This window comes from Enoplosus armatus, chromosome 14, assembly GCF_043641665.1.
Source record: "Enoplosus armatus isolate fEnoArm2 chromosome 14, fEnoArm2.hap1, whole genome shotgun sequence".
NCBI lineage: Eukaryota > Metazoa > Chordata > Actinopteri > Centrarchiformes > Enoplosidae > Enoplosus > Enoplosus armatus.
The window spans coordinates 20,153,643-20,223,725 of record NC_092193.1 but is presented as its reverse complement, the minus strand read 5'-3'; the positions used below and the strand labels follow the sequence as shown (position 1 = coordinate 20,223,725).

Sequence of the window (70,083 nt, the reverse complement as noted above, 5' to 3'; positions counted from 1 at the left end):
GCTTGTAATAATCATTATTAACCTCAGAGCTTGTCTCTCAAATTTAAACATCTATTCCCCCTTTGGTGGAGATTTACTGTCACTAAATGAAGTGGGGACATGTATGAAGGACATTGTGTCATCTGTAGTAGGCTGTTCCTTTTTTTTTTTTTTAGAGAAAACAACTATACACAGGTTTTCCTGACATCCAATTTAGTCAACGATTCCCATCAATGTTCCCCTTTTCGTGTCACCTTAGTTCCCTACATCCCTCTTTGTTATTGCCATTGATTTCTTTCAACACATCCCTGTTGAAGTCGACACTGCCTTTGTCCACTTCCTTCAACTGGACAAAGGCTTTAACAACTGTTACGTTGACGTTGCTTCAAAAAGTATCAGGTGTGCCAGCTATGAGTCTAGCTCATAAGAGTAGCAAATTCAAAATTCTGCATTGCATGAAAACCTTTTTGTTCCACATAATGTGAAACTAAGACATTCTAATCAGAGCCAAACTGACTTCGGGATTGTCAAAATGCGTACAAGACAGTGACCATGTTTACATGCAAACAAGAAACCCGATCACTGGAACAATCTGGGATTTAGTTATTTTGGACACAAGGACAGTGCTTTGACTAACGTTCCTTCCTGTCATCCTGCACTGCTGCCATCCTTCCTTGAATCCTTGAAACAGAGCCTAACAGGTACCACAGGTACACCTTTTGATTCTTTTCCCCCCTCAAATGAACAACTCTAAAATGACGTGAAATTGTTCCATTGACGTAGGACCTTACACAGAATGCACGGACCAGAACAGAAAGAACCTGTGAAACATGTTTGAAGGATATGTAAAAGATAAAAAAAGAAAAGTTGTGCTTATCAGCCAAAATATTTCCACATACCATACATAAAACAAAACGGTGGCTTATTCAAAAGCCCAAATCAAGTTCCCCAAGTTTGTCTGAACTGAAGGGATTCAAAACTGCAAAAGGCTCAAATCGGACAATTTGAGACCTAATGTTTTAACTACTTGAAGTGGCAGTGATCCATAGTGTCTCCTGACTGTTTCAGTTCACTCGCACCGCCTCTCATCGATAGCGTTGTTTTCGGCTGCAAAATGGCAGCTGTTTTGAGTGAAAAATCATTTTTCTCGTTAGTTGGTAGAGACCAAAGCAGAGCTGAGTGAATACTGACCTTGCATTCGCCAGGTGACCAGAAACACAACTCCAAATGAAGGGAAGGGAGGCGCTTCTGGCTTTGGTTGTTTTAAAGGTCTTTCTCTGTGGTTGATTGAGTCAGTGGTGGAGTGTTTGTTTTCCCCCGAATGGGCCGCCGAAGGGTGGGCCGTAATACGGGCTCTATAAATTGTCTTGCAGTTGTAAATGTAGGCATATACATGGGCAAATAACCAGGTCTCTCCAGCAGAATCAACCTATGTTAATGAGGTTTTCCTTAATCCCTTAACCTTGTTAAGAAAACCAGGATTCTAATTTACACATTTCTGAAATTAGGTTACTGCCGAAAGCTGAGAATAATCTGATTTCTTGAGTGCATGTAAACGCAGCGAGTGTGTGACCGACTCAGATCAGAGCACAGAGAACATTTTGTCAGCCTGACACAGAGGTGATGATTAAGGCTGGGGTGTCAACAGGCTGCGGATTGGCCAGACAGTGAGCCTGTGTGTCTGCGTCAAGGGGGAGGGGAAGTGTGCAATCACCTAACCTATGGCAAACCCATGAGTGCGCCGTTTGCGCCTGAAGACACTTCCTCTGCAAATTGCACGCTCACACACACACACACACACACACACACACACACACACACACACACACACACACACACACACACACACACACACACACACACACGCACTCAGCTGATGAGATGTTTTGTGAAGGGCTCCTCCTCAGCAGAGGTGGCACAAGCCTTTTAGCAGCTACTTATGACCCTCCATCCCCTACAATACACACTCACACACACAGGCTCCAGGCAACCGACTCTCTCCCTCCCTCTTTATTCAAAGCTTGATTTCTTTTCATCAAGTCTGTCTCTTCCCCTTCTCTCATCCCCACCTTTCTACTCTGCTGGATACTCTTGTTTGTGTCAAATCCAATCCCTCCTTCCCTCCCGGCCTCTACCTCTCTCTCTGCTCCTCCTCGCATCTTTGTCCCCTTTCCATTATCCCCTCTCCTGCCTCTTTTCTCCTCTTCTTGTTCTATCTCTTTGACCACCACCACTATCTCCCTCTCTCCCCCTTTTATCTGCCTCCTTTTCTCAGTGTCCTCCTTCTTAAGTCTTCCCCTCGCTCTTTCTCTGTCCTCTATTCTCTGCTCTCTTTGCGGCACCCTTCTTACTGCTTGCTCACTTCTCCTTCTCCTTCTTCTCTTTTCCTCTGCGACCTCTCACCCTCTATTTTCCCCTTGCCTTTCTCTTTCCGCAGCCCTTTTCTCCTTCACTCTGGGTGTCGGGGCTTTGTGGAGACTCTCAGCCCCCAGTGGGACATCCAGCGGGAGAAAGAGTTGAAAAACTGCGGGGCAGGGGAGGGGAGGGGAGACGAAGGGAAGGAAGAGGTCTATGTAAAGGAGACAGACCAAATACCCATGTGGACATGCTGGCTGGGAGCAGTAAAGTGGGTCCTGTAGGTATTTGCTGGACCCCTATTTCACCTCCTTTTGAGCAATTGGTGATTTTAATTTGAAGCCTATTTCAGTACCCCCTCCTTGCATTTACCTTGATTATTTGCTCGATGATTAGCCTCATATACTACCTCACTATTTATTCTTAAATGTTTAAGTGCAATAGATATATAGTCATACACTTCAGTGCAACACATACATACATATACATTGTTATTGTATATATTTTTTTTACCTCATTGTTCACTTAAATACTGTAAATGTGTATATTTTGTTTATTTTCTATTTCTTATTTTTATATTTGTAGATACTTTTAGTTCTAAATTATGCTACTTTACTCTTGAATGGGAGCACCGGTACTGTACAATATCCCCCCGGGGATCAATAAAGTATTTCTGATTCTGATTCTGATTCTCATTTATGGACTTGATTAGTTTCCAATAAGCTATCGGTGAGCTCAATTTATTAAAAATGCACCCTTTTGTCTGAATTTTCCTTTGGCCATAAGGGGCCCATATAGTCAGCGCACATCTACATGCCATGTGGGACCCATATTGTTGGTTCCATATGGACACCACACTGTGAATCCAGTTTTAGCCCGTTCCTAGGCCTCATTTACCCATAATAGGGCCCAACATGTAAGCTGGAAATATGCCAAGCGTGGTGCCAAGGTATAAAAACTACCCAAAATAACCCACTATAAAATGTAAATAATCCAATATCAACAGTCTGTCTGAAAATATGATTACACAGCTACACAGCCAATGCCTTAAAATGAGCAGAAATACTACTCTAGCTCTAGTATAACTTGACTCAACTAAACAACTGAACTATAAATCAAGTTGCTTTGAACTTATCACAAGTGACATGGACGTGGCTAATCAGATGGCCAGAGGACCTCGACTGGCTCCTCTCAAACTGGAGGAACAGCAGTTTTACTCCTGACAAACTGCACAGGAAACTCATTGTGTCTGCGTGTAACTGCAATTTCAATTCTTATCAGCAGCGACCAAACGACCGACATCATGGCTAGAAGTGGAAGAGCTAGAAGCCAAAATGAGCGGCTGAGGCGACAGAAAAGGACCTGTTATTACTCCAGTCATGGAAACACTGAAGCAAGTGTCATTGGGAAACAGGAAAAAGTGAAACTGAAGATTAAAGCTGGAACAGAACATACAATAAAACCTGTGTGGGTTTTTTTTTTTTTACCGCTGACTTCAGCCCTCCACTCGGCTCCTTTCACTCCAACAAAATGGACTCCCATCAAATGACAGACAGTTATACTTCAAAGCTACAGAAATCTATCTTTCTTTCTCCCAACTCTCTCTATTCTGCCCATATCTCTCTCTGTATGATTGGAGTGTGTGTGTGTGTGTGTGTGTGTGTGTGTGTGTGTGTGTGTGTGGGTGTGTGTGTGTGTGTTTCTGTGATGTCTCTAATGGTGATAGGGGGTGATTTGAAGTGTGTGTGTTAGGACGTGATTTCACACCCAGCAGCCTTATGGTCTCATCAGCCACCATATCGGCCAAATGGCTTGTGTGAGTTGAAGACATTGTTTGCCTGGTGTGTGTGTGTGTGTGTGTGTGTGTGTGTGTGTGTGTGTGCGTGCATGGGTGTGTGCTACGGTGCTCACATTAGCCGACGTGGTGCTTGCCTGAATGCATCCTTCTGTTTGTGTGTGTGTGTGTGTGTGTTTGTGATTATTTGGATGTGTATGTGCCTGTGTGTGAGTGTGTTGTTCCTTGCTCCCTCATTTGCATGTTCAAACAGGATTAAGTGTATTGAGAGAATCAGCAATAAACAGTTCTTTGACAGGAGACAAATGCGGCAGATTAGCAATGCAGATCAGATAACGTCAAGAAGTGAAGCTAGCTCTCACCCTGTTAACGTCCTTGTTGTGTGTGTGTGTTTGTGTGTGTGTGTGTGCGTGTGCGTGTGTGACCAAAGTAAAGCTGGAGTTGTGCTTCTGTGTCAAGGTGTTGAGGAAACTTGACAGCTGGGAAGGTCACCGGAGGTGACATGAATCTCCTCAAAAATGTAGCTACAGTTTGTGACGAAAGCAGCTACGGAAATACCATGTGGGGACCACTTCAACTGTGATCAGTCAGCTTGAGCTTCCACAGTTTTCTCTTATTTCTGATGATGGTGACCGAAGACAGCACAGAGAAGGTTGAGGAGATGCTTAGCAATCTTCTCCTTTCCAACAGTGCAAGATGGTGATGGTAGAGTCGCGAACGAATTGTTCTTTTTGAACGACTGTTAAAGAGGAATGAGTTCATTCGATTTTAGAATCCAAAATCCTGCTTCTGAAATGGTGCGTGTGCATCGAGTTAACTGGTTCCTGCCTCCAGACACACACAGAACGCACCGAGCAACTGCTTTCACAGGCTGAGCAGCACTCATCCAGACAAGGAAACTGAACCTCATGTCGGTTAAGTGCCCTTTTAATCATTTTTAGCCACAACTATGAAACTGGCAGAAGTTCCAGTGGCATTGTGGCAGGTCAGTCTACAAACCACTCTGCCACAAGATATTGCAGGGTCTCTAAAATGAATACATATAAACAAAGATTAATTGACCAATCAGAGCTGTGAAATTTATTTTCTCTGTTTGGTCATCTGGCAAATTAAATCTGACAAGCAGTGAAATGATGTGTGTGTGTGTGCTTCTGTGTGCACTGTATATACACTGATACATGGGTGGTTGCCTCTGCTTGCATGAGAGGACATCCGCATGCATGTGTATGCATTTGGGAGTTTTCTCAGGTCCACCTGTGGTGGTGTTTCGTCATCATGGAGCCCCGCTGTAATGATCACACTCATGCAGCATTCATTGACAGAACAGGCTCACCAGTTTGTACAGCCCTGCACTAGTGGATTGGGGATTGCTTCCAGCACAGATACAGCACGGCAATGCCAATCAGTTTTGCCTGCTCGGGGTGCCATTACATGTATGTGGTTGCGTTTCAGCAACGCATACCACAGGGTAAAAAGAGACAGCAAACAAAGCAATTCTGTTCTTACAACACAAACTATGCAACAGGAAATGAAGAACTTTCTCGTGTATAGTACGGCGCCTACGTAACGTAAATCCAACATTCATTGGTTCTGTTTTGGTCTCCACCATCTCGTGAGGGAAATATCTGGCTGTTTAGCTGCAAAAAGCTCCGCTGTGTTCACCAGCTAGGCGATAACTGTGCCAGCCAACTGCGTCTGGGAAGGTAGTGCACAGTGGGTTCACCAGAACTGTTTCATTGAAAACAGCTGCCCGCTGCTGCAGCAGGAAACACGGTTAATGAGAGTGGAGTTTGTGACCTGGAAAACCAAAACAATGAGCTGAAAGACATTAAAATAGCGTCCTGTGATAATTCTCTGTTGTTTCATGAATACAAGTGACACCATTCACAGTGCACATAGTCATCTGATCCATTGTTGATATCAAAATATTGATTAGCGCAGCTTTTAATACACCATTGGAAATATCCCCTGGGGTAGGTTGTCCTGTTCTGCTGGATCGCTGTTTGTATCCACAGCTGTCAGTAACAGGATTGTCCTGATTCATTTTTACATTCTCTATTCACATGCAAGGGTCCACAGGCACGATGGCACCCAGATGACAGCAGATTATCATAGGTTTGTTAAAGAACTTGAAGGAAGCACAAAAGCCAAAAAACGCCCATCAAAAATAAAAAGTTTGCATTCGAAAACCACTTCTAGGACTTTTTCAGTGACTAAGTCATCACATGCAGCAGAGAGCATAAAATTATTTTAGCTGGTAGAACGCAGCTCACGTTTCAGAGGTTATCGAGCATATCATAAGGGTGCACGGGAGAAAATCCAGCTTTAAACTATGTATCATCGCCTCACTGCACTCTCTTCTTCACCTCAGCCACCGCTTCCATCTTCATTGCCCTGAGCCACTGCACTCTATCATCTCCACCCATCGTCCTCCCATCCAGCCCCACACTCCCCTCCACCATCCCCTTAATGCAGCTAACCATCGCACGCTCCAAAAGGGATCTCGAGTTGTCGTCCCAGGAGTGCATGTGTGTGCGTGTGTTTATGACTGTGTGTGTCTGGGGGTGGGGGGTTGCTGGTGATCCATAGGTTCCAGACCACTGCACGCAATGAAGGTACCCTGGGTTGGGGCCACATGCTCTATGGCCCCCCCTACTAAGCAAACTCATACACACGCATATGCACGAACACACACTCCATATGAGTCCATGGCGTGGTAAATGTATTACCAGATGGCTAGCACCCGATCTGAGGAGGTATGTCTGTGACCCTAAACAAACCCAAGTGGGAGGCTTTGTGTGTGTGTGTGTGTGTGTGTGTGTGTGTGGACTTACAGCACTGTCACCATACAAAAAATGAGTGGTGTGCAGCAAAGCATAAATTTAGCCAATGGTTCAAATATAATATATTTTTAATTTATACATATAATATATAATTTATTTGTATATCATTTAATATATCTTAAATATGATTGTAAATCACAGTAAATCAGTCTGGTGTGTGTCACTTCACTGTTTTGGCTCGCTCGCCCCTACAGACTGTGGGCACGAGCAACGATGCTGACTGCCGTTCACTTAATGGCCACCGGTGTCATTAAAAATGACTTCCTGAAATCTCCATATAGAACCTTTTAATGGACCTATCTCTGTCCACACTGGTGTTCTGCTACCTGAGCTTCAAAGTATCTGGTTGGTTTTGTTGTGTACAACTTTGGGCTCAAGTCCAATTCAGTGATGGTTGTTTTTAAATGCACTTTATTCAGAAATTGCTCTCTTTCTCGCTTAATGTCAATTAGATGTAGGTTGACTGATGATTTGTTTGATATCTGTCTGTCTTGCCTTGGAGTGTTGCGCAGTATGCCGATGATAGAAAGGTATCCATACCATGTCGTTAAAAATGGTACTATACCCCACTTTATTAGTAATACTTTGCATCCACTCCATGCAGGCATAGTGGGCTTGCCAACCGTTTTCCTCTTTGACAGAACAAGAGTGCTGCAGTTCACTTGTCAACCGTCCACGGCTTGTTGACAAAGCAAATGCACAGGGCGAAATATGACATCGTGCTTACATAGCTGTCAGTAAGGGGAAGCCCACGGACGCCACGTAGCCCGTCTGTAAAAGATGTTCGAAACTCATGCAGACCGAGGGAGCCAACGCGTCCGACTTGGCAAAGCATCTCGCCGACGGCTTTCAGTTTTGAATGTGCTTGTCGCGAGTCTCCATTGAAAATGTAGTCGTAGACAATACTACACTACTAGTATTTCGTTTTTTAATTAATAGAAAACAAGGAATTTCAAGTTCCACGTTCTGTCATCTAATATATTATTCCATTACTTTTTCTGATGTTTCACTTCGTTGCGGTGGTATAATTTCAGTATCGGTGTCGAGATGTTTGGTCAGGTATCGTATCAAAGTCATGATTTTAATTCTGTTACAACACTATTGCCTTGTGGTTAGGCTAGTCTCTTTCCTAGACAGGGTCATAAAGGCTGGAATACCTTTTGTTTAACTTTGGTAATATGTATTTTTATAGTGGACATGTGAAGAAATGTCCACGATAAGAAATGGATCTCTGTTTTGACATCTACAGAAACGATTCTCTGAAGGTTCCCAGGATTTCATTGAACAACCTCTTTCAACCTCCAGTTTATGGTTACTTATTCAGTATTTTCTTAAGGCTGTCATTGAAAGTTTCCCTAAGTTTCTCTAAAACTGCTTATGACATCAGATCTTTCATATTTTTGCTGAGGTTTCAGTCAGAATTCCAACAAGACAAACATTTTCAGCAGATTATCTGCAATGTCATATTTGTCAATGTCACAAACAATTCATTTGTTTCTTCACACAGATATGTGTAATGATATTTGGTCATGATGCAACTTGCTGAACTTGCTTGATAAAAATCCTTTAGCAGCTCCCCCCTTCTTACAGCAGTATATAGCAGTCTGATGACGTATGCAGATATATTTCTCTGACATAGCCTTACCTAAAATTCACACCAGAAGCAGCAAGTCAAAAGAAGATCAGTTTATTTGTGCAGTACAATATCAGACACAGTGGTGACATTTTCAGTCCAACATCAGCAGTGGTTTCCTGACCCAGCCCAAGTTTTTGTTCAGGTTCCTCCCAATGATTTGTGTCCAACTTCCAAGGCACATGTGAGGGGAAGGATCCAGGAGGTCTCACAGCAGGCACAGGTGAAGTGGGCTCCCGTGGATCTCAGCAGGAATAGAAGCAGACTTAATCCAGGGTGAAGGAGGGGCGTCCTTAAGAAAGGATCCATAATAGATGATGTTCCCTCTGTCTTGCACTATAGAGACTATGTGTGATGCTGTCCTAAATGTGAGAATGATGCTGGTGGGAGGAGTTGACTTGAAGGTCCACTTATGAAGTAGAGGGTGGGGTAGGTGGAGGGCTGGGTTGTCTGAGGGCGGGGCTGAGCTGTAGCTCCTCCAGAGTGGCGCGCTCCACATGGTCTCTGGCCAGACACATGTGCAGCAGAGTCTTTACCTCTGAAAAGAAAGCAAGGAAGCAGGGGATCAAAGGGTTAAGTGGACGGTTGCAGTGATCCCATGAAAAACCAGAAATCTGAAGAACAGATTTGCTTTCATCAAAGATGCTTCCAAGCTAACGAGCTTACCAAGTGACATTTAGCAAGCTAGCTAGCTTAGAGAGTGATTTTAACCATGATTGTGACTGACCAGTGCTAGCATGTTCTTGGCTGACTATCGTGTTAGCCGTTAGCCCTCTTGCAACAATAGTTCATCAGCTAGCCCTGCAAATACTTCCTACGTCACCGACCCGTAAGCCGACCCCCCTTCCTGTGTTATAACTCATCCTACTCTTTACTCTGAACCTCAACCCTGAATCCAAAGCCTAAGCCTGAAGGAATGCCTTTATTTGAGCTTAATGACTTATTTATTTGTACTCTATCTGCTTACCTCTGCTTTTGTTTGCTGTGGAGGACATCTGGTAGATTTTCTCCTCTTCGGTTGCAGTGCTGCCAAAGCTCTCGCTGACGTCATTTTCATCAGCTCTCGCACCCTCCTTCACTTTAACACCGGGTTCAGTGGTGTTGGAGTCGCTACACCTTCCCCTTTTCTTGGGTGTCTCGCCATCGTGGTCGGCCTTCCTTTTTCTAGAATTCACCACTGAAACTGCGCTGGGGTCAGTGGTGTTGGTGTTGTCGCCGCTGCACCTGATCTTCTTTTGGGAAGTCCTGGCGTCAACACTGGCCTTTCTCTTGCCCCTCTGGACCCTTCTGTCCTCCACTGACACCTCCTTGTTTTTAGTGGGGTTGGTGAGGTCACTACATCTCATCCTTTTTCTGGGCATCTGCCCATCATCAGCAGCCCTCCTCTTTCTCTCACTGACTTCCTCTTGCATGTTGTCGCAGGGGTCAGCGGAGTGGGTGATGTTGTCTCCACCCTGAGTCTTCTTCATGGGTGACCCTGCAACATCAGTGTCAGAGAACAGCTTTTCTTGACTGCATGAAATCAAGTTGTTTTTCATGTGATCATTGCTTTGTTTGAAAAAGCCAGTAGCTTAACAGATAGATGAAGCAAGCAATCTTACAGACTATATATATATATATGTCTGATGACATATGCAGACATATTTCTCTGACATAGCCTTACCTAAAATTCACACCAGAAGCAGCAAATCAAAAGAAGATCCGTTTGTTTTTGCAGTACAATATCAGACACAGTGGTGACATTTTCAGTCCAACATCAGCAGTGGTTTCCTGACCCAGCCCAAGTTTTTGTTCAGGTTCCTCCCAATGATTAGGGTCCAACTTCCAAGGCATCCAGCAGGTCTCACAGCAGGCACAGGTGAAGTGGGCTCCCGTGGATCTCAGCAGGAATAGAAGCAGACTTAATCCAGGGTGAAGGAGGGGCATCTTTAAGAAAGAGATTCATAATAGATTATGTTAACCCTGTCCTGCACTATAGAGACTATGTGTGGTGCAGTGTTAAATGTGAGAGTGATGCTGGTGGGAGGAGTTGGCTTGAAGGTCCACTTATGAAGTGGAGGGTGGGGTAGGTGGAGGGCTGGGTTGTCTGAGGGCGGGGCTGAGCTGTAGCTCCTCCAGAGTGGCGCGCTCCATAGGGTTTGTGGCCAGACACATGTGCAGCAGAGTCTTTACCTCTGAAAAGAAAGCGAGGAAGCAGGGGATCAAAGGGTTAAGTGGACGGTTGCAGTGATCCCATGAAAAAACAGAAATCTGAAGAACAGATTTGCTTTCATCAAAGATACTTTATCGCTTGCAAATGTGTGTGTGTGTGTGTGTTTGTACCTGGAGACAGTGCACTGTTTATTTTTATGTGGTTATGCATGTAACCCATGGTGGAAAAATGCTCATGTCCACCCAGCAACGAATAGAAGAGCGCCCCCAGCTGCCAAACAGTGGTGTGACGGGCCCAGTATGTCCGATAATCAAACCACTCTGGGGGGGCGTATTTAGGGGTACCTAGTGCGCACAGCAACAGAGCAATGGAAGGAGACAGACAGAGAGATGGAGGGAAAAGAAAGAAAAAGCTTTGCTTAAACATGGAAGTCATTATTTGAGAGATTGACCAACAAGTGAAGAAGCCAGGTAACATACCACAGAAGGAGTAGTAAGACGTCTCCGTTGAGAAGTTGCCACAGCCGAAGTCGATCACCCGAACCCTTGGTACACCAGCGTCAAATTGAATCAGGACATTTTGTAACTTGATGTCCCGGTGAAAGACCCCCTTGGCGTGCATGTCGATGGCTGCGTCCACCAGCTGCCTCAGGATCATCTGAGATAGACAGAGACAGAGTTGGAAGGATTGTTAGGCAGCGTTTTCCCCTGACTCCCGACAGGGTGGAAGAGTCTACGAAGCAACATAATGACGGTGACATGACGAGGTACCAATGGCGATAATATACCAATAGATGAGCTCCATGTGATTTGTACTTATGAACCCAGATTTTGCTTTAAAGAAGGGTCACACCAGAAGGCCTATTTGAAACGAAAAACCTTTTGTAGCGAACACTTATTAAACTTATTAGCTGTTTTGCATGAGACACTTTTAATAAACCTCCTCTGTTCGAATATAAACAGCTCCACAAAAGAGGCATGGCTCACAGACAGTTGTTTGAAAGTAGTTACTTCTTTCAAAAAACTGTGTGAATTAGCTCGGCCCTGTTAGCAACCAAGCTAACAAGCTTACCAAGTGACATTTAGCAAGCTAGCTAGCTTAGAGAGTGATATTAATCATGATTGTGACTGACTAGCGCTAGCATGTTCTTGGCTGACTATCGTGTTAGCCGTTTGCTCTCTTGCAACAATAGTTCATCAGCTAGCCCTGCAAATACTTCCTACGTCACCTAGCTTCTAGCACCACCTATTTTGCAAAGACTGGATGGTTTTTCGCTGTGCCACTTTCTGGTGTGACCTGGCCTTTAAACTGTACAGCTTTGGTTTGAACCAAATCAAACAAGCTAACAGTCATTAGCATACAGCCATTTTGAGGTATCGTACCTTGGCCTCATGTTCATCCAGTGATCCTCCGTGAGCTCGAAGGTACATGGAGAGGTCCTTGGTGATGAGGGGTCTTTCCATAACCAGTATTAACTCCTGGTCCAGAATGTACCAGTCCAGAAGGGACACTGCAGCGGATTGTCCAACTGGTCCTGGTAGACCTGCAGCTTTCAGCATTAAGGCCACCTCGAGAATGATTTTAAACTTCTTCCCATTGCAAGTCTAAAGAAAGTAAACGCATATATATATATATGTAAGCAGAGTAACAATCCATTTGATAATGCAAATATATAATACATGTATGTCATTTTTAGGAGACAAGGTTCAAATATGAGCAGAAGCATAAAATATGTTTTGCTCTCCCACAGTAGAGTAGTGAAAGAAATATTTGACTTACTACTCGTTGACACAAAACGCCCTTTCTGGGGATGTACTTGATGGCGACCTGCAAGAAAGAAATACAAGTAATTGGGTTGGTATTTTCTGAGGATTAGCGAATGTTATAATGTGTGTGTGAGCATGTTTTTTAAAAACTTACTGGTAAAAGGTCAGAGTTACGGAAGCCGCTATACACTGAGCCGAAGCCTCCTTTGCCAATCGGAGCGAGCTGATGGTACTTGTTGTTAAATTCGGCTAAAAAGACAGAGATGTTTGTTATAGTTTTCATTACTTTTCTACAGGGAGCCGACCCCCCTCCCTGTGTTATAACTCATCCTACTCTTTACTCTGAACCTTAACCCTGAATCCAAAGCCTAAGCCTGAAGGAATGCCTTTATTTGAACTTAATGACTTATTTATTTGTACTCTATCTGCTTACCTCTGCTTTTGTTTGCTGTGGAGGACATCTGGTAGATTTTCTCCTCTTCGGTTGCAGCGCTGCCAAAGCTCTCGCTGACGTCATTTTCACCAGCTCTCGCACCCTCCTTCACTTTAACACCGGGTTCAGTGGTGTTGGAGTCGCTACACCTTCCCCTTTTCTTGGGTGTCTCGCCATCGTGGTCGGCCTTCCTTTTTTTAGAAATCACCACTGAAACTGTGCTGGGGTCAGTGGTGTTGGTGTCGTCAACGCTGCACCTGATCTTCTTTTGGGAAGTCCTGGTGTCAGCACTGGCCTTTCTCTTGCCCCTCTGGACCCTTCTGTCCACTGACACCTCCTTGTTTTTAGTGGGGTTGGTGAGGTCACTACATCTCATCCTTTTTCCGGGCATCTGCCCATCATCAGCAGCCCTCCTCTTTCTCTCACTGACTTCCTCTTGCATGTTGTCGCAGGGGTCAGCGGAGTGGGTGATGTTGTCTCCACCCTGAGTCTTCTTCATGGGTGACCCTGCAACATCAGTGTCAGAGAACAGCTTTTCTTGACTGCATGAAATCAAGTTGTTTTTCATGTGATCATTGCTTTGTTTGAAAAAGCCAGTAGCTTAACAGATAGATGAAGCAAGCAATCTTACAGACTTTGTGTATGAAAAGGGTTTTCTTGAGAACTAAACTCTGAATTATCTGCTGTACACAAACAGTAGACCCTGTATCAAAGATCATTTGAGAAGTACATTTACAAGTTTCACTGGCTACGCATTGAATTAGGAAGATGATTTGCTCCTAAAATGTTTTTATTAAATCATTTAAAGTTATTGAATTTTTCTGTATTGTTATATTAAAGTAAATTAACTAACTATTATTTGAAATTTCATCAGGTCACAGCACAGGACCACATTGCAGATAGGTTTTCAGAAAAACACACAACAACAAGAGTCGGAGCTGTAAGTGGAGGCACTTCACTCTCACCTTGAACTTTTCCGGAGACCAGAGTCCTCAACTTTTGTATTATCGCAGAAGACATGGCGTTGTCGAAGTTTCAAACGGGATTACTCGAAGATACAAACACCTGCAGATATCTGACGAATGCTTACTGATACAGAGTGAGTCTGTTGTGTTGTGAGGTGGAACAAACTGTCGCATTCTAAATGTGATGATGAGCCTGTGACGCAATAATGAAGAACCAAAAACATGCAAATTAGCATTCTAAAGTTCCATCCAATTGTTTATTTTTCATTTCATATATATATATATATTTCTAGAGGAGGTCAGGTGATTAATTTAGTCCCATGTGGAGTGTGTGTTCTTTCTCCCCCTACCACAGTATTGGTTAGGCTCAAATGCCTACTGTTTACCAGCACACTGATTGGTCCTCCTCATATACATATATATATATATTATATATGTGCATCTCTGTGGTTGTGTGCTTGAAGAGCAGCTGGTTGTTACGGAGTTCATCAACTGAGTGTGCAGTTTGAGGAGGGGAAGAAAAAGTTTTTGCTGAAACCTGTTAGATGTCCCACCTCAACCCTAATATAGAGTCCAGTTTGTCTAAAAAAGAAAACTGCTTCTCTAATGTTTTGCAAAATCACACAATCCAAAAAACATCCCACGAGCTCATCCAATGGGCTGTTGTAAGGTTGTTAGTCTTATTAGGCCTTTTAACCCTTTTTCTGTGCAGTGTGTCTATTTAACACTATCAACTCAAAGCCACACAAGTTATGTTTCCCTTCAATTTTAAAGCATGCGCAATTTTTCTATAATTCCAGCTAAATGTGAATTTTCCCATCAACTACTGAACCTTATGTGAATATATTCAAAAGGGTGTATATTCACTAGTGTGACAGCATTACATTATACCAGTAAGTCTGATACATCTTGGCATTTTGCTCTTTCCCCACCCAAGATAGCATGTTGTTTTGTAATGAATGAATTCGTCCCTTTTGATGCATGCGTGCACTGTGGAGTTTTTATCAGCCACTATGGGGACAGAGAGGACGGTGCATGTTGCAGTTTCGTACTGAATATACGATGTGTTTTTGGGGGGCTTTCTGGTGGTGACAGAAGGGTGAGAGTAGAAGAAGCAGAGGAAGGCATTGCAACTTCAAGTCTTCTTTGAGAAACTCTATAAGCCTGTCGTGCATCTTCTGTTTTGCATTGCAACGAGCTGACGTTTCCATTTCAGCGAGTAAAAGAGTAACAGCCAGTCCACCAGTGCAGTTCTCTATAATATTATTACAGGCAATATTTTGGTGACCACCTGACCTTTCCCCCAGCGCCACCATCAGGCCAATGGTTGCACTTGTACACAATGAATATCACAATTGCCACCCAGAAAAGCATAGGAACTTTTCCCATACTGTATCTCTCTTTGTGTATGTGTATTGCCACATCCACCACATACACTTGAGTTTACACTTGGCTGTGTGTTTATAGCCATGTGATATGCAAGACCATACTAATAAACAAACAATACCCAATCAGGCCCAGCTGTGAAATTGAGTTTAAATGTGTCCCTTTCTCTCGTCAACAATGGATGAATGTATGAAATGTGACAGGGATGGATTTTGTGTGTGTGTGTGTGTGTGTGTGTGTGTGTGTGTGTGGGGGGGGGGGGGGGGGGGGGTCACAACACTCATAATGCTCTGCACTCTCGTTAATGACTGATAACATGAAAAGTGCAAGGTGTCAGCTCCAATCGCTCAATGCAATTATAGGATTGGTTCGCTAAACACACATGCACGCACGCGCACTGATGTGTGCATATGCATAGACACGCAAGCACTGACTCATTATCACACCATTACATACATACAGCATTTATTTTATGTGCACACGCTGCTCGTATTAGCAACAAGCTTGTGTGTGTGCGCGTCTCTGTATTTCTGTCTATGGAGGATGATGGCATATCCATAGGTCATCCTCAGGCCAGACAAACTGACCCGTCACAGTCGGGACAACCTATGAGCAGTGTGTGTGTGTGTGTGTGTGTGTGTGTGTGTGTGTGTGTGTGAATTCACCACGATAAGAGCGTTTGTAATCTAAAAGGATGGCAACTTTTAAAGGCCAGAGATGGAGAGTCTCACCAGATGTTAGTTTGTCTCCTTTTCAGGTCTGATATCCACTGCTGTCCATTGCTGCCCTGTTCCTGCTGGAATTGGCTGTTTGAAGCCCTCCGTTTTCATATACAGTCACCCAGTAAACCAAAGTTATGTTGCGTAAATAATGATGAAGGGTATAAACACACACTTTGGGGGGAGGTCACTCCCAGGCTTTATTCCGCCCCAGTTTGTTACTCTCATCTAAAAACATAATTTTTACAATCCACTTTTTTGACACCCAAATCTGAGAAATAAGGTATTGCTTTGTCAAAGACAATTAAAGGAACAAAAGAGCATGCATGATTATTTAACAAACCTTTTTATTTTCCCATTTGCAAAAGTTGAACACAGGCGAGTAGCCACGCTGGCAAGGCTGGCTGAAAAGTGGCCTGCCGATGCCTTCAGAGCTGCCTCTCAGTCAGGTCAGCCATCGTGCAAGCCGTGGTTGCCCCTCAAGAGATTCTCGACTTGAGGGACACGTGTTGAGTTTGTGGGATTTCTGGACAGACCTGCCAGATTCAAGTACTGAAACATGTTACAAGGAGTAGTGACCATCATCTGTGCCAACTGCCTAAAACTTGCACTTAGTCCAGCTAGCACGTCCTCACTGATCTCAGAGACCAGAACATAACTCAGAGATTGTACAGGCATAGTTTTGCTCCCTGCCACCATATATTACAGCAGCTAATGATAAACCTCAGAGAAACCTTTAATAGAAATGCAAAAGAACGCATTAACAGATTATGACCTGCGCTGTATTGATTTTTTTTGTTGGCCCACGCAAACAATACTTTTATTTAAAGATTTATCTCCGATACACACACACACACACTCCTTGCAAGAACATGATCATGCTTCTGGTTTTTAACCATATTTTATTACCCTTTCTTTATTCTATCATTCCCCTCTTCCTAATCCCTCGACATTATCAAGTGTGTGGGCGACAGACAAATGCGCGCATGGATCCATGTTCATACGTGGAAATGGAAGGTGTTTACCCATCATGTGCTTGTGTGTGCGTGTGCCCACATTTGGAATATATTAACAGAGATGTTTGTGTGTGCGAGTGTGTGTGTGTGTCCAAGTGTGTTCTCCTGTGCTGTTGTTCTAGGTATTAGAATGAAATGAAGTGTGAAATAAGCTTTTCTGTCTCTGGAGTGTAGCTGTGGGAAGTCCCCTCCTCAACACATCACACATGTTTACCATCTATTCCTCCATCTATATACCCTCCCACCTTGCCCATTAGGCCTCCACTGAAGCTAACATTTGATAGTAACAAGGTGGGCACATCATGATGGATATACTGCTGATGAATAGGCACGCTGAAGAGAACGTGGGGGTGTTATAGATTGCATAAACCCTTTTGTCTTTAATGGTAATCTGCTTATGAGACAAAGGCAGTAAATATAGAGGACAAGATATACGTAGGGCCACCTGTATATACGCAGTCTGTGTGTACCCAATGACCCAATGTCAAGAAAACAAAGTGTGAATGTGGGATGTGTCTTAGCATTTTCCTTAAAATGGATTTCATTCCATTCATGCAGCTAAGTAGGAACATTCTCTATTGTTGCAATACATACCGCAGTTAATGCCGCAAGAGTGTACATAGTGGCAGGTCGCTGCGTGTAGCAGATATCGCTGGTCTCCTGGGGCTTGCCTGACCCACGAACTCCAACATTCCTGAAGAATGAAGAAAATCATCCAAGAAACCATGCAGGACCCTTGTGTTTACATGAGGGAGCTCTGTAGCTTTCATTTAGCCTTCAGTAAATACCGCAGATTGGTCACTTGTATTATTCGGCTCAAATGACTGTGTAATATGAAAGACAAAAATGACGAACCCATGGAAAATGATCACCCAACTCTGCTGTGCTGCTCATCGTTTTGGTTTTTTGGTTTTCTGGCCCACGACTTTACAGTTTTGGTTCAGTCTCACCGCTCCCATCAACCGTGCTTTCTGCTAAAATGCTCTAATAATCCTGCTGTACGATATCTGTCCCAGCACCAAACTGCACAGACAGAGTCAGCGTTTACCTGTTGAATACACGAGCAGTTTTAGCTTAGTAGAGCCAGATATTTCCTTCAGGAGTTGATGAAGACCAAAGCAGAGTTTGAGGCAGAGTGAATATTGGAAAAGATCAGGATCTCAGGCAGGCAAACTCAGTGTCCTCGTTTCAATCTCTTCTTAAAACTCAGTTTTATCTCGTCCTTTTTCGTCACTGATGGTATTTGTTGTAGTTATTTAAATTATTTTACCTTAGAGAGAATAAGGGGGAGAAAGTATAACTCCTGTGACGTCACACCAGGCATGTAAAACGGGATTAATGGAGAATAAAACACACCACTGAGTGGAGTTCATCAAGGCATCAGGCATGTGTGTGCAGACTTTAAGCATCATGGCATTATTAATATCTGTGTTATTTTATTTGGCTTTAAACATTTGATGCAACGGTTTCTTTCCTGGGTGCCAATGTGGTCCTTACCCAAATGTTTACAGTGTCGAAAATGTTTTCTTTTGAATTCAGGTTCTTAAGTCATCAATAGTTAAAAGAAAAAATACGATCGTGTCATTTCTCCAGTGAATGGAATAGCAAAAATCAGAACATTCCAATAACAATGTTGGCGTGGACGCAAAATAAAGGGAAATGAGAATATGGTAGTAAAAATACAAAACTGTGGCCACTTACACCCCAGATTGCAATTTCCAGCCCACACGTGGTAATGTGTGCAGTGGATTACATTTTTAATCCCCAACTGTGTCCCCGAGGGCCGGTCCTCCAACCCAACACTGGATCTCCATTAGTCGAAACCTCCAGAGGAACGCCATGGCCTCACCTTGCCCCAAGGCTCTGCTCCAGTTTTCATTTATTGGCAGAGGACAGACAAAGACACTTGTCAGCATCCACATTCACCCAAGCACATCTCGCACGTAGCACAGAGCCATTCAAAACACACACACACACACACACACACACACACACACACACACAGCCTCACAAGTGGGTGGAATGTACTGCATGTTTTTTTTGTTTGTTTGTTTTTTTAAAAGCACTTCCTCTCTCTTCTTAATCTCGGTGTATTTTTTGAAATAATAATAACATCCATGATGCTGGAGGGAAAATGTTACCTGCCAACGAGCCCACGTTTTTTTGTTGCTCAGGCAAGTGCAACACACTCCTAATCTGAATTTGGATGCATGCTAATGAACACAGTGTGCAGATGGGAGGTGACAGGGCTGCAAATGATTAATTTCCACTCTGATGCCCAATATCTAAAGGCAGCCTGCCGCTGATAAATCTATCAACATCAGACAACACAAATTTAAAATCCTGGTGACTCACACTTTTCTCCCATGTCTTTGTTTCCTCTTCTCCGTTGGACCCCCCCCCCCCCACACACACACACACACACACACCTCTCCTCCTCCTCCTCCTCTCCAGCTGTTAAACCAATTAAATGCTCACAGAGGGTAGACTGCCCACTCTCCTGTTGAGAAAAATACATGCAATAAAAGCCGTCTCTGTGCAGAGCCATTGTGCGACAGCAAGGCCGCCATCTTTAATTATGGCCTTCGCCCCCACCCTTCTCCTCGTTGAATAGAAGTGGGCTGTAGGTACAGACAGCCACTGGCGCTGGATCAGGTTTTGTGTTGAGCGAGCGGCTAAGAGGAGGTGAGCTGCTGGATGGTGCTGAGGTGGCATAACAGAATGGTTTGAATGGCTGATCTCCAGCTGAAAACTTAGGTTGTGTTTTCGAGAAAGAGAAAAGGTTGAAAGAGGGTCAGGGAGAGTAAGGGGGAGAAAGTATAACTCCAGGTATAATATATAACGTATATATGAGATGTATCATTTCAGCATATATGCGCTCTGATTATACTAACCCAACCAACAAAACAGAATTTCTGAGTAAGAGAGGATTTGGGGAAAAGGTGGAGTGATACAGAGTGTGTGGGAGTGACAGAGGGAGAATGGATGTAAGAGAGGAGAGACGAGGTTGTTAACTGTCAGTTTTATGGCGTGGTGGAAAAAAAGGCAGATCAAGAAAGGGCATCAGTAAAAGCTCAGAGCTGGAGAGAGAAAACTTTCAGGAAAGAAGAGAGACGTGGTGGTGTGGTGCGGTCTAAAAGAGCGATAATATCAGAAAGGGAAAGGGAAATGGGGGCGTACAGAGGCCCGTGCCCCTCCCAGTGCCCTGTGCCTTGAGGGGGGACCCAGGGCCGGTCTGGGGAATGTGAGGCATGGGGGGGGGGGGGGTAACAAAGCCGACTACTGTCCCCCAGAGAGAGGCCTTGTTCTGTACAAGAAGTCAGCCGCTCAAATGTATGAATGGATGGATGGATGGCTGACCGGCTGTCTGGAGGGACACTGGTTCCCCCGGCTGGCAGGCTGGCTGGCCTGCTTGCCCACAGAGGAGACATGTAAGGGAACCAGGGCAAGTCTGGGGAATGCGAGGCATGATAGGGGAACAAAGCCGGCTACTGTCCCCCCCGGAGAGAGGCCCTGTCCTGGGCTACGGGGCACGGGGAGTCAGCCTCTCTGGATGGGTGGATGAATAGATGACTGGCTAGCTTGCTGGCTGACAAACAAAGCGGACCAATTGAGTGAATACCATGTACACACTTCTGCTGCTCAAACCTTGCAGAATCTCATTTCTTGAATGACTGAATATTTTAAATGAATCTGTAATGTGCACAGAAGGATGAGTGTGCTTCGGTCTGATACAGGGTCTGACCCCAAAAAATGTCCCATCACTACGACCTCCCTGCGCCCAAATGTCCCATACATTTAGTATTTCTCTACTGTTTTAAACCACTCAGGAACACATGAGAAGAAAGTACATGGAGTGACAGCCCTTTGTTTTTCCGCCAGGTCTTAATCCATCTGTCCATTCACTCTCTAACATGCTTATCCTGCTCAAGGTTGCAGTGGGCTGGATCTTAGCCAGTACACTGGGTTGAAGGTGGGCCACAGACTGCACAGGCCGTCAACCCATCATCGGGCTCATCATTTTACTTAAAAAGTCCATTTAAGAGCAACACAAGCCGACCAAAGTGCTTCACCAGTTTCCAAGGAAAGGTTATAATATCAGATGTGCATGGACAGGCATCACAGACATGGAAGACATGGTGGGGCATAAAAGGAAATAATGGAACTCCAAAGGCTGAAAAATGAAAAATGGCCTTTCAATGCAAGTTTCAGTTGTGGGGGCTCCTCTGTTTTTAGGAGGGGGGGGGGGGCGGTTGTTCCACAGTCTAGGGGCCATGACAGCAAAGGCTCAATGCTGCTGCCAACAGCTTAGCGCCAGAGCACCTCAGAGATGGGGAGGAGGCCTTGGGGTTAAAAGCAGTGGTGTAGTCGGTGGGTCAGTTCGGGGGTGGGGGGCACATTATGACACATGTTCATAATGATGTGAGTAAACCTGAGAATGTGATGTGAGAATGTGAGTAAACCTGAGAAGAAGCATCTCCACCAGCTGAAATTGATCTTTGACTCGTCGCGTCGAGGTGTGTATTGGAATAAAAATAGCCTTTCAAAAGACAGACACACTGTGTTATTCTCTTGTGATAAACTCTGCACAAACAGGGCCAGCTCATGTCTGCCTTCCTGACGAAAAAGGTTGTTAATTCACAGACCACGGAATTACTGTTAGCTTAAAGGCAAAGTGCTTGTCAGATGATTGAACGTCGGTTGTTTTTTTTCACCTATCCCAGAATGCTAATGGGTTGAGATTTATCCTCCATTGTGTGGACATGGGTTAAGTCTCAGGTGCAAGCCATTTTGCAAACCGTACACAAATGGGAAATTTGGTGGGGGAAAGAAATCTCTTTTAAAGGTGGGCATAAATATTCCCATTTGTGTGTGGAGTTCATTTTGATAGAACAACCACAATGAAGCAGCAGAAGCAAGCACAGTGAGAGTTCTTTGTCGCAGACTATAGTTATGGACTGAAAATGCACGCAATTAACACTAAATTGAGCTGTGCGCTCACAACTCCCTGGTTTTGTTCTCCATCCGGTTGGACCAACCACCTTTCACCAAGACAGGAGAACTTCAAGCAAATTGCCAGTGTTACCATGGTTATCACAGGTAATTCCAGGTTATTAATGCCTAATGTGCCAATCACATTGTGGTATGTCACCCCTTCATTATCCTACCCAGAGTATTTTCTCTCTCTTGCTGTTTCTAGTTTTTATTAGTGTCTCAATCTCTCACTCATCCCCACTGAATCACTTTCTCTCTTGTCTCTCTGTATCTCTTTATTCAGTGCGTTCTCCAAAGTACTGTGATTTGAGCTCCTGTGATTGAAATTGGAGCTGGGGGAAGATAGAGGTACTTCAATGACAGCAAATAGAAAATCAAGTTTTTCTTTTTTTTTAAGAAATTGGGGAGGGGGGGGGGGGGTGGGTCACACTCACAGAGGAATACAGAGGAAGCTGCTGCCGGTACAGAACGAGATAATGTGTCTCAACATTTGGTGAAATGAATATAAAGTCTGAGCACAAGTGACATGTACAGAGTAAAAGTTACTGCTGGTAGAAACATAAGTGCATAAGTGTGAATGAGAATGTAGACCACTATAAGAAAGTAGTACTAGCTAGCATGTGCAAATTTGGATTAAGATCAGGGAGTCATTGGATTCTATGCAGAAAAAAATTAATAATCCAGCACTTTAAATCTATGTTTACATTTTTGTTGAGCGTTATAATAATAATAATAATAATAATAATAATAATAATAATAATAAAAAACACTGAATTGGCTTAAATTAAAGGAGACATGTAACCTACAAAAATATGAGACAGAAAATGTTATCACAGATTAAACTGCCCAGTGTAAAACAGTATGTAAAGTAGTTCAAATTAGCTCCACCTCAACCAACTAAAACATTAAAATGTTGCTTACATGTTTATGCATCAACACTGATAATTAAGCTGATAAAATGTATGTAGTTTTACTTCCAAAACAATGAACGCAGGGCTTTTACTCGTAACTCAGTGTTCAATTTGTAGTGTCTTTTTCTTAAATTAACACACGTGCCTAATCCTCATGATTTCATTTCAGCAACACAAACTGAGGACAAAAAGAGGACACACCCCCAACACTATTTTATTTTTTATTTAGACTAGTATTATTGATTGTGCAGGTAACCAGACCTCCAGTTAAACGGATGTTTCTTTGCAATTAACCAAGTAAAACATCAACCCACTTGTCCTGTGCAGGTCTGCAGAGGCGAACACAGGCAGACAAGCGTTTACTGTTACAGTCACACCTGTGGGCAATTTAGAGGCTCCAATTAACCCAGCCTGCACGTTTGTGGACTGTTGGAGGAAACACCCCGAGGAAACCTAGCAGGCAGAGACACTCCGTGGATCTGACCCAGGTGAGGTGGTTAGCTGTGAGGTGACAGTACTAACCCTTACATTAAGAATAGTGTTTGTTCGACAAGCTGCAGTTTTACTGAGGTGAAATGACCAAGGCTGGGCTCAAACTCCAGCAGTTTTAAAATCTTGGTTGTGTCACACGCATATGAGGAGAAACTAATCTCAAATCTGCACACACTACAGGATTGGAAAATAATGGCGCAAGATGTAAACAGAAGTGATGATGAGACTGATGTGGTGCAACAACTTGCTGCAATGCTTTGCAGTGAGAACTGACGTTTAGCTTCCATCTCCTTGTGGACTGTTTCCCTTTCATGGGCTCTTGTGGTCCTGCTCAGAAAGCACTGACGTAATCATCCGGATTTTAACTCCTAAATATCGTAACATGTTTGAAATGATCGGGGCGACCTCGATGAGTCTGCAAGGTTTAAGGAGGTTTAAGACTGGATCTGTAAACCTCTCACATTACCAGGTAATCTGGGCCAAACACTGACCAAGGTCCCAGACCTGATTTCTCCTCCGATTGTCAGGAGGGGTGAATTGGGGATAAATCAGCCCAAAATGCCTGTAGTCTGAGACAGACAAAAATACGCTGGTGCTTTTGTACACTATGAATAACAAGTTGCAAAAGTGTGGCTTAACATGTAGCTTAAAGAGAAGTTGGGGAATGCAAGTTCATTTTGTGGCTGGGCTCCAAGTGTGCTCGAGGGTACATGATCACAAAAACAGAAAGGAGAAACACAACATGGGGATGTTAACAAGCCATTTTTCTCTCCACTTCTGGTTGCCTTGATGGAGACCAATCAGAAAGAGGCAGACTGGCCAATCAGAAACAGTAGCCTTGGAAATAGCTAATTTGGCCTGTTTGTCTGTGAGGACAAAGGAAGTGATATTGCAGAGTGATTGCACCAGCGCCGAGCTACACAAACATGCTCAAATGACACCTTGCTTGTTGCCTTCCAACCCTAATTTTCCAGGAGTGTAAGATCCTGATTGCATCGGTGCCGGCAAGAGAGGACGTCTCATTATTGCACCAAAACAATCGCCACCTCAGAGGCAAAAAAACAAGATTTTGTTTTCATTAGGGAGCTATTGAGTCAAGGCCAGCGCACACACACACACACATGCACTGAGGCTCTAGTCTGGCAATTGTATTCAAAAGATTTGTACCTTACTCTGGTCCACTTAATGAAGCTGTAAATTTAGAGACATGAGAGCCTTTCCAGTGCTCCTCTGAGAGCTGCTACAATGATCCTGGGACTGAGCTGGTTAATTAACTGATTATTTGCTTGGCTGGAAGCCACAGAGAAACAGGGTAGATGTGGGGAGAGACAAGAAGGCGAGGAAAAGGCAGGACATGAGGGGAGAGAGGACAGACGAGAATGAGCGCACGGAAGCGAAGGGGAAAAGAGACCACAGAGGGGGAACATTGGGCGGGCAAAAGGAAAGTACAGGAGTGAGAAAGAAATACAGGGAGAGGAAAACAGAAAAGGAGAAGAGATGATCAGTGAAGACGAGGAAATCAACTTTATGCTCTCAGTAGTTGTCAAAGATCAAGAATGAACACGTGTCTCACGTTTGCTAGATAATATACAGTAAGTGAGACTTCCCTTTTTAATCAATCGCGTTGCTGGGATATAGCTTCCACCCAGCAGCAGCAGCAGCAGCACTGAGTGCACTGCAGCACGGCAGCGCTCAGATAGAGGAAGAAACCCTGTGACACATTTTGATTTGACATGGTTTGTGGTGGTTTTGTATTGACTTCGAAACATATCCCCCGCATGGCAACATTTTCCCACCTGCAATGTTGCCAAGAAAAGTTTGAGAGTTTGTATTTTCAACATACTGCCAGTAATGAAATGAAAGGCACAGTGGCTCCGCGGTCTTTGAGATGGGCGTAGATGCAGGATGGAGGCGTGCTGAGGGGGGAAGGGGGAACTGTTTTTACCTTTTCACTGGGACGTACTGTATGTTCACTGGCATTTATGGCGGTAGAGGTTTTACTTTGTTTTTTATTTGTTAATCATCGACATGTATGAGTCTATTTATAACAGCCTGACAGTCTGATCTTACCCCTCAAGTCTGTTTTCAGTGTGTTGGGCGTGAGCACGGGTGTGTTGAGAGTTTGGAGTTTCTCCAAGTGACCCACTGAATCAAAGTAACAAGAGACGTCCGGACACTGATCACCCAGTCACACAGACACCTAAGGGCCGCATTTGTAAAGGTTGCCGCGCACAAAAAAAAAAAGTTGCATAAACGGGGGTGAAAGGTCTGCAGAGGAGATTCATAGAAAAAGGTGCACATTTCTACGCGTCCTGTTACGTCTCGTCTCGTCTTGTCCCGTCTGTTTGTCACGTTCCATGTTGTTTGTTGCACATTTCCTGTTTTATTTTGTAGTTACTTACCTGTCCTCTCGCTTCAGACGCTTCACTTCCTTCCCTCGTGTGTTTCCCGCCAGCCTGATTACCCGCCTCGCCCTGATCAGTTTCACCTGTCCCTCATTAGTTTCTCACCTGGGTCTATTTAGTCTGTGCCCCCCCCCCTTCCTTCTGTGCCAGTTTGTCTTTGTCCTCTGTGTCAAGCGCTCCAGCGTTGTTCCTAGTGTCTCAAGTTTATGGTTTTTGGGTTTTGGATCACCTTTGGTTTAACTACGCCTCCGCCTACTCCCTACTGGATTCATCAGTCTTGTCTGACTGTCTGCCTGTCTAAAGTCAATACTGTGTTTTTTGCTTGCACCCTACCGGAGTCAGAGTCGTGCTATTGAGTCCTCCACCTTGTGTACCTGGTCGCTACACATCCCATCACCCATGCCTGGTGGGATCATGAAATAAAGCTCTGCCCTCTGATTAAAAAACACAGATGACATATAAAACGCACACCACCACATATCACTGCATTTTATAATATATAGGCCTACCTCCAATTCTATATATTTATTATAATCAGCAGTTCTTTGGTCGAATGGTGAAGGTTGGGGCTCTCCCCGAGTGCCACCACTGGAACCCACACTCCACCTATAAGCAGCAATGCGTTTTTTTGCCCTCAACTTTGATATCTGAGCTTTTTTATTTTTTTTTTTGCCATCTTTGATTCATTGATAGTCCAGCAAAGGCTCCTTACAAACGTCAGCATATTCATGAGCTCTTTGGCATTGACCGTTTATGGATGATTGTGCAGGACATCTGTGATTTGGTTATTTAAGTGACATGAAACGTGAAACATCTGACATGAAACGTCTTTTTCACTCTCTTACATGTTGCAAACTTACATAGGGAACCGTTGCAGCCCTATTCATAGGTTAACTCATTTGAGTTAAGCATATTTCAGAAACAGAAACAGTCAGAAACATTTTAATAGCAGTCTCGCGCTGATACTGTTGCCAATCCCTGCAAAGCTGGCTCCATCTACTCCCTTTAAGCTGTGGCATTAATCAAAAGCCTTTCCCCTGATTCTTGCATAAACTCTCATATTTCAAAGAGAAGCTTTTCATGTCTAAAAATCACACATTATCCTTAAAAGTGTGGTGCTACAATAGGACACACACACACGAGAAAGTATAGACGGACACGCAGGTTTATGTTCATATTCTTAGTTTATTAACTGTAGTCCTGAGGTCTCCATTGTAACTGTTTAAAGGGGCAAAGGTCAGTCAGCAGTTAGATCTTCTTGCTGGTTCTCTTCAGCACTACAGAGCCGGCTTTGGAGGTCTAGAGAGAGATGGAAAGAGTGGTGGATTATTAAAACAAGGGACATTTCATCCCAGTGTCTTGTTATACTTCAGTGGATATCATCAAAAGAGGTTGTCGTGCGTCTGATCGCAAACTGTGGAAGAAAAATGTAAATGGTGACTGTAATAGCTCCCAAAACACTTGTCACTGGTAATAACTATGCGCGTGTTAGCTTGTGACTGATACATCCACAGTAGAAGACAGTCATTAAACATACTGAAATATTTTCACTCACAAAATCCATTAAAAAGAGCCACTCTTTTATCACTTTTTGAGTCTCATTTTCACTTTCAACTCTATGTTTGAGACAGTTTTGCTCGTTAGCAAATGCCTATCCCCTGCTTGCTGAAGAGAGGTAACATTAACGTCTATAATAATCCGCGGGGGGTGTTCAATGTAATAACTGCTGTCGTCACGCTCGGTTCTCAGCACTAAAAGCCTTAGTGTGTTTACCTCGACGAGCTTGCCGCCGCTGATCTCGGAGGTGTGGTGGTAGTTGGGGAAGGCCACGCTCAGCTTGCCTCCCTCCATGCACACCGTGGCCTGAAAAGACACCGGTTATAATCAGACTTGCCTGTCTGCTGGCTTTACAATCGCCGTTGTGGATTCATATTTCTGCACCTGCAAGGCTGCAACTTCAAGCTCTGGATTTGTGTCCTACCTTGAATTTCTTTCCTCCGATGGTCTCCATGTCGCACTCCTTGCCGACGGTGAACTTGTTGGTGACCTTGGCGTTTGTGGGGTAGATCTGGGTCCAGGTGAAGTCGTTGCCGCTCTGAGTGACCTCAGTGATCAGCTTGTAGTCACGGCCCTTCTCAATGATGTCATCAGGGATACCTGCAGCGGGGGCAAAGAAGAGCAGTGTGAGGTTATGATCGCCCAAATGAGTCCAGAAAATCAGAGGATAGGCGAAGGGCAGTTTGTCTGAGAAGGGTTTTAGATTGAGTCTATCTCACCGAGCAGTTTGCAGAAGTCTTCGTATCCCTCCTGGGTCTCAGTTTCCCATCTTCCGGCGAAGGCCATTTTTGTAGGTGTTTTGGTGGGTGGAGGCGCGAGAGCAGAGATGCTGAGGCAAGCTGAGGGAAAAGCAAGGTACCGAAACTGAGACTGCTCCCTGTTTATATACTGTACGCCTCTCGCCACCTCCCTCATCTGCATGTGATGACACCAGAGAGCAATTAGAGCTGGAGATGATGACTACAATAGGCTACGAGGGAGAGGGCAATAACCTGCATAAACGGGCGTTTATGGAGTTCCCAAGCAGTGAGTAAAAATGCTGACTGCTCATCGGGGCGAGCTGGTAGCTCACCTCCAGGTCAATGAACTCTCCTGCAATGGCTTTATGGTCGCACCCTCCGCTTTTACTGCTGCAGAGTCTAAAATCAAATAAAGAGCTTTGTTTCAAAATACAATCCGTCTATTTGAAGTCGTTTATCTTCCATTGTGAACGGCCCGATCTGTGAAAAGATCATCATGTGCTCATTCAAGGTCTTCATTTATATGCTGGCATTGAAAAAACGCCAGAATATGATGAAACGTGATAAGAGTCCTTTCACTACTTTATAACTTCTACATTTGTGCAAGTTTAATGATTCTGTTGCTATAAAAAGTTAATCAAAGGCTGGATTAGGATTGTGTTTAAAGGATCAGGCTGGTGACATTCAAAGACCAAAACCAACAATGTGTAAAACGTTCTGACTTCCCTACTCTGTCTGCGGCACTCAGCCCCATGCCCCCGTGTTCCTACTGAGGACATAAATCTGTGGGTCATAAATATATACTTTCATTTTGTAAAAAGGCAAAGAAATTTCCCAAAACAGGTGGGCATTGTAGCTTTTGGCCCAGCGTTGCTCAAACAAGAGTAAGTAGTGCATTTGTTGAGGACTATTTGTTGCAGATTTGGTATTATATTATTATATTAAGTATTTCGAGCACCATGTGGATTAGACCCATAATAAATCACAGTGCCCATGTTCACCATAATAAAGGGACATGTCGCCCGGTGTGATGGTGCGGCCTTTAAGTGTGTTTTTAATCATTTCTGGGCAACAATGGAGCTCTATGGCGCAGAGGATTAAGGTAAGTCAGGTTTTGGCTAAACAGACGATGTATGTTAATAGGATCCATTGTTTGTTTTGGTCTTTTTATGGCTTTTATTGACCACAAACTAACTGACGTTATTCCAACGTCTGTGTGCTGGTTGGCAACCTTATTGTTGCTGGGCTAGCGAATGTCTTCAAGTCGGTTTATAGTGCGCCTTTTAGTTTTTAGCCTTTTGAGTCAGTCAGCTCCTGAAAGTGTTAATGAAGCCCAGTTCAACCAACAGGAGTTCCTGATCGTGTAATATGTTTTAATATGTGTAATATGTTTAACTGCCGCTGTCACAGAGGATGAGGAGCTCAAAAAGACATTTGAAAAATGCCAACTGTCAAGAGAAAATCCTTTCGACCGCTTCTGAGAGTATGTGACTGACTGACAAGCTACATAAATGTGGGATTGACTACATTATGCTTTTGGAAGCATTTGATTTCTTATAATCAGTGTCATCAAATATGGTAAGATTTCTTGAATTACTGGATCTGGAATCGGGTATATTGCGTGACTACCTGATCGGCCAAAAATGTCAGCATCAACATCCATACGCGGTGGATAGTAGTGACAGGTTCGTATGATTGGACGTCACGAGTCAGCTGGTAGCCAAGCAGCCAGTGATTTTGAGGCATGAATGAAGCAGCTGGCGCCAATCAACTGATGCAAGTCAGTTTCAGTGCTCTGCTGGAACTGACGCTATGTTCCATGTTTGTGGGTTTATGGGGGTTAATAGGGGTCCAACAGAATATTTTCCCAAATATTTTATCTTGGCCACGCCTTGTGCATGTGTTTATGTACATGTACTACCTATGCATTTATCTTAATTTTGTGAGATTAATATTCTGATACCTATCAAGGTGTTTTCCAGATGAATTGGAATGCCTTGGAATGTCTGGCAGTAATGTTCTTCCCGACGGATGATTGAAGATTTGTAGCAGCAAAATGAGATAAAAACAGCAAACTGGAGACAAAAACAAGCACTTCTTAAGTCTTCCTTTGAGGAAGAACCCAGAACACGGTCACACTGTTAACAGCATTACAGTATAATGTTGCTCGTACACAATGGTGGCTGAAAATTGTCCATTACGGTGACTACATGGCTGAAGCACCTCTGGGCTTTCAATTCCGACAAACTGAATAGGTAAAAGCTTTTGATGCTGCACTTAACTTCGATCTCAGACAATGCAGCCGTTTTCACCGACCACAGATAGTGTTTCTAAACCATGAAAAGTCAACATGGCCTTGGAGCTCTTTATAGATACATAAAACATCATATTGGCCAACATCCTATAAAAGACACCCACTATCTGTCTCTCTCTTTTTACTGTCTCTCTCGCACTCACACACACACACACACACACACAAGGTCAGAGTGCTGAAGTGCACAAATGCAGTTTAAAAAACCCACTTCTCATCACATTTAACATGTAACCCCCCCACCCCCTCCACTGCAGCATCTTCATATTTCTTTTTTTTTTTTTTTTTTTACATCCGCTGGATGAATTGTGTTCTACAACGTGACATGACATTGGGCTCAGGCTGACCTTTGACTCTCTTGCGTTTGGCCTTCCAGCATATACTTGATGATGCAGCACTCTCTGCACAATATTCAAGCTACCACATGAAGTTTCCACGGGTTTTCCTTTCTAGTGCACCTTGTTGTAAATTAATAATTGAGACAACTTTCACAAAGAAGAACATCTGCATCTACAGTATATTGAGTTGGAGGTAGGCAGTGGTGGAATGTACATTTACTGTAAGTGCTGTACTCACTTGCAATTTTGAGGTACTTGTATTTTACTGGCGTAAAGTAAGTGGCGCTGCTTTGTACTTCTATCCACTACATTTTGGGGCAAATATGGTACTTTTTGGTTTGGCATATCATTCATTGGCAATGAAAATATATTCAGTATTCAGTAGCCTAATAATTATGCATTCACCTCATAAATAACACCCTCTCCTACATTAGCGGCTTTTAATCATTCTTGCCAACGTTTGTGTGGTATGACCTACCACTAGTGTGAGGTAGCAGACATAATGTGTCACCAGACTGCAAACAAATGAAAATATTAAATGGTGTGAATGATATTAGTTCATATTTTGAATGGACTTTTTCTCTTATGTTGTTTTTTTTTTTTACTTTCATGAGCCAGTGTTAAACTGCTGGCTGCACCCACACCTTTATATCGTCTTTATTGCAATGCAATTGTTTGATGAGAAAAAGGCGCAGATATTGTGCGTATACAGTGATGTTGCTGAGATGTGGCTCGGGATAGAGGAAAATTGGTTCGTTTTTTTATCACATACTGAGCTCTCCGCCCCGCCTTTAGGCACGTATTTGGATACTAATTAGTTTCAACTTGATTTATACAACTTGCAATTCAGAGATAAACGTTAATGATATACTGTATATTGTACATCATATGGGGTAGCAATGCTTTTTCAAGGGTGCAACTGACTTTCAATTTGCAGTGATCGCTGGTCTTACATTACTGTAAGATGATCACCGCCTGGACATCACCACCTTTTTACTTACCGCTACACCACAGCTTACCGCATGCACATTTAGACCATACTGTATCTGCCACATGTGCAGAGCAAAACGCTGTACCAGGCAAAGGAATTGCATGCATAAATCCCCATTGTGTAGTGAGAGTCATCTTAGTGGGTTATGGGGTGGTGTAGTGTTTGGTCCAGGCCGAGAAATACTGCATAATTCAAGTCTGTCTGTGATCAGATCTAGGGAGAAGCAATATCATTACGTTATCCATATGTCAAAATAATCATGCAATTGTTTCTCCTGCCACCAGAATTAGATTTTACGGAGAATGTCCTGGACTAAACAAATAATTAGCATTCTCTCTCTCTCTCTCTCTCTCACTCTCTCTCTCTCTCTCTCTCTCTCTCTTTATTTTTGTTTATTTTCTCTCAAGGTCAAACCAAATCTAACCATTCGCAGCCAGTGAATAGTGAGCAAAGTACAGTCGCTGAAGTTTATTGTCGATGTTGTAACCTTGTGGTTACACTTTAATAGCAGGCTGTAATCTAAACATTTGCTGAAACATTCCCTTTTTTGATCTCTTATTTCCCAGAGTGTGAATCCTACTGGACAACAAGTCACGCTTTCACTCTTCTCGTTTTATGACAGGCATCTTTCGATATATGTGAAGAAGGAGGGAAATACAGACGACTAAGCTGAGCTGACGATGACTACGAAAAATAAGAAAAGAAAAAAAAACACAAGAACATGAACAAGGAGTTAACGGAGAACAAGAGAGGAGAAGAGGGGGAAGGAAGAAAAGATTCTAAAGAAAGATACATATAGATAGATTCCTTTTATCTACAGCTATAAAGAGGGGATTTGCGATGGAGGAATTAAAAGAGGGGAGGCCTTGATATGCAAATGAAGCTGCTGCTAATCAAAGCAATAAGATTAGCCTTCCAAATTGAGATGAAGAAAGGCTCCATTATCTGGGCCGAGTGTCATGTTTAATAACGCGGAACGGCATGGTAATTCACTAGTGATGCAACTGTAGCCTATGTGGGTGTGTGTGTGTGTGTGTTTATGTGTGTGTGTGTGTGAGAGAGATGTGTGTGTCGGTCTGTGTGTGAGTGAGTGTGAAAGGAAGAGAGAAAAAATATATAGAGAGAGAATTAAACATGTGAAAGACAAATTGTGACCTTGTCTGTGCATGCCCATGGTGTCACCCAGCATGAGTTTGTGTGTGTGTGTGTGTGTGTGTGTGTGTGTGTGTGTGTGTGTGTGTGTGTGTGTGTGTTTGTATATATACGTAAGAGAGGGAGATATTGACAGAGGGAAAGGGAGGGCACAAGAAGCCGGTTCCCATGAGAAAAATGTGTGTGTGTGTGTGTGTGTGTGTGTGTGTGTGTGTGTGTGTGTGCTTGGCTTTGATGCAAAAGTTTTGTGCTATGTTGTATAGGGAGATGGGTAATGGTATGGAAGATGCAGCTTTAGACAGACACTCCTGTATACTCACACAGACTACTTCGATATTGAATAATTACTGTATACTCACACAGACTACTTCGATATTGAATAATTACATGAATACGCATAAAAACATGACAAAATGAAAAATTCCCTTTTAGATCACATCCCCGGTCATATCGTGCACCTACCTAACAAAACAAAAAAAATACAAAAAAACTTTTTCTTTGTATTCTTATGTCACAATCCAATCATGTTTTCTTCCTGGAAAACAAAATATGACGTTTTTGTCTGTTGCAGTGTGTAACATTCAAAGTTGGCTCGAGCCCCCCCCCCCCCCCCCCCCCCCCGGCTCAACGATACCAGAAGCGCATGCTGGGATGCATGCTTACGATCTGGCACCTAGCCGCTACGCTTCAGAGTCACGAGTCCCGTCCTCACACCCTGCGCGCTGTTATTGGCCGGGGGCTACACGCCCACTGCCCACAGGTAGACGCCCAGAAACGTCCCCAATACAGCAAAATGAGAAAATACAGGCAGAGGGCAGGGTGTATGCAGATACAGACACCGCCACAAACTTCTAGTGGGTAGTTTTAGAATAATCCCACTCATTCTGCTTTTAAGGTGATAATATGTATATGTTATATTCACAGCTTGTCCCCCCCCGCTTGAGCATCAAAACTAAAAGTACTCCTTATGCAGAATGGTGTGATACATTATGATACATCATATTACTGGATTATTATCAAAGATGCACAGATGTGAAAGCCGCACTTTAATGCTGTAGCTGGTCAAGTGAAGCTAATTCAACGACTTTGCCACCGCATACTGGTGGGCGGTTTGATCTATAACAGTGGATCACATTTCAGTCAATGATCATATGTTTTGAGTGTAAAATGTGTGTAGAATTTGTATAAAAAGCGTTCCTTCTGAAATGTGCGGGTGTGGAAGTACGTAGCATTTAATCGAAATGCTAGTATGTAAAGTTATACTTGAGCACAGCACAGTACTAAATGTACTCAGTTACTTTCCACCACCAGCCTTTGGATTTTTGTGCTCTCTCATAACAGAATGTGTGATAACCTAAAGAAAGTGTTTCGGACCTCGCAGACTTTGTAAGAGAGAATGTCAGCGGCTTCCACTGACCGCTGCGCTGCATTCAGGTCAGATTTTTAGTGAAATTGAATCGAATGCTTTACACCACAGATTAGATTAGTTTAAGCATATGGTAGAATAATCTAAGTCATAGATGGAAAGCAAAAAAGGAAAGCAGAACAAGTAGAAACATCTTCTTTGCAGCAAATATGAGACACAGGACTAGAAATACCACTGGTGTGCAGGAGAGGCTTCCAAGTGTTTATGGTAATTATCCCTGTCTATCACAATTAATTTGACCAAGAATGTTGATGGCTGAAAAATGCTGCACATAGCGCCTTTAACTTTGAAAAGCCTGACAGGAAGAGCTGCCTCACTAACTCGGGCGATGAGCCAATATAACCATTAAACACAGAGACAGAAATAGGCCACGGTAGCCGCCAACAGTAAGCATTCTGTTGTTGTTATCTTTACGGTTTCTCAATCCATCCTGACAGCCTTGCCATCCTTTGGGGAAGGAAATGGCAGTCACTGGTGATTACGAAGCCCCCACCACCCCCACCTCCGCCCCTCATCCAGGGAGCCAAATTATGCCTGCATTAATATTTCATATTACACAGGACTTGCAGAGAAACCACATGTGTACTCAGCCCTTTGTCTTCATGTCAAATGAAATGTGCTCGGCAATCATCAGAGGGCGAACCGAAGTGGCGAGAGGAGGGGCGGCGGCAAGGAGGGGAGGAGGAGGAAGGAAGGGGGCGAGGGAGATGAGAGGAAAGGATGGGCGGGAAAGAGACGAGGGAGGGGAGCGCGGAGACGAAGTGAAAGACAGGCAAAGAGTTTAGAGTTGAGAGGGAAAGAAGAAAGTAGACCAGCATATATACGAGGGGTGAGAGGAGAGATGAGGCAAGAAGAGGAGAGGAGTGAGCAGATCAGCAGAGTAGATGAAGGGCAAGTAGAGCAAAGACAAAAAGTACAAGGAAAGAGGAGAAGAAAGGGGGGGGGGGGGGGGGGGGGGGTCAAGAAATACCTTGGTGCTTTAAATAATGTAAAGAGGTGAAGGCTGGGCTGAACAGAGAACAAAGAGGGTTGTAATACATTTGAGAGTATGTCAATGACCGGATGTTTGGATGGTTTTAGTTACCTTTTAATATCAGCTGATCTCCACAGAGTATGGAGTATTACTTCTATTGCAAGATTGAAACACTGTTGTCTGAAATTGCCAGGAATTCAATCGTGGGGGCCTTCAATATAGATCCTGGATGTGCTCAGACCAGTTCATCATGAAGACTGGACGTAGGGATCCAAGAATGTGTTTTCAACATCATAGCTTCAGAAAGACCAATGAAACAAACACCCTTGCAATACTTTTGTATTCACTCAGAATAAATTGTCTTTGTTGTGACAAAAAGCACCCCCCCCCCCCAAAACAAAATCCCCATCGTGACCCTCTGTGGGCTACATATGCTCATCTCTCGTATGTACTTGACTAAGACCACTGCCCCTTCCAGTCTGTCCCAGACAATGTCCACATTTTGGACTTTGTCAATGTGACCTGCCAAGTCTCACTGAGGACTGAGAACAAGAAGGTCGGCTAACAACACTGGTGCACAAGTGAAAAACGGGTCATGCAGTTGCCATAGCCACCTCAAAGCTCACACTGCAAAAAGATATATGACATGCTTAAGGTATGAAAGAGGCCAGGGTTACTGTGCTGTAAGGTAGACTGGCTCCTGATTGAAATGTAGCTGCAAAGCACATGCAAAGAGAGTTATAGTTGTATGTCAGAGGTTGATGATGCAGTTGTATACATCACTGATTTTTTATCAACAGAATTCTTGATGGAATGGATCAATCTAAATTACGTTCAATACAAGTTTAGAGGCTTTAGAGGCAAGATAAGCCGTGTTGTTTTACCTGGCCATAGATAGGAGCATTGTGAAACTGAGTGAGTGAAAAGGTCAAGGCTGAATTTGCTGCTATGTGGCAGATTATGTGCGACACTCACCTCCTGCAGCTGTAAACGTCTGATTAAAAGTTTGCAAATGAAATAGGAGAAGATTCTGTACTTTTTAGGTATGAATGGGAACAGATGTGCTCGGAGAACAGGATCACAGCTTTGTCACGGTGATTGGTTTAGTGATTGGTTGAAGGCTTTCAAGTAGCTTGTAATGTTGGGTTTCTGGTGCCAAAGATAGTAATTTTCATTTTGAAGCCCGTGATTTGACCTGCTGTGTTTGCTGGAAATACACAGACAAAGAAAGTACAATGGGTAATGACCCAAGAAACATGTTAGAGTTCTTTTTATTCTGGCTGCTGACGTCAATGCAAAAGGTTTCATTCTGGAGCAATCAGCATCAGCAACCACCAGTGAGGGATTTGTGATGTTTTGAGTGAATTGCCATGTAACAGAAGACTGTTCACACTCTGGCCCGGTTTTGACTTCATTAATTTCCTGTGTTCATAGAATATTAATCAGTCAACACACCTGACACCAGGAATTTGAACTAACATGCAACCCACGCAGCTTATCGTAAACCGCATAATGGAAATTATGTCGTGTTCATTTGCCTTTATACACTATTATGGTGTTGACTCTGAAATGCTTCCTCACATTGCCTCTCAGTCATGTCGTGATTGTCCGCTGTTTAGCATGTATAATGTTTACCCATGTTCACCATCGTAGTTTAGCATTTCGCATGCTGATTAGCAAACACAACATACAGCGGAGGCCGATGGGAATGCTGTTCATTTTGCAGGTATTTAGTCACAAACCAAGATAATGGTGATGGTGCTAGATGGACCTAAAGGGACCTTGAATATATGTAGCAAATTTCGTGATAATCCATCTGAAATATTTTACTCTGAAACAAAAATGTTAACCTCATGGTGGCACTAGAGGTAAAGTCAGAGGATCATTAGGATTCATCCAATAGGGAACCATGCATGTGTGTACAAAATGTCATGGGAATCCATAGTACTGTTTTTCAGTTATTTCAGTCTGGACCAAATTGGTGGACCATTGCCATCCGTGGGGCCACTCCGCTAGGATGGCTAAAAATTGACAGCTGTACCAGAAATCAATTTGGGCTAAGAGGGCAAATTTACAGAATCAGATCCATGCAAATATGAATCAAATGGGATAATACCCAGTGGGACTTGAGCCCTGCTGAAACAAACCTCTTTGTGCCCGAGATTGTCTGACCCACAACAAACAATAAAAGCCATAAATCAAGCTATCTGCCTGTCAAGACAAATGACACATCCCCCATGTAGCTGCGATAACGCAGATACAGGTGGCACTGGGTTCATCCCATTGTCCATAAATGGGGAAGAAGTCACCAACAGATGGGGCTTCCCTTGTTGAAAACAAAGAAACACAAGGACACATGCACATTCACAAGTGATGATAGATTCTTTCTTTTTTTTTTAGCACATATGATTTATACTTGAGGTTCAAAATGTAGCGAGAGGGGAAAAAGACCTTCTCTTGTCCAAGAGTCTGTATTGGTGACTACTTAGAAATGCATGCTTAATTACACACACACACACACACACACAGACACACACACACAGACACACACACACACTTGACAGGGAGCTACTAGCTGGTTGGTTGGCTGATTAACACTAGCTTGCCTGTAGTCCATCACGGCGAGATTGCTGCAGCCTCTTGTTAACCCTCATTGTATGAAACAACCCGATGGCTCACCTTCAAGCACACTTCTCAGCCTCTTATTCCCAAACCTCTCTCACCATCAACAATTATGTGTGTGTGTGTGTGTGCGCGCGCATGTGTGCGTGTGTGAGTGTGTATCTCTGTCCCTCTCGCTGGCTAGGAAGTCAGCAGCAGCATCAAGAGCGCTTCAATATCTTTCCCCCTCTAACCTGATTATTAATTACAGTCTGCCTCTGGCTGACCGCAGCCCAAACACCGTCTAACACTGTTACCAAGGAGACCGACTCAAAGTTATTCACAAACAATATTCAGGAAACACAGATTCAAGCACATACTCAGCACGGCCGAGCAAAAGTTATTCAGTCATGTCAAACAGTCAGTGAAAAGCGTAAATGCTTAGGTGACACCTGTAGCAAGCTTGGCATCATCTCAAAAAGCGCCGTAACTCACTAAACACTCAAGATGAAACCCATCACCTGGTTGCAAAACCGTTAAGTTGATCAAAGCGACTGCGTGCCAGAAAGTCAGTCATGCCTGAGCTGCACGGCACTCAGCAGTAATCAACCTGGAGCTGTGCCTGCAGTGAGGCTGAGGGACATCACTCTTTAAATGGGCTTCTGGCAATCAGCTGTGAGCTGTGTGTGTGTGTGTGTGTGTGTGTGTGTGTGTGTGTGTGCTTGTATCACACTTGTGTTGAGATGGAGAGCAGATTAAGTACTTGCCAGCAGCAAAATATGGTTTCTAATGCTACACAAGTGTGTTCTGTGTTATTTTAGTACTGGACGCACGGTGTATGTGATACACACACACACACACACACACACACACACACACACATACACACACACACACACACACACACAGTCTGGAAAAAGCTTACCGTGTGATGTCAGCCAAGTGTCAGACATCACATAGCTTTCAGAAGAGCTTCTCATCTACCGATAAAGAAAGCATGCACAATCTGTAGTAGTTTTCTCAGCAAAATGAGTATCCTTGAGGCCTAACAAATGTGTTGAAGCCCCCCCCCCCCCCTTGTTCCCTCATTCGACACTGGCAAATAAAAGCTGCATTGTTTAAATCCCTGTTTGCCAGCTTGCAGTCTTGCGGTCTCTAATGGTCGACCAGTGCAGGAATGAGCAGGCATGGGATCCAATTAAAAGGTAGCTTCCGAACTCTACCGCCATGTTGAACAGTGAAGAGTTCATTCAGAGATCTGTGCGTTACTTTGACGCAAATAGATTTTGAATTGCAGTTTACAGCATACCTATATATACCTATACAATGGAGCCTGGAGGAAATGCACAGGTGTAACTAACATTAATCATTTTCCCTTTTGCATTGCAAGTGTCCAGGAAGCCATGCCTATGGGAAAGTGCACCGAGGCCAGGAAGCGAAGCACGTTACTGGCACGCTGTCATCATTAATGTTATTAGTTACTTTTCTTGCTGTGACATTTAAAAATGTCCGCCGCGAGAAAGGTCCCCTTTCAAGTGTCAAAGAAGTTGTGATTTCATTTCGGCGGTCAGTCTGGAACGCACTATTGTCCAAGTGATAGCCTTGCCATGTTAAAATGCCCAGTTTTGAAACCACAAGTTGGGCGTGCGTTTCCTTTGTAAGTTGTTTCATGTTGCTTTGAAAAACTCACATGTAAAGGGGCAAATCCTCTGGGCTTTCTAAAGCTGCCAGGTTGTGCTGATGGGTGTTAGTCTAACTAACTTTGATTTAGTCACTTCAAAGTGCTTTTTCATGTGGTGTTCTGTTATGTTGACCGGCCCCCATGTTGAGTTTGGAACAGAGGACAGTCAAAAAGCAATATGCTGCGGGAGATAAAAGTAGCGGAACAGATAGTGAACAGAATGGGAATAAGTGATGATGGCAGGGGAAATATAATGTAAGGGAGGTAAGATATGGTTAAGTCACTCGCTCCTCTAATAGTTCTTTCATTTCCGTCCACAAGGGGGAGCGGATGGGAACGCCAGACTCAGGCAATTATACTTCTACACCATGACAGATGGAGCTGGGGGGATTGTGGGGTGGACTGGGGTTCCCCCCGTTGGTAAGAGGGATTAAATGCTCGAAACTGGGGAGGGGATCTAAAAAGGGGAGGATACAGAGCTAATGGCGGCCAACAGTTGATTGGCTGTGACTGCCAGCCAATGGGTGTGGGAGAAGAATAAAGTGACTCGAAGGGTGATTAGATTAGATCTATTAGCAGCTGGGGGAAGGGAGTGATGAAACAAGGGTTAATGTGCGTTGAGTGTGTTTGTGGTTTTGTACTGGATTAATGACCAGAAGGAATGAATGGGTGCGGTAAATGGAGGGCCCTCATACGTATAGTCAAGCCTACGAGTGTGTGTTCAAGGCACAAATCATTCGCAACGCATGAAAAATGTTTCGTTTTATCACAAACATGAATACGCTGCACTTCTCAGTTTTCAGATGTCATTATATAGGTTCTCATACATATGTTAATGCAATTGTACACACAAGAACAAAAGCTGTCATTACCATAACCTAATAAACATGAAGTCATTAACATAACAAACGAGCAGAAATAGCTTTTTGTATCCCCTCCGTCATCTCTCCTTTGCTCTTTCTGCGCTAGCTTCCTGTTTCCAAATCCTTTCATCTCCGCTCTCTTCTCGTTTTCCTCACACCTATCATATACACCTGATGTCTCTCTCCGCCTCTCTCCCTACGTCTTCTTGCCCTTCTTCTTGGGGAGGTAGCTGTGGTAGTAGAAGTTACTGAAGAGAGCGATGAGGCTGAGAGAGTAGGCCAGCACAACCACGTTCATGGAGTCAGGGAAGTCGCAGTCAGCAAACAGGTTGTAGGTGGTGTGGATGGTTATTATGAAAAACTGGAGCTGGGGGGGGGGGGGGGCAGACAGACAGACAGGAGAAATAAGTGAGAGAGTCAGGCAATAGTAAGTGGCAGCTTATCTGAGCACTTTGAGTGGCCAGAAACTGAGAGAGACATTAATGAAATACAGCGCAAGTACTGGTGGACACAGACAAACCTGGCAACCTAGAGAAAACAGACTGTGCGCGTTAGTTCTGACAAGACCTGAAATAATAATAACAATAAACTAAAATAGCAAGAATTTGACACACTGGTCTATACCCATATGCTTCATAGATCCACTGTAATATTCATGGCTCAGCAGGAGTTGTGTGTATGAGTGAACATAATGGACGTTGGGTATCTATCCTGCCCGCTCCACACACACCTCCTCTTCCAGTGTGTTTAGTAATTACCTCTCAAAAACACAAAAGAAACCCCCCCATACACTCTCAGAAATACAAACTCAAATATCCCCAATCAACTCAACCACCAACTCACCAAATTGTGAAACCAACTGTTAATGAAGGCTTGGGGGTCACCTCTAAGGTCAGCACAATTATTGTTACATAATGGCAGCTCAGCCACCACACTGACCTATATATATATGCTGCAGCCATATAGAAGAAAAAGAAACCCTACAGGATGCATTGTCTCCTCATCAGCGCTATAAGTAGAAAGCAGATGGTCCAGTGGTTAATTGAGGAGCATCAGTGCTGCTAATCCGTCTATTTATGCCAACAGTCGGTCGGAACGATGACGAACCAAGCAGGGGGGGCCTCATGTTAGGCTCGTCAAAGTTGAACCCTCCAAGCTTTCTGAACATTCTTGGATATGTCTTTTTATAGAGATAGAAAGACTTGTTAATGTCCTACAATACTGGCAACATCATAATTTCACATACCGGGTGCTGAAAGTGATATATTTTATTCAAACATGAATAATCAGAGGCAAAAAGTTGGCTATATCTTTAGGATACAGGTAGAACTGCAGTCTCCCTTTGCTTAACAAGCATCCAAAGTGAATTATGCAAAAAAACCTAAAAGAAAAAATGATGACCAAAATTACCCAAAGAGGTGATCCGAGACAAATTAACATAGTAAAGTGCTTCATTTATAGCAATCGGCATGTGATAAGTGAATAAAAGTAGAAAGGATGACGAATGGAAAGCTGAGGCAAAGTGAATGTAGGAATGAATGTCACTGAGCTACACACACAATTACACATTCACACACACACACACACACACACAGGCAAATGCTGACCAGCTGCAGGGAGGTGAGGTAGTGTTTCCACCAGAGGTATTTGGACATGCTCGGTCCCAAAGCTGCCAGGCCGTAGTACAGATACATCACTACATGGACCAGGGAGTTGATCAGACCAATCAGGAAAGCTGTGGACAGATATACAGAATGAGTATCACATAATATAATGCGCTAGAGCATACGCGTCAGTGTGTGTGTGTGTGTGTTCTCCTGTAAATCGTTTGCACAATGTGTTGAGTCTTCATGACATTTTTGTGAGACTGGGCTGGTAGGTTGGCGCGATACTCACACTGGCCGCCGGCCACATATTTAACCCCGGCCCACCAGTTGAAGATCATGGTGGCGTGATGGTAGACATGGAGGAAGGTCAGCTGACTGTTCTTCTTCCTCAGGATGAAAAACATCTGAAGCACACAAACACAAAGGCAGGCATACTTTAAGATCGTGCGGCCATGTGTTATATATGGAAGCACGGCAGGTACAGAAATACACTTTATTCGGGAGTCGCTGTAAATACTTTGTGAGTTTAAAATAACAAAAGGCTATCTGAACTTCTTTTCACTCCTTTCATACTCACAGTGTCACTGAGCTCTATAACTTTGGAGAAGTAGAACCACCAGCACACTTTAGCCATCTGTCCAACAGGGTGGGAAATGTGTTATTTATTTATCAAAATGTATTTCACATTGTTTCAAGAAGAACAAGCAAGTCATCAAGTTCTAGTCCGCCAAAACCTGTGCGGATGGACGCATAAAACAAATTCCAGAGGGGAGCTTTATCTAGAAATGGTTTCATAAAGTAGGTGGTAATAAAAAGATTTACCCTCATGGCCAGTGGGCTGTTGCTGTAGTCGACTGGCTGGCACCGCAGGCTGTATCTAGCCAACCAAGAAGAGGCTGCGAACTGGAAAGACAAAAGCTGCTTTTCATCCCATCCCATTTTGTCTCACACACACAAATTGGCAGTTTCACTTCCTGCTTCACCGATGACTCCCACAATGGACAGGGCACATGAATACTGTGGTATCCCCTGAGATTTACATTGGTCTGACCTCACAGCTAAGGGGGATTTTGAATTTTCATTAAACCTGAAATAAACCTGAATTTAAGTTGATGTTGTTAGCAAACTGTAGCCCATTTATACCACCTGGAAAATGTAAGTCCAATATTCACTCTACAGCTAGCTCTTTAGCTGCTAAATGCGCTACTACATTCATCAGCTAGAGGCTAACTTTGTCTGTCTGCCATGTGGTGCTGGGCAGGTGGTGTACAGTGGGTTTTTACAGCGTTTTCACCTTCTACAGCTCGCTGCTGATGCCGAAAACAACATTGCGCGAGCGGTGAGAGTGAACCAAAACAATAAAGTTGTGGGTCGCAAACCACAACAATGTGTTGAAAGATGCTTTAAAGCTCTGTAGAGATGAGGTGAATTGCAGAGTTGGGCGATTACTCTCAGTGGGTTCGTCGCTATGAGCGACCCCTTTCACATTACACTTAGTGATTCGGTTCATTGTTATCAAAAAAAATATTGACGATGGCAGCTTTAATGAACAAATGTCAACATTTGAACTCTTTGTTGATTCTACGTCTTTTTGCGCCTGTTTTCGGTCCATATGTTAAAGCTTCTCAAACTTCCATACCAGCTTGGGTGATTTAGGTTTTTCAGGATCTGGTTGTTCAGCTGCTATAGTATCCAGCTTCCCATCTATCCCTTACAAAAGTTCCCACTTACAGCACAGCAGTACCTCATAGAACATGTATGCAGACAGGCAGACCATGGCAAAGTTGTAAACTATCAGGACGGGTTTAAGGTTGACCGGCTGCCTTTTCGCCATCAGCTTTGGCCCCACCCATATAATGACCAGGTAGCACAGAAAGACACAGCTGATTGGCACAGGAGAGTAGACCAGCGGCCAGCTGTCTGTCCTCTTGTCTAGACAAAGAAAAAAAGCAGAGAAAAGCATAGATAAAGCAAAGATTGTGTTGTAACATACATTGCCAACAATGCATCGTTCAAAATGCGTGAGTGATTACATGGCTGAAGTGAAAATAAAAGACTTGCCTCCATTTTCCAGAATCCCTTGGTAGAATAACTGTAATTTCTGCCACACAGTGAGAGATGGATTACCCTGAGATGGATCCACACGAGCAGGAGAAACTTTCATTAGCTCGTAACCACAAAACTGATCCAAAACACCATGTTCAAAACCATATTTGGATGAGGTGTGACTCAAAAAGTGGTTGATACAATAAAGGAAAGGCACTGCAGTCTTTGAAGGCCAAAAACTGGAAATGTATTCACAGAGGAATTTTAAGATGCCCCAAACAAGAGAGAATGTTTACAAGAGGTCCTTCATCCCTAGTACCATGAAACAGTAGTTTTATTGTTTTTTGTTTTGCTGTACTTTCATTTTTGTTTACATAATTTGTGCATGTTCTACATTATTTCTATTTTTAATGTTCTATGACTTAATGTAGAATCCTGCAAAGGTGTAGTCAAATGCGTATTACCACGATAAGAAAGTTGTATTGTGTTGTGCTGTATTGAAAAGGGGCTAGTAGTTAAGTGCAAAAAAAAAAAGTCAAGATTTAACGAAATTACATCACAGAAGCAAATACAACTATTTGTAATGGGATGTAAAAAGTCTGTTCTGCATTTGGTCTAAATAAATGATACCCTCCTTGGAAATATCTTGTGTAAAGAGGAACCATCCACTTCAAATTTGATCAAACCTCCTAGAGATAATCTGGATTATAATTCCAGGATTATGTTCACTAATCCAAACGTATCTCTTGATAATGGATAATAACTAATAATCCTCTTGATGAATGGCTGCCTAATGTGGACGACAGGGCAATCAGTTTGCACGTATGATTATTACACAGCAGTGCTGCCATCTAGTGTTTGCAGATGGAAGCTCGGCACGCTGCAGGGCCTCTCCTTCATCTTCCTTCACAGAGTATTTCAGAAGAGCTGAGTTGCATGTGTGTTGGTGTCTTTTGTCAGGACTTGAGCTCCCCCCTGTGGTCCATTAATCAGCTGAGGTTTGGTTTTGGTATTGGCTTGTAAATGCAGAAAACAGGTGAACGGTCCTGCACTGGACTTCCAACACAGTCTTGAGGCACAGAGCTCATCTTCTTGGTATTGTCTCTTGGAATTTGGGGGTTTTAATGACCAAATGAGCAGTTTCACATTGTAAAATTACTTGTATATTACACTTGATGTGTTTCAAAGTCTACTTTTGATATTTTTTGGACAAAATACCTTTTGAATTTGAATTTAGGGAGATAAAATTCATTAAAAAAAATCTCATTGTACAATTAAATGAATTAACAATAACAATAATATTTAACAAGCTTTTTCAGGTTGCACTGGGGGGAAAGGGCTGCAGAAGGTAGGTCGTCGCTGCCTCTTTTCCATCTCATAGTGGGTCACTGTCCCACTGCTTCCCTGCACACAATGACCTCCTTTTTTTTTTTTTTTTTTTTAAAGAACTTGCAATTATCCACCAATTTGTGGCATAAACCTTGACTTTATATCCTCAATCCACAGTGAGCAGCGAGCAATATCACATGTACGCACTCTTTTAAAAGGGGACGCATCAACAGATGTGTTTTTGTCCAAGCGTTTTGTTTTACTTTCCACCACTCAATGTAAGTGAGAGCAGTAATTGGCAGAAGCAGCAGGCTGCGCGGACAGAGCTGCAGTAAGTGGTTTAGCCTCTCCAGGAGCCTCCTCACTGGGATTTGCAGAGGAAAATCCCTGACATGGCCGGGCCTCTGCAGCCTGCTGAGGTTTACCGAGTAGGTTTAAGAGCTGCAGCGTTGCTAAATGCAAATCTGAAGGAAATATTTTCAAGACAAGAAACACATTAATTCTTGGGAAGAGCAGCAGCATTATGGCTACAATCATCATACTTATAAACACAGCAGCCGCCTCAGCAATCTGCTACACTTTGCAGGAATCACAGCATACAAAGCTGATATTGCACAGACAGAGAGCCCACATGCAGGTAGTCATGGGTTATGACGACCAATCACTGTTAAATACTGGTTTGTTTGTTTTTTTTTTTTGAGGACAGGACAGAGAAAGGGACCCTACCTTCATTCTGATGGTGTCCGTTTATGGTTGTTTCCTCCTCAGCTCTCCTCGGTCAAAGCATGCTGCATCTCAGCCATGTGTTAAGCAGCACTAAATTTCCGTAATCCACCTGTTCTGTGTGTGTGTGTGTGTGTGTGTGTGTGTGTGTGTGTGTGTCCAGCGTGACATATGGCAGTGTGCTCCTTTTGTCTAGCGTAGCAAGTCGAGTACCTGCCAGCTAAATCCCATCTAACAGAGTTCCAGTGTTTTTCAGAATACTCCTGATGATTGTAACTATAAAACGAATGGTTCGTATAGTAACAAGATACTTAATTATAATGTTTAGTTCAATTTGGGGTTCTGTGAACTTCTTGGCTAAACAGTGGATCTAATCTTTCACCCAGGGACCAGGTTTTTGGACAAAGTAAGCCGGGGTGCTGGTGGGCAGACTTCTCTACTTCAATGTCTCTCTATTGTGAAAAGCGATTACTCTCTCTCATGTGAAAAAGGACAAAATAATAATAATCCCATCTCCAGTTACATTGTAGAGACACCTGGAAACAAACACTTTGAAAATGTATTTTCTTTTTAATGGAGAACAACAACCTAAAGGTAGGCAAGGCAATGGAGGTGATTAATCAGAAGTGAAGTCACAAAGTTTTATATCTACAGCAAATATGCAAAATTGGTTAAATGGAGAAAATGTATGAGTGCTGGTGTGATTTATAATATCTAATGATTTAAGTGGATTAGTATACTAATCTAAATTATTATACCACTTCCCAAAATGCGTCACATTCAAATGAATAAAGGACAGCACTTGTTGTATGTACATAGTAATGTAGCAGCACAGCATATCACTTCCAGATCCTGCACGAGACGGCACTGACAGAAGCAGGGGAAAACGTTTGGACAGTAAACTGACGGAGGTCTGCTTAGCGGCGGCGTGCAACATCCTCTGACTCTGTCTGGGTGGCAATAACCGTCAGTCCGCCCAATCTCCCCACACACATCCATCTACAGCCCCCTGCGGGCAGGTTTTACACCATAGACTTCATCAACGGGAGAGGACGGAGTAGGACTGACGGCTTCATCCACTCAGGGGAGTGAGGTGTGGAGGCGCTAGCTGAGAAACCACCATCTGATTACTGCTTAAACAGATTGAACTGCTCCATGAACCACTGTTTACATGTATATTCTGCAACCAAAGAAAAAACATGTCACCAAAACGTAAAATACTAAATAAACCCAATCAAACTAACTGAAGAAGCAAGACGTTAGAAGCAAGTAAAAACACTAGTAATTCAACTGGCACCTTAATTCTCCACATGGTGACTGTGGTTGCCAGGCTGCTGCTGCTGCTGCTGCTGATGATGATGATGGGGGTGATGATGCTGAGGATGGTGGGGGTGGTGATGACTGAGAGGATGAGTTTCATTCTGACTTGCGTCGTGCTGATGCTGGGGCTGATTCTGGGGACTGGTGTGATGGTGGTGATGATGAGAGTGATGAGGATGATGATGATGGCTGTGGCGATGAGTCGCCCCAGGAGCTGTGTCTCCCTCCTCTGGATCATCGGCGTCCAGTTGAATTGTGGGTATTGTAGTCGTGTTAAATGGCGCTGTCTCGTTCTTCGTAGCGCTGTCCCTGCCGCTTGATGAAGTCAAATTAGCCTGGGAAAGATAAAATACCAACATTGCGCTTTTGTTGTTTAAAGCTGCATGACTTGCATGCTTTTGATCACTTGGGGGCAGCAGAACAAACTAAACACGTCGACATATTATATTGCTATTGCAACTGTCTATTTACACACTTTACAAACTTTGGCTGGTGTTTGGTGCTGGGCAGGTACAGGGGGTTTATAATTTATTCTTTTTATTTTTTTTCATTGAAGTGAGCTGCTGCTGGAAACAATGTCGATGAGCTGAAAGAGGTTAAAAAACTCTGTAGAGATGCAGTGAAGTGCCGAGTCGAGTGATGATTCTCACATGGTCGTTTGGTCCATCATTAATGTGAAAACACTGGCTGGTGCAGCTTTAAGTCAAAGAGGTTATGGCATTACGGCAAAGCACTTGTGAATGAATGTGTGTGACTATTCACAAGCACTTGTGCGTGTGCAAGCATTTGCATGTGTGTGTGTGTGTGTGTGTGTGTTGTGATTACTCACAGAGCAGTTGCAGATGTTTTTATAATAAGTGGCCCTGACTGCAGCCTCTACGTAGAGGTAATGCAGGGAACTGTAAGGCAGCACTATGTGGAAGGTGAGCAGACCACACCTGGAGAAAAGGGAGGCAGAGAGAGAGAGAGAGAGAGAGAGAGAGAATCTTCATGCAGATGGGGAATCACTGAAACTGTGTTGGTTCCTTCCTTGTTTCCACAATATGATGCATAATCAAATGGTATAGTTGTAGTTTTTTAGCTCTTAAGATTCATCTGAAATACCATTCATTTTCAAAGCACGTTCTTTTTTTAGTGCCTCCTTCTGTGTGTGACTGAGAATGAATGTGTTCACATAGTGAGATACATCATAGCTGTGCTTTTACAATCTATTTTATAATCCAGAAAATGGACAGGAAAGTGATTGGTAATATGTTATTATTAACGCGACGCAAAGTCAAAATCATGACATTTGTGCGTTTTGCACTATCGCCTCATCAAAGAGCTGAAACCTACTGGGGTTTTCGACACAAAGAAACGATCCAAATTTTATCTACATGTCTCGAAGAGGTCGCTTGCCGTACCTGTCATAGACCAGGAAGTCATCTTTGTCGCCATCCAGAGCCTCCCAAACGTCTTTTTGAAAGGGAGCCTGCTGGTACACGGGGACACCAGGGGGCGCTTTTCTCTTCAGCTCCCAGTACATGGCTCTGGACCGAGCCTCGCGCTCATTTACTATCATAAAAGACACCTCTGTCAGGTTGCTGCGGTTCAGCCTGTCACGCAGGCCCCCAATTCTACAGAGGGACAGACCGAGAAAGAGAGAAAGCTGGGAATAGTCTCACTTTACTGCTAATCCAGACACCAACTAGCAATTGGCATTGGCAATTAGCATTCCTACAAGCTGTCATGCTGTGATGTGATACGATTCTTTATAGCTATACCCTCTACAGGCACCGAAATAAAAGTGTGTAAGTAACAAAAAGTCTGATGAAGTGACTGAATGTGTTGTACATTCAATTGCAACAGTCTAGCTCAAGAAAGATAATGGAAAAGCAGCATCTATTAAAAAAAAAGTGGTAGTGGTGCAGAAAAATTGTCCTGCTAGAACTGTTTTTCCCCCAAACTGTTTCACAGATGAAAACATTTTTTAAAGGAATTTAGAAAGATTCATCTGGCAAAAACTTTTTTTTTTTAAGATTTCACCCGCTAACCCTAACCCTTAAATCATAAACTCAGATCAGACACATTACAGTGTGACGGTCAGCCAGCACGCACAATACCAGGAACCCTGAAGCTGAAACAGCTAAATGGAATTCAGCCATCACTCATTCTTCCTACTGCGACGTGTCGATGTGTCTGCTGTGGAAAAGGACTACTCGTGTTAACTCTGGCCAAATCTTTGCAGTGTCCCAACATGTTTGAAGATTTCTTGACCTCATGTTAGATGTTTTAAATCATCACACTGTGTATATGTCACTGATGTGCCTTATATGTCTATCAGACGACCACATTGTTTTCTTACTTGGAGGCCTGAATGAGACAGAACTGTCAGCTGGCCTTCAGCAGCGCCACCACGACCACATTTCCCAGCAACTCTTGCATGGGCGCACGTCCTTTTATGTCCCAGTGGGGGGCGGGTTTGCAGATCCTGGAGGCGTCATTGTCCCCCTCCACTATCACACTGACATGCGAGGCCCACAGCAGACCTGGCAGGGCCGCGTACAGCCACAGCGACGAGAGAGATCGCATTGTCCCTCCCTGGCTGGCTGGACTGAATCTACTAGAGGAGAAAAGACGTGCAATAATCCATGTTTACATTGTCGCACAGGTGCTATATGTGTCCTTTTTAACATCAATGAACAGCAGCCACATTTTGAGACATGCATGTGATTAAACAGGACTCTGAAACAGGGATTAAAGGAAGAAAAGTCATGAAGTCAGTGAAGCTGAATCACCATCACCCTTAGATCTTGTGCCGTAGCCTCTACACTGTATATGCCTGCACTCATGATGACATGGCATGAATGCAGTCTGTAGACCACAGTGCAGGCCAGCGTGTGCAGGCAGTCGAGGGGTAAAAGCAGATTCAGTCTTTGGCAGGTTTCCCCTGCCCTGAACCAAATAGCCAGTCAGTCTGATCCCCAAATAATTAAAAGAGTAAACCCTCATTGTCTCTCTCATCACATGTGGAGATAATCTGCAAAAAGAGTTTATTATGGGGTAAACAGCCAGCAGAGAGAAGAATGTCGGGGGCAAATGGACAGACAGGCTGGCAGGCCGAGAGACAAAGAGAGGCTGGGACAGAGATATTTACAGCCTCAGTGACGTCCAAAAGCTGCACTGTCTGAACAAACAGATACATGAGTCTTTTCTTTTTTTGGTATAGGTGATTTAAAATGACTTAAAGTTTAGTTTCACTTAAAGTAGTAGTTTTTAGTTATAAAACCTCACAGCTCCAGTTTCACCAACATGAAGGAAAGGCACAAGCAGTGGCTACCGACTGCATTCAGTTCATATTAAGTGTCTAAAAATGCATTAAGAAACCTGAAAATGAATGACTGTTAAACTACGAGTAGTTTTAGAAAGGAAAACTACCCTTCTGATGCAAAAAGACATTATTTTAAAATGACAAAAAAAAAAAAAATCTAATACAATTGGTACAATGTTTCAGTGTTTCATAATTTACTTTTCAAAATAAGAGTGACAGCTATTAAGATACAAACATTTCTTTTTTAATTAAGCCCAAAAACAAACTCTTACCTCTGTCCCCTCTCAGTGCTGCGTCCCACATAAACAGACCCCTGTAAACCCCTGTTGTTTTTAAAGCCTGTGGGGTTGACTAAGCACTTCCCCCACATCAAACAGAAAGACACACACACACACACACACACACACAGAAAAAGAAAGAGAGAGAGAGAGAGAGAGAGAGAGAGAGAGAGAGAACCAGTATCTGTACACCAGCATGTAGTGTGTAATCTCAAACACATCAAATTCAAATACAGGAGTAGTGATACACAGTGGCTTGCAAAAGTATTCAGCCCCCTTGAACTTTTCCACATTTTGTCACGTTACGACCACAAACAGAAATATATTTTATTGGAATTTTATTTGAAAGACCAACACAAGGTGGCACACAATTGTGAAGTAGAAAGAAAATTATACATGATTAAAAAAAAAAAATTTACAAATAAAAAACTGAAAAGTACGGTGTGCAAAAGTATTCAGCCCCCCTGAGTCAATACTTTGTGGAACCGCCTTTTGCTGCAGTTACAGCTGCAAGTCTTTTGGGGTATGTCTCTACCAGCTTTGCACATCGAGAGACTGAAATTTTTGCCCATTCTTCCTTGCAAAACAGCTCAAGCTCAGTCAGATTAGATGGAGAGCGTTTGTGAACGGCAGTTTTCAGATCTTGCCACAGATTCTCGATTGGATTTAGGTCTGGACTTTGACTGGGCCATTCTAACACATGAATATGTTTTGTTTTAAACCATTCCATTGTAGCCCTGGCTTTATGTTTAGGGTCGTTGTCCTGCTGGAAGGTGAACCTCCGCCCCAGTCTCAAGTCTTTTGCAGACTCCAACAGGTTTTCTTCCAAGATTGCCCTGTATTTGGCTCCATCCATCTTCCCATCAACTCTGACCATCTTCCCTGTCCCTGCTGAAGAGAAGCACCCCCAGAGCATGATGCTGCCACCACCATGTTTGACAGTGGGGATGGTGTGTTTAGAGTGATGTGCAGTGTTAGTTTTCCGCCACACATAGCGTTTTGCATTTAGGCCAAAAAGTTCAATTTTGGTCTCATCTGACCAGAGCACCTTCTTCCACATGTTTGCTGTGTCTCCCATATGGCTTCTGGCAAACTGCAAACGGGACTTCTCACGGTTTTCTTTTAACAATGGCTTTCTTCTTGCCACTCTTCCATAAAGGCCAGATTTGCGCAGCGCACGACTAATAGTTGTCCTGTGGACAGATTCCCCCACCTGAGCTGTGGATCTCTGCAGTTCGTCGAGAGTCACCATGGGCCTCTTGGCTGCATCTCTGATCAGAGCTCTCCTTGTTCGGCCTGTAAGTTTAGGTGGACGGCCGTGTCTTGGTAGGTTTGCAGTTGTGCCATACAATTTCCATTTCCGGATGATGGATTGAACAGCGCTCCGTGAGATGTTCAAAGCTTGGGAAATCTTTTTATAGCCTAACCCTGCTTTAAACTTCTCCACAACTTTATCCCTGACCTGTCTGGTGTGTTCCTTGGACATCATGATGCTGTTTGCTCCCCAATATTCTCTTAACAAACCTCTGAGGCCGTCACAGAACAGCTGTATTTGTACTCAGATTAGATTACACACAGGTGGACTCTTTTTAGTCATAAGGTCAACATTCGATAATTCAGCAATCATCAGGCAACTTCTGACGGCAATTGGTTACACTCAGAGAAAAGGGGGCTGAATACTTTTGCACACCGTACTTTTCAGTTTTTTATTTGTAAATTTTTTTTTAAATCATATATAATTTTCTTTCTACTTCACAATTGTGTGCCACTTTGTGTTGGTCTTTCACATAAAATTCCAATAAAATATATTTAGATTTGTGGTCGCAACGTGACAAAATGTGGAAAAGTTCAAGGGGGCTGAATACTTTTGCAAGCCACTGTAAATACGTGCACGCTGCAGACACAATATGGTGAAACTCTTGGCGTCACAGGACTTTAATTTGAAAGTATCGAAATCACCAGCGCAGCAGAGCTACAAAGGTGACCAATGGGCCTTTTTTCACGGCATGAATTTTGACACACAAGCAGGATAAGCACAAGTGAAAGTAATGACATTAATGACGGCTGCATTCCATTTACGTTTACCAATGCCCAAGGTATTGTGCATGCTGACTCACTGTCTGTCACGGCTCACTGGGGCACTGAAATGTAACAGAGCCATTGTTGTGTGTTGGTGGTAATTGCTGCGTCCCAATTCCATGCCACGTGCTCACTGTAAACAGTATATTCTTGGTGTCACGCCTTTTCTGAAGTTGGTATACGACTAGATGCAACACTTTTCCAATGTGAACACATTACTATACATCTCTATATACTCCTATAAGTCCTGCTTGGAAACCGTGTGTATGGAAAAGACACACCTAAAATGTCTGCAGTAAAAAAAAAAAAAGCCCCTTGGTCGTCTTTCCTCTCCTGTACATCATCTCATATCACATGTTGGTTGGTAGTAAAACCCTCGTTATTTGAGTGTTTAAACTCAGATATCACGCATTTGTAATATCAACTATAATGAAGGAATCTCTCTTCTCTCTGATGGACCACTTCTTAAACAGGCTGTTGTAGAGCTGCGGTGTTTCCATCAGGGTGCACATGTGGCTTTTCATGCTTTTAGCCATGCTAGCAGCCGGGCCCTAGAGTTGGTTAGTCCAAACTGATATAAATATCACAACAACTGTCAAACATGATAATGTTAACATTGCGCATTTTGAGCGTGTGAGCATGCTGACATTAGCATTTGGCTCAAAGCGCTGCCATCCCTACAGAGCTGCCAGGGCGACTGTAGACAATTGGTTTTGTTTACCATCAAAATAGCTTCTTGTACGCAATGTTGATCTAATTACTGAGCAATATTTAGTTTACTATGTGCGACTCAAGCTTTTGACTGCGTAGAGGTGAATGCCACCCTATGACAAACACATCCGCGGTTCCACTTTTGTAAGAGGTGAAAGGCCAGGATCACAGACAATCAGCATGAGAAGGTTAAAGTGACAGCCAGCAAGAGTTGTACTGTCGGTCATGGAAACAGTATGTAAACTGTACTGTATACATGTACTGCGAAGCTGCAGTACTTAAATGCATTGGTCTCCGGTCTTCTCTCCGGCTAAATGCTGTCTTCGTGCTGCAGTTCAGCTCAGGTAACACAGCAACTGCAAAACAAATATCTAATCTCTCATGTGAGTGATTCGCTCAAAGTCCAACCTGGGCCAAAGTAAAATATTATTCTTTGTTTTAATGCAGGGTAAAGATAACTTGGACAGAAGCTCCACACATCACCTGATAGGCCAGTGTGTGTGTTTAGTAACTCCAGTGGTATTTAAGGAGACTTGTGGTTAGGTTTTGTTTTTTTTTGTTGTTGCTGGATATGCAGTGCAGACCTACATGCATCATGCCTTTCTCTCTCTCACACATTCTCACACAATGAAAAATACAGCTCTTTCTTTACGACCACTTTATTTTCTCACAGTGCCAGTGTTTTGGATATTGAATGTCACGTGACTTACTGCGACTGGCCTGAGCTTTATTCTTTTGATACCCTTTCGTGGTAACTACTACAACTGCACTGCAAATGTGAACACTTCAAGCCAAAAGTCAAATATCCAACAAAAATGAAATGTACAGTCTCTCTAGTGTAGAATTTACGGTTGTAGTTATTTACCAATGGAGGGTTTACTTCTATTCTCTAGAGGTATGCTCCCTGATAGATTCTATTGCTTGTTACCGACGGATGATTTTGGAACCTTCTGGCAAAAAAACATGTTTCAGTTTTGCAAATTATTAAGGAGATCGACCCTCGTTTTGATGACAGCATTTGAATGATTTGTAATAGAGGAGGTTCATTCAAAACAGCATGGTTGAGACCCCACTGGTTATGTTTCAAATGCGAACCTCTTCCTAGACGCTCACTTTTATCCCAGGTGTGTGCTACTGCTTTACACACACACACACACACACACATCAAACGATAAATAATAGCCATATCAGAATACCCCAGAACCTGAACCAGGATATGAGCCAAACTGCCGTCAGTACATGCGAGTATCCTGAATACTACCAGGGTTTTATTGTGCATGCAAACACTCGTTAAATCAGCTGTAAACACAAGCAGCAAATTCAACTGGCTTTGCGCTAATTATGTCTACATTTCCACACAATGCCGCACTCTTTGTCACAGACTGCATCATACATCTCCTCACATGTTGCAGCACATGCCGTAGCTCGGCACCTTCATGGTGAGAAGCGTCGTCAGCATAAACCTAGACTAACTGCAAGCCCCAGCATCTCCCAGCAGTTGAGCAAAGCCGTGTCTTAGTGCAGATCACAAGCACAACCAGGTGACAATTCAAATGAGTCAACTCACAATCTGTGTCAAGCAAAGCATACGTTTACATTGATGCTTTGAAGTCTTTCATAGATGAGATACGAAGCATAATGTGCCCATCTTCTGTTACGACAAGTCAACATCTATAGACGTTCAACACAGCAAGTTCTGCACATTCCTCCCTTGGTTGGAGGCAGTAAGTCACGCAAACTGCCAGGATCAGGACAAAACACCAATCAGTTCCTCCTCATCATTGTCCCCAGTGCCTCCTGTGGGACTGTCACAGGTGGCCATGAGCCCCAGGCCCAGCTCGGCCAGCTCCTCGCAGCTCATGTCAGTCGTCACCATGATCTTAGTCTCCAGACGGTTACATAAAGTCCTGTAAGAGGGCAAAGGGTATCCCAGCTCTCTCAAGTACTCGTAGCCTTTTGTGCCGACTGCGCAGCGAATCTTTCGGGCCTTCAAGATGGTCTCCGGAGACCAGACAGCACGTCGGGAACGTTTGGTGAGGGACAGGGCGCGAATCTGGTCCTCATACAGAAAGTTCTGGAGACCCTTCTCGATACGGTCAAGCCGATACAGGCGCTTCTTCATCTCCTCTGCCTGACGGAGACAGAAGAAGACGGTTAGTGTGAAGTGAATTTAGAACAGTAGAACTAGTGTAATAATTGTGTCTTACTATTCTCACAAAATCTGTGATTTATTTATTTATTTTTTAAACGGTAAGGATTTATTGGTGTTAAAATAAGGCACATACAAAGAAAAAGAAATCAAGAAAGCAGAGAGCAATTTGTTGAAACAGACACCAGCAGCCTTCCTACCTCCTTCTGTAGCCTTGCAGTGTGCTGCATCTCCTGCTCCAGCTGTTTCTTGAGGAGTTGACACTGTGTGCAGGGCTGCTGGTCCTCGGCAGTCCTGTCTGCGTCCTCCTCCTCCAGGCCGGCCAGAGGGGTGCGTCTGGCATAGCCATGGTCCCCGAAATTCAGCTCCTTTTCCACTACAGACACAAAGCGATGTCCGATTAGTATCGTATTTCCTGGCTGGAATCTGGTGCATTTTACACGCACCTGAGCTTACAGGCATTACATGCTTTAATATTGTAAATATCGTAAATTAGGTATCATTTGCACAAATATGTCTTGCCTGCCTATAGTCTTATAGTCATCTTATTAAGTCATTGCTCACATATTAAGAGAACAGCTGCCTTCTTACACACCCAGCAGCTTGGCATGGAACAACATAAGCACCCTACAGAAAATGTGATGACTGTAAGACCATAATGAGTTAATCGTTGTTGCACACCTGGTTCAGGTTTCATGGGGAGCAAGATGTATGGAGTAGTGACTGCAGGGTAAGGAGGGTCTCCAATACTGAACAGTGTGGGGATGGCGTTGGGCTTCAGCTTCTTTCCCCCGGCTGGAGACCTCGCTATCTCCTCAAACTGACTCTGCTCGAAATGGTCCTTCGGGAAATAAGACAGGAATATACATACATTTGCATCCAGCTAATGATACACCCAGACACAAGAAACAAGAGTATACATACTGCATGAAAATGTTTTATGCCTTGTCCTATCCAATTCAATTTTTGCGTTTTCTTCTTTTGGACCGATGCATCGTCTCTTTACGAGTGCTTTAGCAAACTAGTGTCAGGTCACAAAACGGCACGTCAGTCTCTGTGTAAGCTCACCTGACAGAGTCTGGAGTGAGCAGTTGGTTCGAAGTCGCGTCGACAGTTCACCACCCACTTCTTCTTGCGGACAGGGTCTTTGGGGAACCTGAACAGCTGTTTCCCTATGCTGGTTGAATTGGAGCAGTTCGGAGCGGAGCAGCCACCCATTGCAGCAGTTCAAACAACACAGCGAAGCTAAATTTAGCAATCGTCAAGATAGCTTGGCTGGCGAGGAGGCTCAGCTTGGGATTTGAGTCATTACTTTTAGCTCACTACTACTTACGCGGTGTAAAAACAAGATAAAGTAACATTTGCATTAAATATTAACTCGTGGAAACCAGAGTGCTGTCGTGCAGACTTTTACATCGTGTTGTATGGATACAATTTAAATATTTTATCAGAGATAAAATGTTTCTGACTTTGTTTGAGCCAAAATGGCGCACTTCACCTCGATAGTTAAGCATAGTGACGTATTGTTTATATGTGTCTGTCGTAAAGGCCTGCCTGGAATTTTCATTGAAAAGCAAAAAGTCAAACAAATAAGGTAAATTGAAAGATAAAGTACAATATTTCCCATAACAGAAATTCGTTTTTTAAATTGTGAATGTTGTGCGCATACATTTGGCGGAAAACACTTTTTATTTGCGTTCAGGTAATAGTCCAAGTCCTAAGGGTGTTTGTCACAGGACCCCGAGACGCACGTTGAAATGTTTACGGTGGAGGTCTACCAACTTCTCATCTGTAAAAATAAGTACCGTATGAATGAATGAAGATAATATAAGAACTAAGAAACAAGCGAGGGCGCCCGAGTATGGCAGTTGACAGTGAAAACCTTTGCAAGGTAGTTAGCTAAGTTAGCTAATATTCCAGGTAGCCGTTGGTAACTGTGCAGCACACGCTTCAGGCGCGAACAAGAGTTGTTCACTTTCTACACATTTAAGTTGAGACAAACATGGCATCTTCACTGGTAGTGCCAGTAATTGATGTCCACAACGATAATTTCAAAGAGTTATGGCCTGCTATGGTAGTGGCCATTAAATCGTCTTCCTTCGTTGCACTGGACACGGTAAGTGCAGGTGTGTGTGTGTGTGTCTGTCCGACTAGCGTGCACCAGAGTAACTGGACTCAAAAGTACGTGGAATTAGCCGTAGTTTCTCCCTCTTACTCAATCTGTCAACAGTGGGGCTCCTGCCTTGCTACACTCCTCGTTGTTCACTGATGATGGCGGTAATAACTATATTATTAGTAGTAAGTTGTGTTGTTGGTTTTTAGGAGCTGAGTGGGCTTGGAAACAGGAAGTCCTTGCTGGCCGAGTGAGTAAAAGCATTAGTGGTCCTCTCTGCACTTCTTTCCTAACACACGCTCACCTGAAACACTATCAGCGCATGCAGAATATGTGGTGCCATGTCATCTCTCACTGCTTATTGGTGTTTGCGTTTGTGTAAGTTCGCCCTGACCCTCGCTGTCATGTGTCAGATCTATAGAGGACCGATATAAAGCCATATGCCATGCAGCTCGCTCTCGCTCCATCATCTCCCTGGGTTTCGCCTGTTACAAGAAACTGGACAACAAGGTACAACATGATGATGCCTTCCGTGAAAGATCTTTATATGAGCATGACATACGCTGGTAGGAGAAAGACTATTAGATGGTTCTTACACACACTTCAATGATTTGCGAGCACCTATGATCGGTCTCCCACGGCGTCATCACATTGAATGTATCTTGTGCATGTCAGATGAGAGAATTGGCCACTGCAGACTTCTTTAATAGAATGTGTGTCATGTCCTCTGCTTCCTCCTTCTTTTATCTCCCCCCCCCCCCCCCCCCTTCCCCAGGCTGCAGACACATACCTGGTCCAGGTGTATAACCTCACCCTGCTGTGTTCAGAGGAGTACATCATAGAGCCCCAGTCAGTCCAGTTCCTGGTACAGCATGGATTTGACTTTAACAAGCAGTACGCCCATGGGATCCCTTACTGCAAGGGCAATAATAAGGTAATGATACTTACATGCTGTTCTGTGGTGTGTCTTCTGAGCCTTGTCCTGAACCCGCTGTGTTCTCTGTTGTACCCGGCTGTACCTCCTCTGTGATGCTCTGTCCTTTTAATACAACTTTGTAGCAGATTAATCAGCTGTGCTTCATGCATCCCAAGATGGACACACAATGACAGGACTGTAAGACACAAGTAGACAGAACTGAACGCCATAGGAACGCAATTGATTTCTCTCCCTTCTTTGCCAGGCAGGATCAGATAACCGGGGCGTCCACATCCGAGCCTTATTCACTGAACTGCTGCGTGCCAGGAAACCCCTGGTGCTCCATAATGGCCTCATCGACATGGCCTTCCTTTACCAGGTACCACCAAGTTGTTATGTTTGCTGTTTAGTTTCATTCTTTGATGTTGATTGTCAAGGCGGTATGGTGGTACAGTAGATAACACATACTGACTAAATAGTTAAAATCGGTACCTTTTGTTGCTCCCCAGCTGCAGCAAAACCTTTTGCATTTGTTACATCGTCTTACCGAGTCGTCGTTGCTATTAGAGCTGCAACGGTTAGTCGATCACTCTTAGTTGATCGCCAGAAAATGAATCAGCAAAGATTTAGATAATCAATGTATTGTTCAACTGTTTTTGTAAGCAAAATGCCAAATGTTTTCCGGTCCCAGCTTCTCCAATTTGAGGATTTGCTGCTTAACCTTGTTTTTATATGATTGTAAGCTGAATATCTGTTGGTCGGACAAAACAAACATTGATTTCGTGTTTTTTTTACCAGAGTTTTTACGCTCATCTGCCCGAGCGCTTGGCCACCTTCACAGCCGACCTGTCCGAGATGTTTCCTGCCGGCATCTATGACACCAAATATGTCACTGAATTTGAGCTCCGGTTCACTGCCTCCTATCTGGAGTATGCCTATAAGAAATGGTGAGTATTGGTCAACTTTTTCATTTATTTGCTGTTAAAAGGACTGATTGGAAAGTGTGGTTATCCTCATCTCTAAAGTGATTCATTATATTGTCCCCTATGACGACTTCAATCCAGTGCAGTCAGGAGTGTGTTTTAGATCGCCTGTATGTAAAACAAATAGAAGGAAGTTACTTTGCACATTTTAATAGTTTTTCTGTATGTGACTGAATTGTTTGTGTGTATGTGTGTCAGATTTCTCCTTGAGAGACAAACACGAAGTGAATATCAGGACACCTCAGAGTTCGTTATTGTGCTTCTCCATTCCCTCCTCCTCCCAGTATGCTGGATAACAGTCGCAGTGTGATCTCTGGAGGGACTGGACTTCATGTTCATATAGAGTTCTGTCACTATGCCGGTCACATGTCCAGCTACGTGGATTTCAGAGTTTGTCCAGTTGTGGCGTCTCCTGAGGGACAGACTGACATCTGCCAGCGCTTCTCTGTGAGTTTTTCTTTCCTTTTTATTTTTACTTTTTTACCTAGAGGAATTCCCCAGTTTTTACTAAAACTCTCAAGTGAAATCAAACTTTCAGTGCCAAAACAAAAGATACTGTCCCTGTTTCCTTCCTGTGTTGTCCTGTATCTATTAGAACAGACAAGCCCAATAGACGGTATATATTTGTGTGTAAATATTGTTATTAACCACCCTGTCTTTCTGTTTGTATGTGTTTATCTGACAGGCATTTGGCTGGTGTCCAAATGGCACCCAGTGTCCATTATCCCATGACACTGACCTGATAATCCTCCAGGACGAGAAGGGCATGGGGGACAAGAGAAAAAAGAGGAAGAGACAGAGAAACAAGAAGAGAGGTGGAGGCGAGGAAGCAGAAGGCTCTTCCGTCTTTGACGGTGCCCCCGAGAACAAAATACCCCACATGGAGGAGGATCCCGAAGAAGCACCAGATGACCAGCGAGGGGCTGAGCCATGCCCAGAGAGTGGGCCTCTAACGGACAGAGCCGGAAACACCCCACGGAATGAAGGAGACAACATGGACACAGAGGGGGACGGAGATTGTGAAGACAATAAAGACTTCAGAAACTCTGCAACAACTGCCACAACTGATGACGACACAAACACAAAAACCAACACAGACGATGGCGTGAAAAACAGAACAGAAGACGGAGGGAGAGAAGAGTTTAGTGACCACCCACCCAAGACCGCCGAGAAGAAGAAGGCTGACGCTGGAACGCACCGGGCGGGGTTTGATGCCTTCATGACGGGATACATCTTTGCCTACTCATGTACCCTCATTAAGAAGGACGGAGTGGGAGCTGCAGAGGAGAAGGAGCACCAGAAGGAGGAGGAGCAGCAGCAGTCGCGCCTTCCTACGTGTCTCAATAAGGTCTACCTCAGCGGTAAGGCAGCTCCTCTCAACGTGGTTAAAAGCACCTTCTCCAAATCATCCAAGGCCCACGTGCAGAAGATGGAGATGGTGTGGGAAGGGAGAATGTAGTGTGCAGTGTATACATGTGCAGGTTTACAACTCATTATTTTTAGCCATGCTAGCAGTGTGACTCTATGGATAGCAGTAACAGTCCAACTGGGTAATGGGTGGCACCCAGAGGATGAATCCTGCTGACTTCAGTGATCCCCTGAATTTTCCATGAGACATGAAGTTTTTGTTTTTATTGAAATATCTTGACTACTATTGGATGGTCAAATGTTTTATTTGTCCAACACCATGGTTCATGACTGCAGAACATGTGACGTTGCCATTAGCCTCAGTTCTACTTTTAGTGCTAATTAGTAAAAATTAGCATGTTAGCATGCAGACACTAGCAGTTAGCTCAAAGCACCGCCATGCATTAGTACAGTCTCACAGAGCCACGAGCATTGCTGTAGCCTCTCGCGTATCTACCAGCACGGCTTTTTTGGTGATTTCTGTTGACTTTTTAAGAAAAGGATGTAAAAATGTCAAAAAAAACGTTCAGTAAGACAGTGCAGACAATCTAGGGAGATGAGATGTCACGTTTGTTTTCATCCGTTGTGGTCAGTTTCTTATGCCCCCATATTGGTTTTATTTATTTGGCCATCTTCTGTGGATTTTTGACTCAGCAATCAAAAATCAGCATTAGTGACTTGCAATTGTAAAACCAGCAATAAATTGCGACATAGAGGCGCCTGTTTTCAATTAGTTCAATTAGAGTATTTCTAAGGTTTTTCTAAGTGAGATCGTGACTGATGCATGTATCTCACGTCAGACTTTCTATCATTTCCTGTTTCTGAAGTTACCTGTGGAAAATAAACGAATGCTCCTTTACAGTGATTCTTGTCTTTATTTCATCCTCTGGGTTTATCTGGAAGAGTGATATAGATCACACTGACCTGAAACAGAAGCACTTCATATAACCAGTACAATAAACAAATAACACAGCTCACACAGTGTGAATGACAGCCCAAGGTACAGTACTAATTGCAAATAATGCTGTAGAATTGCTAAAAACGAAACTAAAGTACTGCACAAGCCGAAGGTTTGACCTGAAAAATGCCGTTAGACCAAAAGTTACGGGATCACCAATGTGATTGCAATTCAACCTGGCAGGGACGTGGACATGTGAACCAGATTTCATGAAAATCCATCCAACATTTCTTCTTGTGTATGTGTGTGTGACGCTTAATTACTTGAAAGGGTGCGAGCACAATATTGCGGCGTGAGTAAGGGTCCTGTGTATGAAAACTCTGACACATCAAACATAGCAGTCTAAGCCTTATATATAAAAGTATTATAAAACATGTATCTAAACAATTCCTGTAACCCTTGATTGATTTCTTATTAAACATTAAACATTGTGTCAACCCATCTTGTAAATGAGGAATCTGACATAAACCCTTTTTATAAAAGCAATTAATACAAAATGTAAAACTTTATTTCTTATTTGATGATATGTCTCCCCCAGGTTCCAAAACCAAGACTACTAAATGATTTGTTTTTCTCATGTCTAACATTACGTTTATTGCAAAAAATAATGATGTGTAAACAGCGAGTCAGTCAAACAGAGCGTCGCACCATCCCTGTGTACAAATAGGGACACGCACCGAATGCACCTTGTCAGCCTCTGGTTAAAAATACTCCATTACAAGTAAAAGTCTTGCATTCAAATTTCTTCCGCAAGTAAAGGAACAGAAGTGTTAAATGAATGAAGTAATTAAGGTAGTACAAAGTAAACACATACAATGCAGCAGGATGGCCCCTGTGAGTGATATGTTATCACATATTATATTATTGGATTATTACCACTGATACATTAACATGTAAGCAGTTTTTAGTAAATGGCAAATGGCTGCACTTACATAAACTATACCTGCAGTTCTACCAAAACAAAAGCGATTAAAGGGGCATTTCAGGATGTACAATATGGAATATAGAATTGTGTCTGATTTGGTGTCTGATGTGTAAAGTTTCTCTTTTTTCAAACTTCACACATCACTAATGATCAATTGATACGTATCTGGAGAAGAAAAAAAAAGCCATTCTCTGCTCTGGATACTTGTAAAGCTGAATTTAACTTCTAATATCATCAGAGGTATGATTCTGTTGCCTTTTTCCCCTTTTATCCTTATATTTGTCTTTTGAAAGGGATTCTTTTAAGTTATTCTGGTTTGGAGATACATTAAATACCACCAGCTTAATGCAGACTGGAGAAACAGAACCAAAAGTAAAACTGGATCTAGGCCTATAGGCCTTACAGCATCATAGGTCAAGCCAAGTCTACATTTTAATCATTTATATTCACTAAACATGCAACAGTACAGCATACACAAGACTATGGAATGTACATGTTGTTAATACATATTGGGATGCAATTTACAAACACAGCCTAAATAACATACTGTAATTTAGATGAATGGGTTAACAAGCCAACAGCGGAAATTTTAATGACCGAACTACAGAATTTGAGTGATTTGAGCGGCATAATAGTATCGTACAGAGGGGGGCGGTATTGTACCATTAGCTGGATGCTGTCAGCCGTTCAACCACACACAGAAGAAGAAATGCTCCGGTAGGGAAGGCAGGCTGTAGTGACAGTCCACCCCGACCTGTCTGTCTGTGCAGTTTCTTCCAAGGTGGCTTTTGTTAAATTAAATCCAGCGCTCCGCAGCTTGGCTGTCGTCCTGTTTTCCAACAGCCAGATGAACCAAGCGCCAACGTTAGAGAACAACGGCTGATACTCTCTTGCGCAGACATGGCAGACGATGAAATAGACTACAATATCGTGTTCCCAGATGCAGGGACGTCGGGTGAGCATCATTTCATTGTACTGTATGTTCATGCCTCAGTTAGCTTAGCGTACATGCTAACGCTGTCTTACAAAAGAAGCCGCGGGGTGGGGGGGCGCGCTACTCTGCTGACTGCTAGCTTAGCTTGCTAGCTCAGTTTAGCCTCGCCTGCTGTGGCAAGCCTTTGATAACACGCTGTGTCCCCCCCCCCCCCCCGTCTGCCTTGTTTTCAGAGAGACACTGGCAGGGTACAAAGGAGCCGGTTGTGATTCTGCTGGGCTGGGCTGGCTGCAAAGACAAACACCTCTCCAAGTACAGCTCCATCTACAACGAACAGGTTCAAACTGATAAATAAGACCACCTCACAAGGCATTCTGCTTACCGTTTTGTGCATTTGGCGTCATAGAAGCAGTGCAAACCTGTCAACAATTAACATATCTTCTTCTTTCATTCTTTCTTGCTTTGTTTTCGTCACCTTTAGGGATGTGTCACCATCCGCTACACAGCCCCCTTGAAGACGGTCTTCATCTCCGAGTCCTTTGGCTACAAGGAGCTGAGCAGCACGGCCCTTAAGTTGCTGGAGATCCTCTATGACTATGAGGTGGAGAACAGTCCTATTATCTTTCACACATTCAGTAATGGTGGCTTCATGCTGTACCGATACATAATAGAGTTGTTGCACAATGACAAACAGTTCAGCTCCCTGTGTGTGATTGGGGCCGTGGTGGACAGTGCCCCAGGTAGTGGGAATGTTCGCGGGGCCCTGCGCGCACTGACGGCCACCCTGGGGCCCAAAATAAGTCCCGTCTTAAGGTACGTCCTCTTAGCCCTGTTTGCGGTGACAGTTTTCTTGCTGCGAGTCGTGCTGTACCCTGTGACCAAGTACATCCACAAGAACCACTATGACGCAGTGCAGGAGAGGCCGCCGGCCTGGCCTCATTTCTACCTTTACTCCGAAGCTGACCAGGTGATCAGGCACGGGGACATCAAGTTCTTTGTGGAAACCCTGAAGCGGAAAGGCGTCCCAGTGGACAGTTTTGATTTTGTTTCCAGCCCCCACGTTGGTCATTTCCGGGATTTTCCCGAGCAGTATGCTCTCAAGTGCCGCAATTTCCTGGTTGCTTGCATGAAGGACTTGGAAGGGAGTGAGATAAAGAAGAGACAGAGGGTTCCGAATCAGTGAAACCTGGAGAGAAGCCTACAAGTTGTTGCCAACACTCCACATTTCTTTGAAGAGATGTGAAGGGAATCAGTCAACTTGGTTTTTCTCAGTGGTCTGGAGTCGATCACAAAATGAGGCTGAAGATTTTTGCAAGACAGCTGGTATTTGAGCTGAACTAGTACAAGATCTTGGCAATGTTTTTCCGTCCCAGTGCACCATAATGGGAAGGTTCCACAGATGCGGTCTAAGTGTACTGCACTTAATCCATGTCTGGAAAACCAGCCATGTGAAACACTATTTCACATAACCCTGAAGTGTGTGGCACAAAGGCCTAACCCTGCCTACTCAAATGTTTTTGCAACAGTCATATACCATATGTAAAAATAACAATACAAACTACTGCTTTACACTGGAAGATAAATCCTTTAGGATAATTTAAATGGTATTTAATGTTGCTGTGAAATGTGATGCATTGTAGATTAGTAGTAGTGATTCTAAAATGGAAGCTGGGTGTTGGAAAATAATAATCTGTATCTTCTATTTATACCATTTACAATGTATTTATGGTTTTAATCTCACAATTTGTCCAAATGAGATCCTAAGGGTGCTTGCAAAGAAGGCAACTGTCAAAAATTAGTAAAGATCAATCACATAATTTTCTTTTTTTTAAATAAAAAGGTCTCAAATTGTTGCCTTAAACAGTAAACGCCTTTTTGAAATGTTTTGGGTCCAGAAATTGTAAAATACACAGCCCTAATGTGTGAAACACATGATATAGTTCAAGGAAAAAGGTAATTGACAATGAATGTAAATGTCCAGCACAACTAATGTGTTCTTTCTAACTGATGTGCCTTCAATAAATCAGAATGCTCATAGAAAAATGTCGGGCTACCTTCTCTTATCAAAAACACTGGTATGTTATTATGTGTGGTGTATCATAAACCACTGAACTAACATTGTCTGGTCAGTCAGAGTCAACAAAAACATTGCTGATAGGAGTGTGTTTGATCTCAGCCGCTGATCAACAATTGAGTTCAAATTGCAGTAATGTTCTCACTCAGACATAACAAAAACGATGCAATAAAGTAGTTTTTACATTTATAAAAGTGTTGAATTTTATAAAATATTTTTTTATTTTCACTTTCTTTAAATACATATTTAAAATTCTTAATGCTCAAAGACAATATTTCCACTGGTCTTTGTGAATCATTTGTGATTAGAGTTTGTTTTAGTAAAATCCTTTCATAAATCCAGTTTGCGATAACAAAATAATCTATAATCTATAATCTCTATAATCTATCGCGTCAGTATTAAACGAACGTCATGGTAGTTCACATTATGTACAAATGATAAGTGTTGGCTTCTAAATCATGTCATGCCAAAAGTCTGTGTATTATGTTGAAGCCATATGAATTGGATGTTGGAACTAGCGACCTAGCCTAGCAGCCTACTGCTACTTCATATGTTTGTTTCGTTGCTCTGATTGGTTGTAGCGTCCAGAGGCATTTTGGTCTGCGCCTGTTAATAACGCCAGGCTACAAATGTACTGTAAGTTGACATTAGTAGTAGGTAGGTCGTCCTTTATTGTTCATCTACAATGCTGAGCTGTGGACAGGGTGTAGTCAAAACACGGCACTTCTACCATTTTGATTCGGGAACGTTTATGGCAACTCTTTCTTTTATCGGTTATGAAAGCTGTTTTATTTGAACTGAAGTTGATCCCTCGACCGCGCTCCTTTGCTGATGACCAGAAGGACTCGCTTTGTGTTCGCATTAAACTTCAGCTCTAGAGGGCTCACTGAAGGGCAGATATCAAGACAAGGTGTCTATGTGAACTCATACCCAGAGGCAGATAGCAAATCCAGCCATTTCCCCTCCACTCCCGTCACGAGACATCAGGGACTGTTTGAAGAGCGTGGCTCTGAATTGGTCCAGCAGGGATGGTTATTGAATGTCTACGACATGTCAGATTTGACATTTGGAAGAGCGAGTGGTTGGCATTTGTCTCTGCGCCAGGCCTGGCCCTGGCACTTCATGTATCATGTAGAGCTGCTTGGAGGAAAGGGAGAAAGAGGAAAGTTTACATATCGGCACAGACAGATGAACATCGCTTACTGAAGTGCATGTGAGACGGGCTGTTCCGATCCTGCTGGTGGTCTCCTGCATTGTTTCAATGACGTAGGAAGTCATCAATGGTCGCCACGGTTACTCTGAATCAAAGTGCTACACAAATGCCGTTATCGTTGATTTATCTTTGATCTTTATTGATTTACATTACGGAAAGACGTGTCACAGACTGCATTACTATGACCTCAGCAAACATCAGCAAGATTGGAAATGTCCTGTTTTTGTTATTGAGAAAAAAAGAATCCCATTTAGACAGTACGCAAACAAGTATTCAGATCCTTTACTGGAGGAAAAGTAAAGCGAAATACTACAATGTCAAAATAATCCATTACAAGTAAGCTTACTGAAAGTGTAAAAAAAGCGGTAAAGTACTTATTATTCAAAGTGGTCCCTTTATTATGTATATATTATACGTATTATATCATTCAATTATTATGTAAACTGCATTTTAATGTAATAGTTGGCCAAAGTGGAGCTCATTTTCAAATTCAAATTTCCTTTATTGGCATATTGCCACAACTAAGTATTGCCAAGCATTGTTGTACAAGTTTTACAACGTAGTTATAATACATCAGAGTGTAAGAAAAAAGACAAGAAATGGTTTGCACATTACTGCACATTTTAGACAGCACAAAATACATTAAACTACACGATACGACTACATCACTGTACTACATAGTATATGAAGAAAAACAAATTATTACAAGCTGATCATATGTTTCATACACACAGTCAGAATCTGCAACGTATAGTTAGTATAAGTTGTATCAGTTAAATACATGTAGTGGAGCGAACAGTACAATGTTTCCCTCTGTAATGTAGTGGAGTTAAGTATCAAGCAGCTTTAAATGGAAATGTGTAAGTCCCTCAAAACTGTACACTGTGTCCAAGTACTCAAGTATTTGAGTACATGTACAAACTTTTCACCCCTTTCAACTGGAGGTTACTGCATTGTCTCGGCATGCCCAAAGAACGTTCGAATGGCAGACATTTTGATTTGTTATCGTAGGAAAAGCACAACTAACGATGTAACGGGCACACCTGAATGGAATGTAGCTATCGTTCAACGCGCGGTAACGGATTTTTTTCTTTTGCCACTTGGGGGCCACGGGAACAAGTTGTGAACATAGCGCTGTATGCTGTGTTTGAAATCGCATACTAACATACTGCCTACTAAATCAACTATTAAGTATGCCATTACCAGCAGAGTGTTCACACTGAAGTATACTCAAGCAAATGAAAATATTAGATGATATTGTGTTAAATACTTGCAGAGTACATTATATATGTGAGCTCCGGCATTGATCCTCTTAACTGTACCTTAATGCCCGGGGTCCTGTGTAGCTTCTGTTTCCCCTTCACTCTCCATCATTCAGAATTATTTTACCGCCGTTGCACAGTCTGAAGAGACGCAATGCGTTTTGGGGGCAGTCGAGTAATGTCCAGTAAGCTCAAGTCCACGTACTGTGTAGTTGGAATAGCATGTGATTTGTAAGATTTGCGGCAGGAGATTTGTCTCTGGGATCCATTGAAGACGTTTGAGCAACCAAGAAAAAAAGCATTGTCCACTGTGGTTTGCACACTGGATTTACTGGATTACATTACGTCATATAATGCATGTAATGCATTTGGATCAGAGTGAGTGTTGGCTCACTGACGAGGGGTTCAAAATGACTGTGAACCCACATTGCAGGAATAGAAATTGTTTACAATAAAATACCCACACAACTTAGCAAAGTACCAGCATACCAAAGCAACTGTACAGTGATTTAATCAAGTCAATAAACACAGTTTGGTAGGTTGTATACGGCTGACACCTGACACTGAGCCTCAGGACATCCATGAGGCAAATACAAATATCTGGGTGGCATTTCATCCGTACAGAGACACTAATATTCCTGAAGAGGGCAGCATTGACTCACAGTTCCCGCCATGCGACGTCTCACTGAGGCCTCAGCTGGGCATCAAGCCGACGGCGATCAGGTTCAGCACTGGATATTTTATTCTGGGCTCCTGAGACATGACGGCTGTGAAACGCTACCTTCAGAAGCTATTTCTGTGCGTGTTTGCACTGCTTTGGGATCGGGAATGATGAATGTTTGTTTGCGTGCCAGGAAATCACATCTTCATTTTCAAAATGTTCAGGTGAATAGTGACATTGCTTTCCTAAGATCCAACCCTGCCTTGTCTTGTAATGTTTCTGGAATACCCGATGACCCTCGAGAGACTGAGAACAAAGCTTTATTTCCAAGCGAAGAGAGAACGAGTCTTTTCAGTTATGGATGAGAGATAAAGGCAAGAAAAGAGAATAGCTGGGAATGGATGGGGTGGGCTGAAAACGTCATAACACCCACCCACCCCCCCCCTCTCAGAAACGCACTGAAAGAAGAAATTACCCCATGGAAGTTAATGAAGTCTCACAAGTTGATGAGGGGAAAATTGCGGCGAAGAGGGGTCAGCGCTTTCTCTTTAGCCTTTCCCTCTTCCGCGGAAAATGGCTGCGGTCAAGATCCATACTTTTAGAGGAC

At 43.3% G+C, this 70,083-nt stretch overlaps 6 protein-coding genes across 6 annotated transcripts; 2 read left to right on the top strand and 4 right to left on the bottom strand.

Annotated features, from left to right (window-relative positions):
- Positions 1-27,019: 27,019 nt before the first annotated feature.
- On the bottom strand, positions 27,020-28,323 carry LOC139296896 (gastrotropin-like). Its single transcript, XM_070919460.1, has 4 exons — positions 28,122-28,323; positions 27,827-28,002; positions 27,619-27,708; positions 27,020-27,144 (listed from the first exon to the last, which is right to left on the bottom strand). Exons 1-4 carry the CDS (start codon positions 28,321-28,323, stop codon positions 27,094-27,096), a joined length of 519 nt encoding a protein of 172 aa, XP_070775561.1. The 3' UTR covers positions 27,020-27,093.
- Positions 28,324-40,674: 12,351 nt separating this feature from the next.
- On the bottom strand, positions 40,675-44,249 carry elovl8a (ELOVL fatty acid elongase 8a). The gene is made up of 7 exons (XM_070918863.1): positions 44,147-44,249; positions 43,830-44,017; positions 42,908-42,988; positions 42,663-42,719; positions 42,375-42,489; positions 42,086-42,213; positions 40,675-40,845 (listed from the first exon to the last, which is right to left on the bottom strand). Exons 1-7 carry the CDS (start codon positions 44,247-44,249, stop codon positions 40,675-40,677), a joined length of 843 nt encoding a protein of 280 aa, XP_070774964.1.
- A 3,101-nt stretch (positions 44,250-47,350) lies between these two features.
- Positions 47,351-50,074, bottom strand: selenop2 (selenoprotein P2). Its single transcript, XM_070918861.1, has 6 exons — positions 49,848-50,074; positions 48,907-49,119; positions 48,333-48,441; positions 47,788-47,838; positions 47,494-47,732; positions 47,351-47,363 (listed from the first exon to the last, which is right to left on the bottom strand). Exons 1-6 carry the CDS (start codon positions 50,072-50,074, stop codon positions 47,351-47,353), a joined length of 852 nt encoding a protein of 283 aa, XP_070774962.1.
- A 4,456-nt stretch (positions 50,075-54,530) lies between these two features.
- On the bottom strand, positions 54,531-57,248 carry LOC139297019 (THAP domain-containing protein 1). Its single transcript, XM_070919600.1, has 4 exons — positions 57,099-57,248; positions 56,712-56,871; positions 56,231-56,406; positions 54,531-56,012 (listed from the first exon to the last, which is right to left on the bottom strand). Exons 1-4 carry the CDS (start codon positions 57,246-57,248, stop codon positions 55,629-55,631), a joined length of 870 nt encoding a protein of 289 aa, XP_070775701.1. The 3' UTR covers positions 54,531-55,628.
- A 753-nt stretch (positions 57,249-58,001) lies between these two features.
- toe1 (target of EGR1, exonuclease) lies at positions 58,002-62,308 on the top strand. The gene is made up of 8 exons (XM_070919242.1): positions 58,002-58,146; positions 58,353-58,393; positions 58,557-58,653; positions 58,919-59,077; positions 59,325-59,438; positions 59,858-60,006; positions 60,327-60,489; positions 60,728-62,308. Exons 1-8 carry the CDS (start codon positions 58,033-58,035, stop codon positions 61,499-61,501), a joined length of 1,611 nt encoding a protein of 536 aa, XP_070775343.1. The 5' UTR covers positions 58,002-58,032; the 3' UTR covers positions 61,502-62,308.
- A 1,799-nt stretch (positions 62,309-64,107) lies between these two features.
- tmem53 (transmembrane protein 53) lies at positions 64,108-66,287 on the top strand. The gene is made up of 3 exons (XM_070919378.1): positions 64,108-64,287; positions 64,500-64,603; positions 64,748-66,287. The coding sequence occupies exons 1-3, from the start codon at positions 64,233-64,235 to the stop codon at positions 65,447-65,449; spliced, it is 861 nt and encodes a 286-aa protein (XP_070775479.1). The 5' UTR covers positions 64,108-64,232; the 3' UTR covers positions 65,450-66,287.
- Positions 66,288-70,083: the final 3,796 nt, after the last annotated feature.

What these genes read in the sequence shown, in the direction of transcription:
- LOC139296896 (XM_070919460.1), bottom strand. Translation starts at nt 28,323, where the DNA reads ATGCAGATGAGGGAGGTGGCGAGAGGCGTACAGTATATAAACAGGGAG. An exon ending in AGACTTCTGCAAACTGCTCG is followed by an intron (nt 28,003 to 28,121) that starts GTGAGATAGACT and finishes CCCCCGCTGCAG; the next exon opens with GTATCCCTGATGACATCATT. An exon ending in GCGGCGGCAAGCTCGTCGAG is followed by an intron (nt 27,145 to 27,618) that starts GTAAACACACTA and finishes ATCTCTCTCTAG; the next exon opens with ACCTCCAAAGCCGGCTCTGT.
- elovl8a (XM_070918863.1), bottom strand. Translation starts at nt 44,249, where the DNA reads ATGAAAGTTTCTCCTGCTCGTGTGGATCCATCTCAGGGTAATCCATCT. An exon ending in CTGCATACATGTTCTATGAG is followed by an intron (nt 42,989 to 43,829) that starts GTACTGCTGTGC and finishes TTGTCTTTCCAG; the next exon opens with TTCGCAGCCTCTTCTTGGTT. An exon ending in ACCTCACCTCCCTGCAGCTG is followed by an intron (nt 40,846 to 42,085) that starts GTCAGCATTTGC and finishes CCCCCCCCCCAG; the next exon opens with CTCCAGTTTTTCATAATAAC.
- LOC139297019 (XM_070919600.1), bottom strand. Translation starts at nt 57,248, where the DNA reads ATGGGTGGCTGCTCCGCTCCGAACTGCTCCAATTCAACCAGCATAGGG. An exon ending in CTCACTCCAGACTCTGTCAG is followed by an intron (nt 56,872 to 57,098) that starts GTGAGCTTACAC and finishes TATTTCCCGAAG; the next exon opens with GACCATTTCGAGCAGAGTCA. An exon ending in CTGCAAGGCTACAGAAGGAG is followed by an intron (nt 56,013 to 56,230) that starts GTAGGAAGGCTG and finishes TGTCTCCGTCAG; the next exon opens with GCAGAGGAGATGAAGAAGCG.
- toe1 (XM_070919242.1), top strand. Translation starts at nt 58,033, where the DNA reads ATGGCATCTTCACTGGTAGTGCCAGTAATTGATGTCCACAACGATAAT. An exon ending in ACATGGCCTTCCTTTACCAG is followed by an intron (nt 59,439 to 59,857) that starts GTACCACCAAGT and finishes TTTTTTTACCAG; the next exon opens with AGTTTTTACGCTCATCTGCC. An exon ending in ACATCTGCCAGCGCTTCTCT is followed by an intron (nt 60,490 to 60,727) that starts GTGAGTTTTTCT and finishes TTTATCTGACAG; the next exon opens with GCATTTGGCTGGTGTCCAAA.
- tmem53 (XM_070919378.1), top strand. Translation starts at nt 64,233, where the DNA reads ATGGCAGACGATGAAATAGACTACAATATCGTGTTCCCAGATGCAGGG. An exon ending in CCCAGATGCAGGGACGTCGG is followed by an intron (nt 64,288 to 64,499) that starts GTGAGCATCATT and finishes CCTTGTTTTCAG; the next exon opens with AGAGACACTGGCAGGGTACA. An exon ending in GCTCCATCTACAACGAACAG is followed by an intron (nt 64,604 to 64,747) that starts GTTCAAACTGAT and finishes CGTCACCTTTAG; the next exon opens with GGATGTGTCACCATCCGCTA.